The sequence below is a fragment of the Capra hircus genome, chromosome 3 (assembly GCF_001704415.2).
Source record: "Capra hircus breed San Clemente chromosome 3, ASM170441v1, whole genome shotgun sequence".
Taxonomy (NCBI): Eukaryota; Metazoa; Chordata; class Mammalia; order Artiodactyla; family Bovidae; genus Capra; species Capra hircus.
The window spans coordinates 9,883,744-9,944,691 of record NC_030810.1 but is presented as its reverse complement, the minus strand read 5'-3'; the positions used below and the strand labels follow the sequence as shown (position 1 = coordinate 9,944,691).

General features: G+C 51.7%; 4 protein-coding genes across 8 annotated transcripts; all 4 read right to left on the bottom strand.

Annotated features, from left to right (window-relative positions):
- On the bottom strand, window positions 9,426-12,113 carry GJA4 (gap junction protein alpha 4). The gene is made up of 2 exons (XM_018041202.1): window positions 12,029-12,113; window positions 9,426-10,955 (listed from the first exon to the last, which is right to left on the bottom strand). Exon 2 carries the CDS (start codon window positions 10,936-10,938, stop codon window positions 9,937-9,939), a length of 1,002 nt encoding a protein of 333 aa, XP_017896691.1. The 5' UTR covers window positions 10,939-10,955; window positions 12,029-12,113; the 3' UTR covers window positions 9,426-9,936.
- On the bottom strand, window positions 21,998-27,930 carry GJB3 (gap junction protein beta 3). 2 transcript variants are annotated; one of them, XM_018041187.1, is made up of 2 exons: window positions 27,200-27,930; window positions 21,998-23,565 (listed from the first exon to the last, which is right to left on the bottom strand). In XM_018041187.1, the coding sequence occupies exon 2, from the start codon at window positions 23,529-23,531 to the stop codon at window positions 22,719-22,721; it is 813 nt and encodes a 270-aa protein (XP_017896676.1). In that variant the 5' UTR covers window positions 23,532-23,565; window positions 27,200-27,930; the 3' UTR covers window positions 21,998-22,718. The 2 variants fall into 2 exon arrangements, with proteins under 2 accessions (XP_017896676.1, XP_013818325.2); XM_013962871.2 differs by lacking the exon at window positions 27,200-27,930 and adding an exon at window positions 26,527-26,598.
- Window positions 48,504-51,211, bottom strand: GJB4 (gap junction protein beta 4). 2 transcript variants are annotated; one of them, XM_018041168.1, is made up of 2 exons: window positions 51,132-51,211; window positions 48,504-49,615 (listed from the first exon to the last, which is right to left on the bottom strand). In XM_018041168.1, the coding sequence occupies exon 2, from the start codon at window positions 49,547-49,549 to the stop codon at window positions 48,749-48,751; it is 801 nt and encodes a 266-aa protein (XP_017896657.1). In that variant the 5' UTR covers window positions 49,550-49,615; window positions 51,132-51,211; the 3' UTR covers window positions 48,504-48,748. The 2 variants fall into 2 exon arrangements, with proteins under 2 accessions (XP_017896657.1, XP_017896662.1); XM_018041173.1 differs by lacking the exon at window positions 51,132-51,211 and adding an exon at window positions 50,479-51,124.
- On the bottom strand, window positions 52,451-55,726 carry GJB5 (gap junction protein beta 5). 3 transcript variants are annotated; one of them, XM_005678730.3, is made up of 3 exons: window positions 55,591-55,726; window positions 54,199-54,325; window positions 52,451-53,654 (listed from the first exon to the last, which is right to left on the bottom strand). In XM_005678730.3, the coding sequence occupies exon 3, from the start codon at window positions 53,628-53,630 to the stop codon at window positions 52,809-52,811; it is 822 nt and encodes a 273-aa protein (XP_005678787.1). In that variant the 5' UTR covers window positions 53,631-53,654; window positions 54,199-54,325; window positions 55,591-55,726; the 3' UTR covers window positions 52,451-52,808. The 3 variants fall into 3 exon arrangements, with proteins under 3 accessions (XP_005678787.1, XP_005678786.1, XP_005678789.1); XM_005678729.3 differs by lacking the exon at window positions 54,199-54,325; XM_005678732.3 differs by lacking the exon at window positions 54,199-54,325 and having other exon boundaries at window positions 52,451-53,651.

Genomic DNA, 60,948 nt, shown 5'->3' with positions numbered 1-60,948 from the left:
CAGAATTTTAGGTAGTCCAGAAATAGGCCATTTTATGTACAAAAATGTATATGGTCATGCTGATATCAAAAATTTGTGTAGTAAGGATTATTAAAAGAAAAAACTAATGAGATATCACCTCACACTGGTCAGAATGGCCATCATCAAAAAGTCTACTAACAGTAAATGCTGGAGAGGGTATGGAGAAAAGGGAATGCTCTTGCATTGCTGGTGGGACTGTAAATTGATACAGCCACTATGGAAGACGGTATGGAGATTCCTTAAAAAATTAGGAATAAAACCAGCATATGACCCAGCAATCCCACTCCTAGGCATATACCCTGAGGAAGCCAAAATTGAAAGAGACACATGTATCCCATTGTTCATTGCAGCACTATTTACAATAGCCATAACATGGAAGCAACCCAGACGTCCATCGACAGGTGAGTGGATAAAGAAGTTGAGGTACATATACACAAGGAATATTACTCAGCTGTAAAAAGAATGCATTTGAGTCAGTTCTAATGAGGTGGATGAAACTAGAACCTATTATACAGAGTGAAGTGAGTCAGAAAGGGAAAGATAAATATCGTATACTAATGCATATATACAGAATCTCAAAAAATGGTACTGAAGAATTTATTTACAGGGCAGCAGTGGAGAAACAGACATAGAGAATAGACCTTGGACATGGGGAGAGGGGAGGAGAGGGTGAGATGTGTGGAAAGAGTAACATGGAAACTTACATTACCATATGTAAAATAGATAGCCAATGGGAATTTGCTGTATGGCTCAGGAAACTCAAACAGGGGCTCTGTATCAACCTAGAGGGTGGGATGGGGAGGGAGAGAGGAGGGAGGTTCAAAAGGGAGGGGATCTATGTATACCTATGGCTGATTCATGTTGAGATTTGACAGAAAACAACAAAATTCTGTAAAGCAATTATCCTTCAATAAAAATATAAATAATAAAAAAGAAAAAACTGATGTATTTGACTAAATAGAAATTAAAAAGGACAAAATAACACACTGAGAATGTTTTTTGACTGGGTTTCGTTGAGGTGGGAACGAAGACTGGGTCTTTCTTGCGGTGCATGGGCTCTGCACCGTGGTGGGCACGCTTTCTCTAGTTGCGGAGCGTGGGCTTTAGAATGTGTGGGCTCAGTAGCTGTGACACAGGTTTAGTCACCCTGTGGAGAGTGGGATCTTACTTGCCCAAGCAGGGGAACTGGACTGGAAGAGCAGATTCTCAAATACTGTACCACCAGGAAAGTCCCAAGAAATTTTTAAAATGACAAATATACCAGATAAAGAGTTGAAATTTTCTGTCTATAAAGAAGTTACACAAATTGATCAGAAAGCGGAAAACCTGAGTGAAAAATGGGCACCCCCCCAAAAAAAAAAATCACAGAAGAAACACATGTTAAAGACGTATATCTTAAAACCTTTAGGCTCGCTACTAATCAAGCCTTATTCATTGAAAGATGATATATTCTTTCCTGATTAATAATTAATAAACAAAGGAATCAACAATTTTAATAGTGCTAGTGTGAGTGCTTTGAAATGGACACTTTCATACAATACTATTGAACATATGCAACATTTTTGCCAGAAAGAAGCTTGTGTTACATCTAAAACTGTCCTGAACGACTATATGGATCCCCTCTCTTCTTCAGCTGTTCCCTCCATGTGAGAGGTTCTTCCCCATCTCTTCCCTGGAGCCTTCCTCCTCACCTTTCAGGTGCTAGCGCGCCTCCTCAGGGAGCCTTCCCTGCCTGGCTGGCTAGATCAGATCCTCTTCTTTGAGTCTTATCTATCAACCCGCCCTCTGGGAGCCAGCTAGGGGGAGACGGCTGAGGGTCTCGCCACTCAGTGTGTAACTTCCATTTCATTCCTCCATATTCTTCATGGCGCTCCCACCCTCTCCTAGCTCCAGAGGGTAGGGGAAGGGTGGGCGCCTCGCTGCTCAGAATGGAGGAGGGGACCCAGTCTTTTTGGCTCCACTTCCTCTACACCCGCAGAGGTAGTTTACTTCGTATGATTTAGCTGTGCTTTTCTGAATCACCCACAATGAATTCCTTTCACAATCAGAAAAAAAGCCCCTAACTTTTAAAAAGTTTAAATGTCATACCTTTTGACCCAGTAATTTCACTTCTTAGAATGTCTTTCTCTTAAGGAAATAGATAACTTGGAAAACCCATACAGAGATCCACGTCACAGTACAATTTATTTGAATTTTTGAAAGTCGTTCAGTCGTGCCGACTCTTTGCGGCTCCATGGACTATACCATGAAATTCTCCAGGCCAGAATACTGGAGTGGGTAGCCTTTCCCTTCTCCAGGGGATCTGCCCAACCCAGGGATCAAACCCAGGTCTCCCACATTACCGGCTGAGCTACCAGGGAAGCCCAGATTTATAACAGAGGATAATTAGTTGCAAACAATCTAAAAATCCAACATTAGGGTCAAGGTTAAGTAGATGATTTTTGTTGTTCAGTTGCTAGGTTGTGTCCAGTACTTTTTGACTCCATGGACTGCAGCACGCCAGGCTTCCCTGTCCTTCACTATCTCCTGGAGTTTGCTCAAACTCATGTCCATTGAGTCAGTGAAGCCATCCAACCATCTCATCCTCTGTTGCCCCCTTCTCCTCCTGCCCACAATCTTTCCCAGCATCAGGGAAATGAGTTGGCTCTGCATCAGGTGGCCAAAGTATTGGAACTTCAGCTTCAGCATCAGTCCTTTCAATGAATATTCAGGGTTGATTTCCTTTAGGATTGACTGGTTTGAGCTCCTTGCTGTCAAAGAGACTCTCAAGAATCCTCTCCAGCACCACAGTTCAAAAATATTAATTCTTCCATGCTCATCCTTCTTTATGGTCCAACTTCCATATCCGTGCATGACTACTGGAAAAACCATAGCTTTAACTATATAGATCTTTGTCAGCAAAGGGATGTCTTTGATTTTTAACATGCTGTCTAATGATAAAGCCATCTGATAAAGACATTAAGTGGTTTCCAAAGGATACTTGATAACATGAAAAAGCTTATGATTTAATGTAAACTTCATAAAAAGCAGAATACAAAATTATGGTTATACCTTTATTCAGATTTTATTTAAATATATACATGGAAGTGTCTGGCAGGAATCACTTCTGAATATTAACAGTTGTTACCCCTAGATGGTAGAATCTCATTGTCTATAATGATCATGCCTTTATTATTTTCCCTAATAATATAGAATATTATTATATTCCATAATACTATATATAGAATCATATGTTATTCATATATGATTCTATATATGAAAAAGAGAAGAAAATAGAAAAGTTAACATAAGCCTCAATTGGATTAATAGAAGTAGAGATTTTGAGACAAGAGAGGTGCTAATCTGCATTCTGACCACCTGGAGTATCTTGTCTGGCACCCAGGGGACTGTGGCACATGTTTAGAGGAAAGTAGACAAACTCCAGGTTGGCCGGAGACTTCTGAAATTCAGCCAGCTGGAGGAATAGGAGAACATGCTCAGGACTCGCCTGGTGGCTGTCAGTAGGTGGCTGCAGTGCTTGGGCGGGAAGGACAGAGCTGTTGAGCCTTATGTGGCCCTTGAGGTCTGAGCCAGGGCTGGTGGGAGAGACCGTAAGGTGGAAAAAGAAGTTCTAACAATCCTGAGAGGAATACCTCTTCCTGGAAACATCAGTGGTCAAGCTGACATTAGCGTGAAAGGAAATGAAGGACGACCCCCCGCCACCCTCGCCCCAGTGAAGGCACTGGAGGTCAGTGGTAAATTCACGAGGTCAGCAACCCAGTGGTCAGTGAGTCAGCACACTAGATTGGGAAGAAGTCTTGCCATCAGCCAGCCCATGAGCTCTCGGCTTTGTTTATGTGCAGCTCGTGATGTTCACCGCTCCCATGGGCTGCAGATAAGATGACCTTGGGTTGTGAAAAATTCCCAGTGCACTCCACATAACCCTGTCTTTTCCTTACTCAGAAAGGCAATGTGGATTCAAGTGACTGGAACTGACCTTATTATAAGAAATGAACCTAGAGTCTATTATACAGGGTGAAGTGAATCAGGAAGCTGCTGCTGCTGCTGCTAAGTCGCTGCAGTCGTGTCCGACTCTGTGCGACCCCATAGACGGCAGCCTGCCAGGCTCCCTCGTCCCTGGGATTCTCCAGGCAAGAGTACTGGAGTGGGGTGCCATTTCCTTCTCCAATGCAGGAAAGTGAAAAGTGAAAGTGAAGTCGCTCAGTCGTGTCCGACTCTCTGCGACCCCATGGACTGTAGCTCCTCTGTCCATGGGATTCTCCAGGCAAGAGTACTGGAGTAGGTTGCCATGTCCTTCTCCAGGTAAATAACATATACTAACACATATATATGGAATCTAGAAAAATGGTACTGAAGAATTTATTTGCAAGGCAGTAATGGAGAAACAGACATAGAGAACAGACTTATGGACATGGGGAGAGGGGAGGAGTGGGTGAGAGGTATGGAGAGAGTAACATGGAAACTTACATCACCATATGTAAAACAGATAGCCCATGGGAATTTGCTGTAGATCTCAGGAAACTCAAACACGGGCTCTGTATCAACCTAGAGGGGTGCAATGGGGAGGAAGATGGGAGGGAGGTTCAAGAGGGGTATATGTATATCTATGGCTGATTCATGTTGAGGTTTGACAGAAAACAACAAAATTCTGTAAAGCAATTATCCTTTAATTAAAAATAAATTTTAAAAAATCTTGAATCTGTTCTGATTCATGAAAAATAACAAATCTCTTGTGAGCTGCAGATCAATGATTAGGGACGAGTTACCCCTGTGATGCTCCTCATAGCTGCCAAATACCTGTTTCTCATCCAATCCTTCCATTTCACAATGGTGACACTAAAGACCCAGAGAGGAGGAAGGACCACAGTGAGGTGAGTGGGAGGCAGGAGTCAAGCCTCCTCCAGCTCTTTCTGTGACTGAGAGTTGCCTGTTATCAACTTAGATTTTGGTGGTGAGAGATAGGCTGGTGGGAGGAAAAAGAGTGTGATGGAAGAAATGAAATGTGAACCTGCTGTGTTCCATCCAAGCCACATCACAAAAGAGATGACTGAGTACTATATATGTTCATATTGTTCATACATATAAGTAATTTTTATTTTATATTAGAGCATATTTGATTACCACTGTTGTGTTAGTTTCAGGGGTACAGCAAAGTGATTCAGTTATGCATATACATGTAGCTGTTCTTTCTCAAATTCTTTCCTGGTTTAGGTTATTACAGAATATTGAGTAGAGTTCCCTGTCCTTGTTGGTTATCTGTTTTAAATACAGTAGTGTTCAGTTCAGTATGTATTAACCTTCTCCTTGACCTCCTCTATCAGTCCTTGGAGGTGAGGTGGGCCCATGGAGTGGTGCTATGGGTTGAATTGTGTTCCCCCAAAAGGTATTGCTAACCCTCAGCCACTCAGAAGGTGACCTGATATGGAAATAGGGTCTTCACAGAAGTGAGCAAGTTAAAATAAAGTCGTTGCATGTGTGCTCAGTTGTATCCGACTTTTTTTGCAACCCTATGGACTATAGCCTGCAAATCTCCTCTGTCCATGGGATTTCCCAAGCAAGAATACCGAAGGGGGTTGCCATTTCCTCCTCCAGGGGATCTTCCCGACCCAGCGATCGTAGAACCTGCATCTCCTGCATTGGCAGGCAGATTCTTTACCATTGAGCCACCTGGGAAACCCTAAAATGAAGTCATAGGATGACCCTAATCCAGTAGGAATGGTATCTTTATAAAAAGAAGTTTGGACCCACGACAGACAGGCATACAGGGAGAATGCCACACAAAGATAAAGGCAAAGATGGGGGTGATGCGTCTATAAGCTGAGGAATGCCAAGGATGGCAGCGACCCACCAGAAGTCAGGAGGGAGGCGTGGAACAAACTCCCCTCACAGCCAGGAACCAGCCCTGTGGACACCTTGATCTTGGACTTCTGGCCTCCAGAACTGAGACAATACACTTCGGTCACTGGAGCCACCCAGTCTGTGGGACTTTGTTATGACAGCCCTAGGAAGTGAGTAGGGCTGGGCCGGGGCTTACAGCCACTCTTCATTGCATACGTCCTCATCACAAGGCGCCTAATCTGTGCGCTCCCTTCCCTACTGCACTGTCCTCACCCTTAAACCCCCAGCCCACTTGCCCTTGTGTTTGTGTGGCCACCAGTCTGGGACTCAACACCAGCCTTGCTGAAGGCCCACATCTCTGGGCCCTGGCCTGACCGCAGCCCTGACACCAAGCTCAGAGTGGGTGAGCCTTGAGGGAGGGGAAGGATGCCCTCCTCATTCACCTACACCTGTCTTCTCACATCTTGCCAGGCCAAGACAGGCAGAGGACATCAGAAACACAGGCTCCCAGGGCCCCCAGGTGGGGTTGGCTCTAAGTGACCAACGTCTGACCCCCACAGCTCTGGCCTCTCGGCCTGACTGAGGGAGAATCCCCTCCCGCTACCTTTTACAATTTACAGTACTCTTTATTTTACACAGTCTTCTGTCATTTAGAGCTGCCTTTTAAAAAAATTTTTTATTTTTATATTAGAGTATAGCTGATTATGGAGAAGGCGATGGGACCCCACTCCAGTACTCTTGCCTGGAAAATCCCATGGACGGAGGAGCCTGGTGGGCTGCAGTCCATGGAGTCGTGAAGAGTTGGACACGACTGAGCGACTTCACTTTCACTTTTCACTTTCCTGCATTGGAGGAGGAAATGGCACCCCACTCCAGTGTTCTTGCCTGGAGAATCCCAGAGGCGGGGAGCCTGGTGGGCGGCCGTCTATGGGGTCACACAGAATTGGACATGACTGAAGCGGCTTAGCAGCAGCAGCAGCAGCAGCAGCATAGCTGATTAATGAGGACTTCCCTGGCGGTAAAGCATCTGCCTGCAATGCGGGAGACCTGGGTTCAATCCCTGGGTCAGGAAGATCTCCTGGAGAAGGAAATGGCAACCCACTCCAGTATTCTTGCCTGGAATATTCCATGGACAGAGGAGCCTGGTAGGCTATAGTCCATGGGCTGCAAAGAGTCAGACACGACTGAGTGATTTTACTTAACTTTTTATAGCTGATTAACAATGTTGTGATAGTTTCAGGTGGACAGCAAATGAACTCAGCCATACATGTACATGTATCCATTCTCTCCCATAGAGCTCTTTAGATCGTACAGGTGTAGCAGTTAATTGAGGTGGTAATTCTAACAATGGGGGAGGGGCTAAAAGATGCTCTGAATTCAGATCTTGATAATTTAATTATTTTGCTAATGGATATTTAGAAAATTGGAAAAATTTTAAATGTTGGACAGACATCCAGATAACAGATCAAAATGTCTAACTTTTACTTGGTTTCAAGAAGGCAAGAATCCCTTGAAGGGGACTTCAGCCTCCTGGAGTTATGCCCTTCTAACACATGAATGGTGTGCTTTCTGCCCAGCCTAACTTAATTCCTCCTTTCATAGTCAAAGTGAATGCAGGTCTAGGCCCGTTGTGACTTCAGAGCATCACCCCAGCAATCCTTAGGGACTCAGTGGGGTGGAGCGTGTGTGAAATAGGCTCATACCAAGCAGCGATCCAGATTCCTGAAAGGTAGTCTCCATCACTGGAGACTGGCTGAAGGTCAGGAAGGGCTTCCTGGAGGAGGAAGAACCAATGCTAACCTTGCTGGAGAGGGTGAGCTATTATTGCATGACACTAGGAGCCAGGTGCAATCATGTACTTTCTCTTATTTTTATTTCTTATACCTGTGAGGCAGGCAATATTATCTGCATTTTATAGTTGAGAAAACTGAGACTTGGAGAAATGAAATGATTAAAATCACATGGATTTATGTGTCTTAGAGGCCTTATTTAAACTGAGGAATCTCTAACATCAAAGCTCATCTTACTCTTTCTTCTGCATTCAGGCTCTGCCTTTTGGGGGTACAGCTGTGTTTAAAGGACTGGTGGGGTTTGGAAGTATTGGGGAAGAGGCACTCTAGGCTGGCAAAGGAGCAGGATGAGAACCTACCCAGTGAGTCTGGGGAACCGTGAGGAGGCTGGTCTGATTGGATCTCAGGGAATTCAGAGGGAACAAGGGGAACCAAAGTTAGAAGAGTGAGGACTGTAACTTATCAGGCTGAGCATTCAGACTTGCTGGGTAAGCGGTGAGTGAGTGAACCCTGGGGTCAAGGATACTGAGTTGGTGCTTTGAAGACCTACCTTGGTGGGACAGGGCCAAGTTGCTCCCCCGCTGTAAAGGCTCTCAAGGAGAAGCATGTGGCCACATGAGATGGACCCCACTCCCTCCTAAAAGCCCAGCCCCATACCTCCCTGGGTATGGGAGACAAACAGCTTCCTTCAAGGGCCACTGAGTGTTCCCTCCATCTGGGTCAGCTTCCACACGGAAGGTCAACTCTGCCAGCACTGGACTCATCCTCAGCTGTACCTCCCACATCCCAGATGGCTCATCAGGCCCTGAGCACCCCCCTTAATCCTCAGTGGTTCCCCTCCTCTGTGCCTGTGTGCAATTTTCTGTCTAAACAAGACATCCTCTTCCCTTCATGGTAGACTTCTACTTTATCTGTCAAGAGCCAGTTCAATTGCTTTTTTTTCCCCCTGAAACCTTTGTGACTCAGAGGCAAGATTCCATTCCTCCACTGGACCCTGACAGTCCTGTGCACCTCTCTGCACGGCCACTGTCTGTCCTGAGTTTTAGGTGCATGGGGAGGAGGCATGATGCAGGTCCTTAAGTTGCTCCTTCTGGTGGGCAGACAAGAAAGGGCCAAGGCAGCAGGGGTAAGTGGTCTAAACCTGCCTCCCCAAACACCAAGGACTGCAGGCCCACTTGAGCCAGACTCTGAAGGGCTTGGCTGGCAGGCAGGTGAAGAGTGTTAATTGCTCAGTCATGTCTGACTCTGCAAACCCCCTGTACTGTAGCCCACCAGGCTCCTCAGTCTATGGGATTCTCCAGGCAAGAATACTAGAATGGGTTGCCATTCCCTTCTCCAGGGGCTCTTCCTGACCCAGGGACTGGACCTGGGCCTCCCACATTGAAGGCAGATTTCTTTACCCTCTGAGCCACCAGGGAAGCCCAGGGCAGGTGAGGAGCAGTGTCCAGTAAGGAAGCACACTGCAGTGGGGAGCATGGCCGGGGCGCTGGATGGCCTAGGGCAGGATGAGGACAGACACTGTTTAGGCCACTGATTAATGGACAGGTTGAAGGGGCTGGGACAGTGAGGATGGAAAGAAGAGTCTGGTGCTGAGGCAAATAATTTCAGAAGGCAGTGTTCAGGACTCAGAGCTGCTGAGAGGTGATATGTAGGAGTTTGAGGGTTTAAGGCGCTGGCTGGTGTTGGGATTGCAGAGGCAAGGAACCGTGGGCAAAGCAACTGTCCTCCAACCCCCCACGCCAAAGTACATCATGACAGTATCAACACACACCTCACTTGTGATCAAGTCCTGTTTATTTTAGAAGGATAAACAGTGGAAGTAGGAAGGAGTGATGAGAACAAGACCCCACTCCCCTTGACAGGGCCAGATCCAGCACAGGCTGTGTGTGTGTGTGATCAAGGCTGACCCAGCAGCCTCCGCCAGCCTTTCCTGAGAGGACAGGGTGTGCAGACAGCCCGGGTGGAGGTGAATCTGCCACGGGGGTGAGGGTGCGGTAAGTTGTCTCCGAATCCCTCTGAACCAGGTGAAAAAGACGAAAGGGCTCAAACACCCTTGGCTAAGAGCACCCCACGCTGGCTCTGTTCATGCCTGGGACAAAGCCACGTTCTGGAGGGGAAAGTGTGGTGCCGTCTGGTCATTAGGAAGGACGCAGTTGTCAAGAACAACATGCAAGGAGGCTCTCTGGCCAGCCAGCACCTGTTTCCCCCAGCCATCTCCGTGGAACCTTGCATTAAAGGCAGCAAGACTTCCCAGGCCCCGCTGCGGGGTGATGGAAGCCTCAGGCCCTTACACATACTGTTTCTTGGAAGCAGAGCTGCTGGGGCGACTGGGGGATTTCCGGCCAGTCTGAGGGGGTGGGTCCAGGAAGAGGGGGGCTCTGGAAGAAGCCAGCCTCTCCTCCGTAGTCAGGTTGGCCCAGTTCTGCTCACTGGACGACAGCCCGTTGTAGGTGGGGCACGGCGGGGATGAGGGCCCCTCGCCCATGGGGAGGTAGAAGAAGACCTGGTCGGCGTAAGGCTCCGAGGATGTGCCCGGGGCTGGAGGCGCATCCTGGCGCTGCCGGGCCCTCACCCCCCGGCTGAGGCAGCGGCACAGCAGGTACGCCAGCTCCAGCAGGTTGAGCACCAGGGAGATGAGTCCGACCACCAGCATGAAGATGATGAAGATAGTCTTCTCTGTGGGGCGAGAGACGAAGCAGTCCACGAGGTAGGGGCAGGGTGAGCGCTGGCACACAAACACAGGCTCCATGGTCCAGCCATAGAGACGCCACTGGCCGTACAGGAAGCCCGCCTCCAGCACGCTCTTGCAGAGCACGCTGGCCACATAGGTGCCCATCAGCGCCCCGCGGATCCGCAGGTGACCGTCTTCCGCCACCGAGATCTTGGCCATCTGGCGCTCTATGGCTGCCAGCGCCCGCTCCACGCGTGGGTCCTTGGCTGGCAGCGCCCGGAGCTCCCCCTCCTTCTGCCGAAGGCGCTCCTCGCGCCGAGACAGGTAGATGACGTGGCCCAGGTAGACCAGGGTGGGCGTGCTGACGAAGAGGAACTGCAGCACCCAGTAGCGGATGTGGGAGATGGGGAAGGCCTGGTCGTAGCAGACATTGGTGCAGCCTGGCTGGGCCGTGTTACACTCGAAATCCGACTGCTCGTCGCCCCACACCGACTCGCCGGCCAGGCCCAGGATGAGAATGCGGAAGATGAAAAGGACCGTCAGCCAGATCTTGCCCACCACGGTCGAGTGCTCCTGGACCTGGTCTAGCAGCTTCTCAAGGAAGCCCCAGTCGCCCATGGCTCCCGGGCCTCCGTCTGCAGGGAGGCATAAGACACGGTCAGTGTCCTCCTTCTCAGCTGTCCTAGCAACAGGCCTGCGGGAAACTGAGCTCTCGGAGGGGAAGGGACTGGCCTGGGGGCTCACACCCAGCAGGACTGAAAGCAGACCTTTGGCTGATGGCTGCTAAGCTCTGGTAAGGGTACAGCTAAGAGCCCTGCCTAGTCCCACCTGGGTCCCTCCTGACCCAGCCGAAGGAGCTCTGGATCCAGGTGAGCCTCCTGAGCCTAAGGGAACAGAGAATTTGAGGAACCCATCCAAGGTCACACAGCTGCGCCATGCCCCTCCTCCCTTCGCCCCAGGACAGGCTGTCCCCAGACAGTGAAGGGGAGGTGGTGGTGATAACTTAAGCTTCCCAGGGGGCCCAAAGCCTCAGGTCCCCTCTCCCTCCCCAGCAGCTCTCACCCAGCTGGCCTCGCTCTAACCTCTGAGTCCCTGGTGAAGGCATGCTGGACACTCAAGGCAGCATCCTGCATTAGCTCCACCTGTCAGCAATAGCGGCCACCTGCCGCTTAAGTACCCACTCTTGATCTCGAGTCCCCTTTCTCCACTCCCTCCCCCTGCCAAAGCTGTTGCTGCCGGATTCTAGGCTCTTGAAAGGAACTGTCATAGCAGGGTGGAGGCACAGGCCACAGAGTTCCCAGAACTTCAGGGGGAGAGTCCGGTGGGGGGAGGAAGGTGGGGGAAAAGGGATGGGGAGGTGCTTCTTTGTGGGAGCAAAGCGGTTTACAGCCGGGCTCTGGAGCCAGACCTGGGTTCAAATCCTGCCTCTCCTGCTAACGGAGACCTCGGAGAAGTGCCGGCCCCTTAGTACCTCAGTCTCCTCTCCTGGAAAATGTTAACATTCCTACTTCCGAAGGTTATGAGGGTCCAGCGAGAGACGGCAGGAACCCGGCTTAGCCTCTGAGGCCAGCCCAGGTAGGCTGGGTGAGCCAGGCCCGCGGTGGGTGCCCCCCGCAGCAGCCCTCCGCCCCTGGCAGGTGGCCCCCTGTCCCTTGCCCGCTGGTCCGCTGGCAGGTGGCGCCCCAGCGCGCCCCCCAGCCCAACTCACCGCCGGCCTGCGGGCGGCCCAGGTGGCGGAGGGGACGCAAGTCGGCCGGAGCGGCGCCCGCGGGAGCCCTGCTGGACGGCGCCGGGCGGCGGGGGCGCCTTAAATAGCGCGCGGGGCGGGGTGGGGGCAGGAAGCGGCGGGCGGGCGGCGGGCGCTGTTCCGAGCGGGAGGTGGGGGGCGGGACGGGAGGCGCGGGCTCCCTGAAGCCACTCTCAAGAAAAGGGCCCGGGAGGTGCCACTGGGAGTCGGGGGCGAGGAGCGTGGGGGAGAGACTGCTTCTTTGGCTGTGCAACAGAGAGGTCTCCGGAGGGATGATGTTTTCCAGGGTGGCTGCATGCGAAAGGATTACAGCCAGAACTTTCTGACCTCAGGCAGCTGTCCTGGGAGGCTCTGAGAGATGGGCAGGTGGGGGTGAGGGTATGGGGCCTCCTGGGAAGGGCAGCTCCTTGACCGTGGGGGCCTCTCGCTCTTGTTGAGAGGGAGAAGACCCCCTCATTTGTGGGGTGGCCACTGTGTGCCCAGAGCCATACCAGGACTTGATAATGAAGCCTCCTTAGGGCATGGGAGAGAGGGGGTTATAATCTGCCTTCCCTAGTGTCTGTGGTGAAGCTGGGGGTCTCTAGTCAGCCCCTGTTCTTGCTGAGATCTTAAACATCCCCATTCTTGGGAAGGCTGCACCATCAGAGGGCAAGCAATGCCATGGTCCACTAGAGATAGGACGAGGGGCGAGGGGTGGGGGGGGTAGGGTGTGGGGGACTCTCCTGACCTTCAGCTTGGACCTCATCCTCATGGCTCTAAATGTGGGGTGGGGGGAGGCATCCTAAAGAAGTGAAGAGGTGGGCAGGGCCCGCCTGTTGTTCATTCAGGCATTCTGTGAACATCCATGGGCTGCAGGCGTTGTCTGTGGAGCTGGGGAGTTGAGCATAAACCAGCCAGATGTGGTCCCTGGCCTGTTACTCTCACTGGCTAGAGGAGACAGGCAGGAACTGTGCCCATCGGCCCTTGGGGAAGAGTAAAGATGCGAAGTTCCCCTGACTCGGGGGGCTCAGTTAGGAATGTTTCCTGGAGGAGACAGCATTAGCCAGGGGGATGGGAATAATCAGGAGTCTCTAATAGGAATAGAAAAGAGTTTTATTTGAGCCACACTGACTATTCTTGCCCAGGAGACAGCCTCTGATAACTCGGTGCAACTGCTCGGGAGAAGCACGATTTTTCAGCACAGTTTATATCTTGTTGGAACAAAGAACGTCAAACAAGTCAGGGATACTTCAAAGTTGCGAAAAAAACAAAACCAAAACCCACGAAATCACAGATCAGCAGTACACAGAGTCAGTACGGCCTTGGCACCTGGGAAGAAAATCTTATCATCGAAGGAGTAGCGGCATTGGTGTTCCAGAAAGGCAGGCATGATGTAACCTTTATTTTTAACATGAACATTCTTTACTTCTGGTCAATGCACCCTTTTCTTTCATAATTAAAGCACATGTACAATGTGTGTTTGATAGGGCCACAAACAGGATGTTTTAGTTAGCATAAAATTCGAATTAACTCTTGCATAAGCTGTGGCTTCCCCATACTTAGATATGTGAAACTCTTATCAGCCAGGTGGAGGGTGGGGAGAATATTCTAGGCAAAAGAACTGCAGGAACAAAGGCTGCCAGGTCCTGAGGCTGTATCTGCCTTGGTGGGAGAGGGTGTAGGGCCTAGAACTTGAGGCTGTTGTTGACCCCTGGGCCCTTAGGTAAGTTGCTTACACACTGGTGCCTCAGCGTATTCCTCTGTAGATTGGGGACATAATAGATGCTACCCGTAGGGCTGATGGGAGATCCAATCAAAGTTTACAGCATAATATTAGTACACAGAAAGTTTTCCAATGGGTGGTGGCTAAAAACGTTGTAACAAAACATTTCTGTGACCGAAAGGGTTGGTGGGTGGGTCTTGGCGGGAGCAGAAAGCGCCGAGAGGGAGGCAGCTCAGGTGGAATATTGGTGAAGGATGGGGCAGCTCAGGAAATGGGATGTGGAAGGTGGTGTCTGAGGCTGGGTGGCAAAAAGGTCCTGCGTTTCTCCACAGCAGGATTCAGCCTGTGAACTCCCGGTATCCCATGATGGGTCCCCAAGGGTCCTGCCTTTGGAGGACCTCTGGGGCACCAAGTGTGGTGGGCTCAGCTCTGACCTCAGAACTTTCAGGATCGGGCTGAGCTGACTTCCCGTTCCAGGCCTGTCCCTGAGGACCATGCTGAGCTGAGCCTCCTGGACTTCCAGAGCTGACAACTGCGCCTACTAAATTCTGACCTCTGAGGGCATGAGAACTGAGGTCCCTGGAGGCGGGTTCTCGCCACGCCCCCACTGCAGCCTCTGCTCCCAGAGTTCCTCTCCTGTGGCTGGCTCTCCCAGAGCCGGATCTGATCTGATCCCATCTACTGGGAAGGAGGGAAGAGCTGCCTTCACCCTTCCCCAGGGGCTCTGGAGGTCAGAGTTTGAATGACCCTGCCCCTTCCGGGAAGGGATGAGCCGGGGTCAGCCAAGACAATCCCACACCTGGCCCTTCCACCTGGGAAACATCCTTAGATCTCCACACTCCCCACCGTTCCTACTGCCCTGACCCTGTGTAGGCCACCATCTCAGTGGCCTCCCAACTGGTCTCCTGGCTGCCCGCCCAGCCTCCACCCTTCCCCAGAAATCAGACCACACACCACCCTGCTTAAAATCCTCCTTTGCCTCCTGGCCTCAGCCACCTCTGCAGCCTCCTCCCTCTTCCCCTTTCTTTCAACCATCCAGCCATACTTGACTGTTGCCTTTGTCTGTGCTGTTCCCTCTCACCTCATGCGCTCAGCCATTCGGGACTTTGCTCCAGGTCCTTTCTCCTAGAAGTTCCCCTTGCTGGCCTCCTCTGGTTAGGCGTGCCCTCGGTGGCTCACCTACCGCCCCCGGGCACACTGTTGAGTTGTGTTAAGTTCATTCACATTGTTGTGCAGTGGATCTCTAGAGCATTTTCAGCTTGCAAAACGGAATCTCTAGAGATGGAACACTCCCATTTCCCAGGGTGCATTGCTTACTTGTGTTTCTTACTCCTCCCCTGGTGGGTTGTGAGCCCCTTGAAGGCAGGTGACTGAGTCCTGTTTACATGCCCAGCCTGTAGCAGGGAACCAGGCTCATATATAAATTTGTGAATCCATAAATTATTTACTGAGGACTAAACACTGGAGCTCAACCAGGGAACAGCAATAACACAAATCCCCGTCTTGTGGGCTTTACAGACAAAATACAGAACCTGTTAGAGGGTGATAGAGGGTGATACCTGGTAGGTGGAGAGTAAAGCAGGAAAGGAGGATCAGGGCGTGGCGGTGGGGGTGGGGGAGGGCTTTGATTTTGAACAGGAGAGGTGCCAAGTTCTTAAAAAGCAGCTGGCCTTTGTTGTGGACCCTGAAGGGAAAGAGGGAGCCCTGTGGCTCTCTAGGAGAAAGCACATTCCAGGCAGAGGGAAAGAGAGAGCAAAGGTCCTGAGGCAGGAAGGTGCCTGGTGTTTCCTGCTTGAGGGAACAGCAAGAAGGTCAACATGACGTTGAGGTCAGCAAGGAGGAGAGATGGGTTCGCAAAGGGAACAGGTGGGACAAATCCTGTGGGTCTCTACAGGCCTTTAGAGGTTTGGGGCAGAGGAGTGACACAGCCTGACTTAGGTTTTAGGGGACGCTCTGACCACCTTCCTGGAACTAGACTGTGGGAGTGGGTGGTGGATGCAGACGGCCTCCCTCAACAGAGGGCTCGCTGCGCAGCTGTGCGGAGCGTGGCCAGCTGACAGCCCCCAGCTGTTGGCACTTGCAGGTCTGCTTCAGCGGCGCAGGTGGCCAGGCCCTGCTGGAGTGGCCCCAGGCAATGGCTGAGCCAAGTGTGGTCAAGGGTCGGGCCATTTCCATGCAACATGGGACTTCTCTCACCCACTGCCTTTGTCTGATGGACACACAGCTCCCACAGACGAGTCTTATTGTTCGGTTCTGTTCCTCCCCTTTCCGTTGATGCCCTTTTGCTCTCCTAATTCTTCTGCAGCATCTACAGAGTCGGGGGGCAGGAAGCAGGGAGACTGTTGCAGTGATCCCTGAGTGATGACGGGGGTGTCTCAGCCCAGGCTGGTGTAACAACACACAGACTGGGTGGTTTAAACAACAGAGCTTTACTTCCCATGGTTCTGAGGCTGGAAGTCCAAGATCAGGGTGGCAGCCTTGTTGGGTTCCTGGTGAAGGCCCTTTTCCTGGTTTATGCTGGACTGTCTTCTTAGTGTGTCCTCATGTGGCAGCGAGCGAGGGAGAGAGAGACCATCGCCCCCATGTCTCTTCTCATCAGAGCACAGATCCACCCTCATGGCCCATCACTTCCCAAAGGCCCTACCTGTTAATACCACGGCACTGGAAATTAGCATTTCAACAAATGAGTTCTGGGAGGACACAAACATTTTGTCTGTATCAAGGGGCTTGGATCAGGGTGATGAATACAAAATAATCTATTGGCCTTGGGCTGCCGGCTGGCTGTCACACCATGCAGCTGATGTAAACTTGAAGTGTGTATACGAAATCTACATCATCAACATAAGCACTGTTGAAGGAAGCTTGCAGTGAATCTACCTAGTGGGAGAAGAGGACAGAGAGGTGCGTACCTTCAGAAGAAATAGAGGAAAACAATAGAATGGGAAAGACTAGAGATCTCTTCAAGAAAATTAGAGATACCAAGGGAACATTTCATGCAAAGATGGGCACAGTAAAGGACAGAAATGGTATGGACCTAACAGAAGCAGAAGATATTAAGAAGAGGTGGCAAGAATACACAGAAGAACTATACAAAATAGGCTTCATGACCCAGATAACAACAACAGTGTGATCATTCACCGAGAGCCAGACATCCTGGAATGTGAAGTCAAGTGGGCCTTAGGAAGCATCACTATGATCAAAGCTAGTGGAGGTGATGGAATTCCAGTTGAGCTATTTCAAATCCTAAAAGATGATGCTGGGAAAGTGCTGCACTCAATATGCCAGCAAATCTGGAAGACTCAGCAGTGGCCACAGGACTGGAAAGATCAGTTTTCATCCCAATCCCAAAGAAAGACAATGCCAAAGAATGTTCAAACTAGCACACAATTGCACTCATCTCACATGCTAGCAAAGTAATGCTCAAAATTCTCCAAGCCAGGCTTCAACAGTACACAAACCGTGAACTTCCAGATGTTCAAGCTAGATTTAGAAAAGGCAGAGGAACCAGAGATCAAATTGCCACTGTTGGATCATCAAAAAAGCAAGAGAGTTCCAGAAAAACATCTACTTCTGCTTATTGACTATGCCAAAGCCTTTGACTGTGTGGATCACAACAAACTGTGGAAAATTCTGAAAGAGATGGGAATACCAGACCACCTGATTTGCCTCCTGAGAAATCTGTATGCAGGTCAGGAAGCAACAGTTAGAACTGGACATGGAACAACAGACTGGTTCCAAATTGGGAAAAGAGTACATCAAGGCTGTATATTGTCACCCTGCTTATTTAACTTATATGCAGAGTACATCATGAGAAATGCTGGGGTGGATGAAGCACAAGCTGGAATCAAGGTTGCTGGGAGAAATGTCAATAACCTCAGATATGCAGATGACACCACCCTTATGGCAGAAAGTGAAGAGGAACTAAAAAGCCTTTTGATGTAAGTGAAAGGAGAGTGAAAACGTTGGCTTAAAGCTCAACATTCAGAAAACTAAGATCATGGCATCCGGTCCCATCACTTGTACATCATGAGAAACGCTGGACTGGAAGAAACACAAGCTGGAATCAAGATTGCCGGGAGAAATATCAATAACCTCAGATATGCAGATGACACCACCCTTATGGCAGAAAGTGAAGCAGAGCTAAAAAGCCTTTTTTTTTTTTTTAAAAAAAAAACCTCTTGATGAAAGTGAAAGAGGAGAGTGAAAAAGTTGGCTTAAAGCTCAACATTTAGAAAACGAAGATCATGGCATCTGGTCCCATCACTTCATGGGAAATAGATGGAGAAACAGTGGAAACTGTGTCAGACTTTATTTTCCTGGGCTTCAAAATCACTGCAGATGGTGACTGCAGCCATGAAAGTAAGAGACGCTTACTCCTTGGAAGAAAAGTTATGACCAACCTAGATAGTATATTCAAAAGCAGAGACATTACTTTGCCGACTAAGGTCCATCTAGTCAAGGCTATGATTTTTCCAGTAGTCATGTATAGATGTGAGAGTTCAACTGTGAAGAAGGCTGAGCGCCGAAGAATTGATGCTTTTGAACTGTGGTGTTGGAGAAGACTCTTGAGAGTCCCTTGGACTGCAAGGAGATCCAACCAGTTCATTCTGAAGAAGTTCCACCCTGGGATTTTTTGGAAGGAATGATGCTAAAGCTGAAGCTCCAGTACTTTGGCCACCTGATGTGAAGAGTTGACCATTGGAAAAGAGTTGGATGCTGGGAGGGATTGGGGGCAGGAGGAGAAGGGGATGACAGAGGATGAGATGGCTGGATGGCATCACGGACTTGATGGATGTGAGTCTGAGTAAACTCCGGGAGATGGTGATGAACAGGGAGGCCTGGCGTGCTGCGATTCATGGGATCGCAAAGAGTTGGACATGACTGAGCGACTGAACTGAGCTGAACTGAAGATCATGGCATCTGGTCCCATCAGTCCATGGCAAATAGATGGGGAAACAGTGGAAAAAGTGGCAGACTTTATTTTGGCGGGCTCCAAAATCACTGCAGATGGTGACCGCAGCCATGAAATTAAAAGATGCTTGCTCCTTGGAAGGGAAGTTATGACCAACCTAGACAGTTTATTAAAAAGCAGAGATATTACTTTGCCAACAAAGGTCCATCTAGTCAAAGCTATGGTTTTTCTAGTAGTTATGTGTGGATGTGAGAGCTGGATCATAAAGAAAGCTGAGTGCCAAAGAATTGATGCTTTTGAACTGTGGTGTTGAAGAAGACTCTTGAGAGTCCCTTGGACTGTAAGGAGATCCAACCAATCCATCCTTAAGGAAATCAAGCCTGAGTATTCATTGGAACGACTGATGCTGAAGCTGAAACTGCAATACTTTGGTCACTTGATATGAAGAACTGACTCATTGGAAAAGACCCTGATGTTGGGGAAGATTGAAGGCAGGAGGAGAAGGGAATGACAGAGGATGAGATGGTTGGATAGCATCACCGACTCTATGGACATCAGTTTGAGTAAGCTTCGGGAGTTGGTGATGGACAGGGAGGCCTGGCGTGCTGCAGTCCATGGGGTCTCAAAGAGTTGGACATGATGGAGCGACTGAACTGAACCCTCAGAAGAGAAGGCCAGGAGACTTGAGAGTCACCTTGTGATGGTGGTGTGTGCTGGGGACTCTGGATGGTGAATAGTAACTCAACACACGTTGGATGGATGGAATTTGTGAATGGCACTGGTGGGGTCAGCTCTCAGTCCCAAGGTGGGATGCTCAGGGCTGGACTATTTCCTCATCTGTGGTCTGGGCCCACAGCCTGGAGAAGTGGGGCCAGGACTGGAGGCTCAGTCCATGCTGGGATAACTGGTGGTATTCTCTGGTTGCTCTGACCTCCAAGCCACCCTTAACCAGGCCCTCCAAGGTGCTGGAATGCAAGGCAGTAAATAGGTGGAGATCACCCCTCCCTGGGACCTTTGCAACCATCCACTCCAAGCTGGGATTGACACAGGAGATGGCCTGGGTGGCAGACAGACTTTCCTAAGCATGGGTGTGCTTGGATACCGACTGGATATGTTAGCACTGAACTAATGTACTACTGACGCTGTCTCCTTTTATCTCTACAACAATCCTAGGAGTGGATACTATTCTGAGACCGGGCTGAATATGTTCCTTTTGTCCCTCAGATCTGCTCTGTGCCCTGGGAGCCTGAGTTGTACTGCCTCAATAGGCTTCCTTGGCCTTGTTTCTGGTTGTGTTGGGTCAGTGGGAGCCACTGGTTGGGTGAGCAGGAGATGGGAGAGTGAAGCCATGGTATTTGATTGCTGTGCTTCGATGCATCCTTGCAGCTCCTGTGTAGCAACCCCATCCATTGCTCCTAGCCCCAGAGTACCATTTGTGGGTTTCCTTAATCATGCCCATACCTATGGGGCTCCCCAGGTGGCGCTAGTGGCAAAGAATCCGCCTGCCAATGCAGAGACACAGGAGACGATCCCTGGGTTGGGAAGATCCCCTGGAGGAGGGCATGGCAACCCACTCCAGTATTCTTGCCTGGAGAATCCCATGGACAGAGGCACCTGGCAGGCTATAGTCCGTAGGGTCACAAAGAGTCAGATATGACTGAGCAACTCACACACACACACACACACACACACACACACACACACACACACATACACGGCCCATACCTTCAAAAACAGTCCCTCAAGGAAAACTCTTTGCATCTCCTTGGTTTGAATGTGCCGTCTTATTTCTTTGAGAGCCTGACTAATTCCCATTGTATTGATGACAAGACTGAGGTTCTGAAAGCCTGCTCAAGGTGCAGTGTGGTGAAGTTGTGGTCCTGAAGTGGTTAAGCTATGATTCAATCTGGGAGGTGGGTGTCAGCCCAGCCCTGGGCCCTTTAAACTTGGCTGGCTTATCCACCCGGGTCATGGCCACACAGGAGAGCAAAGGTGAACCCCAGCCTGTTCTGTCGACGCAATGACCGGTCCCTTTCCCTGCCTGCATTAGCTCTTGGCTCCCTGCCTCCTGGATTTCTGGCTCCTGGCCTTGGCTTTGATAGTTACTAAATGTTCCTCTGGTTAGTATAACCTTGCACCCCCTTTTGCTTTCCATCCTGACCTGGCTTGGGTGTTGGGTGTTCCTTAAATTTCAGGTCAGCACATGGTGTTGGGAGCGGGGCTGGGAACCACCTGGGCTTGGTTAATGCAGGGCATGAGAAAATCTGTCTCCCTGAGACTCTGAGCTCCCTGGGCTCAGATCCTACTCCCCGGCACAGTCCTTGTGTCTGCCGGGGAGCCTGGGATGGAGAAAATGCTCAGGGCAATGGAAGGAGCTGGACGGTACTTGGGTGAGGCTGGGCTGCACGCTGTTGGAGAAGCCTGTGGTGAGCACACACAGGAGTGAAAAGTATGAGTAACAGGGATTTTGTGTACATAGGGTGGGGCACCGGTTGTGGATGGCAGTGATCAGGTTACAAAGAGGGCGGTGTGGTTTGTCTTTACAACCAGAGGGCTGTGATTGTGTGTGCTCAGAGCAGAGTCTGGTTGTAAAGTAGCGGTCCTGTTGTAGAGGGAGCACAGCGCCCTCTTGTGACCACATAGGCAATCACAGCATATATATCTGTAGGATAGCACCTGGGTCAACCCAGCCCAAGCCTGGAGCTCTGTCCTCTTCAGAGTGCTACCTTCTCTGCCCTCAGGGTCTTGTGGGTGGGTTGGGTTTAGTTGGACTTCCCTGGTGGCTCAGAGGGTACAGTGTCTGCCTGGAATGCGGGAGACCTGGGTTTGATCCCTGGGTTGGGAAGATTCCCTGGAGAAGGAAATGGCAACCCACTCCAGTACTCTTGCCTGGAGAATCCCATGGAGGGAGGAGCCTGGTAGGCTACAGTCCATGGGGTCGCAAAGAGTCAGACACGCAAAGAGTCACAACTGAGCGACTTCACTTTCATTCAGGGTGTGTTGAGCTTGCTGTGCCTGGGGTCATGCAAATAGAGCTGCTTGGTGGCATTTGGTGGAAGATTTGGGCTGGCGATATGATCTGGGGAAGTGTTAGTTGCTCAGTCATGTCCGACTCTTTGCCACCCATGGACTGTAGCCTGCTAGGCTCCTCCGTCCATGGAATTTTCCAGGCAAGAATACTGGAGTGGGTTGCCATTTCCTTCTCCAGGGTATCTTCCCGACCAAACCCTGGTCTCCTGCATTGCAGGCAGGTTCTTTACTGTCTGAGCCACCAGGGAAGTGGGTGCGAGCATGGGAGAAAAGAGGAGAGCCGACCTGTATAAAACACAGCCTTTATTGATTTCAATGAAAATGCCTTGGGGATGTTCCTATCAGTACATCCATCTCAAGTCCCTGAAAGGCTGGCACCAGACTGAGCACAGTGTGGAAGGAAGATGGGAGCAAAGCTGCCTGAGGCTGGAGGAATGACTGGGGGTGCGGGGACTTCCTGGAGGGCAGTGGTGACCCAGAGCCTCCTTCTCTTCCCAGGCTCTCCAGGCCTCCACCGCTGGGCGGACACTTCCTTTCCACCCCAGGAATCTGGGTGCCGCTCCAGAAGGAAGATGCCCTTTGGCCGGGTGCATCCAACCCAAGGCAAGCATTTTGTTTTATGGCCTCTGGGCATCTGCACTTGCTTTCCCCTGCTATGAAGCTCATCTTACCTCCCTTAAACATTCCTCCCTCGGGGAAGCCTCTCCTGATCACTCCTTCCTGGGTTAGGGGAAGCCCTGCCAAGTGTCACCTGGTAGGCAGCAGTTAACTGGCTTGTTTCAACATCTGTCTCCCAGGAGGGCTGCCACTGGGCCTGTGGTGTTACCTATACCAGATAGACAGCACAGTGCCCAGCGTTCAAAAGGAAAAAAAATCTGCTAATGAAATTGCATAGTGTAGTGAATTCAGAGTCGGGGCATGCAGCACCCGTAGGATCCCTCCACCAGCACCATACGCCCCTGCTTCTGTCCCCACGGGCAGCCCCAGGACGGCCCCCAGCCCCGCGGTCAGATGGGGGTCATGGTGGGCGCCGAAGCACAGAGCTTGTCGTCGCGGGAGTCCGGGCTCGGGTCTCCGGCCTCCAGCAGCTTGTGGTGGCAGCGGCAGGTGGAGGCCCGGCTGGCGGAGGGGGCGTGGCCGCGGCCCCCGCGCGGGCTCTTCCTGTGAAGGCTTCGCACGATCCTGTGGAAGATGAGGTAGCAGATCTCACAGAAGGTGAGCACGATGCAGACGGCAGAGGCGCCCACCATGAAGTAGGTGAAGAGCTTCTTCTCGGTGGGCCGGGCGATGTAGCAGTCCACGGTGTTGGGGCAGGGCGCCACGTTGGCGCACTGCACCAGGCGGGGCATGCCGAAGCCGTACCAGAGCGTGTGCAGCACGTAGAGGAAGAGGAACTCGATGAGGAGCTTGAAGACGAGGCTCAGCAGGTAGGTCCACCAGAGGCCGCCGTGCTTCTTGCCCGTGTCGTCGTAGAGCTTGGTGCACTGGTCGCCGTGCTTCTGCCGGTGGCGCCGCTCGCGCTCCTCGCGGTAGGCCACGTGCAGGATGACCAGCAGCGACGGGCACGTGACGAAGATGAGCTGCAGGGCCCAGAGGCGGATGTTGGAGATGGGGAAGAACTCGTCGTAGCAGACGTTGGTGCAGCCCGGCTGCTTGGTGTTGCAGTCAAAGTCTTTCTGCTCGTCCCCCCACACACGCTCCGCGGCCACCACGTAGACCAGCACGCGGAAGACGAACACCACGGACAGCCAGATGCGCCCGAAGGCTGTGGAGTACTTGTTGACTCCGCTCAGCAGGGCCTGGAGCGTCTTCCAGTCCATGGTGCCTGGGGCGGGGCGCCGGGGCCGTGCCCACCTGACAGAATAGGAAAACCCTGATGTGAACCAATAGGCCCCAGAGAACTTCTCCCTGGAGAGGGCATGGCAAGCCACTCCAGTGTTCTTGCCTGGAGAATCCCCATGGGCAGAGGAGCCTGGCAGGCTACACAGTCTAAAGGGCCGCAGAGTTGGACACGGCTGAAGCGACTTAGCACACACACATAGAGCTGTTACTGAGTGCCAGATGCCATCCTAAGTTCTTTATGTGGATGGATTCGTTTGCTCATCCCAACGACTCTGAGACATCAGGACTATTCCTACTAAGCTACAGGGAGGAAAGAGGCACAGACAGGTAAAGTAACCTGTCCAAAGTAACAGAGCTAGTGTGCTGGCAGGAAGGGAACGCACACTTGCTGATAACAATAATTATTACTTATTGAACATTTACTATGAGGCCAGGCCAGAAGCTAAACACTTTATGTATGAAAGTGAAAGTGAAGTTGCTCAGTTGTATCTGACTCTTTGCAACCTCATGGACTGTAGCCCACCAGGATCCTCAGACCATGGAATTTTCCAGGCAAGAGTACTGGAGTGGGTTGCCATATCCTTCTCCAGGGGATCTTCCTGATCCAGGGATTGAACTCAGGTCTCCGGCATTGCAGGCAGATGCTTTACTGTCTGAACCACCAGGGAACTCATTTAATCCTTATAACGACCCTGTGAGGGAGGCACTATTATGCTTCTCATTGACAGATGAAGAAATTGATAATCAAATGAGAAAATGATCGCAAAGCACTCAGTACACAGTAAGTGCTCAGTAAATGCTGGCTACTCACTGTGATATGATATCTAGAGTGGTCAAGTCACTCATTTAAAACTAGAACTGAATTCAGAGCTGGGCTGTCTAGCAGAAGGTGTCTCTCCCCTTCTCCGATGGATGTCTGCCCCAGACCAGGTTCTCAGAACTGACTTTGTTGATGCCACACTACCATCCTGTGAACCTGGGGTCATGAACCCCATTCTTCGGAGAGGATACTGGGGCTCAGAGAGGGGAAATCAACTTCCCCAAGGTCTCACAGCCAGTGGGTTGTGAAGTTAGGAGACCAATTCATGCTGAGGGGGTGCATGGAGAGGGTGATGGTCTGGTTCCCGGCGACATCAGTTCCAGGGAAAGTCCAGGGACATCCGCTGCAGGCTGTGCTGGAGCCTGAGGGGGCCCCAGCCACCCCAGCGATGCGGGAGGCCAAGGCTTTGTGGTGGGGAGCCATGCTTTGTTTAGGTCCCTGGATCACACATTTTCCTCCCAGTCCTGGCGTGACTCAGAGGGTGTGGATGGGTGGGCCTGCCTGAGTGCACCTAGTATCTGCCTAGAGGGTGTAGGAGCCTCTCCATGTGTCCATGTGGGCCTGTGAGCTCCTGGAGCTGCTGTGTGACTGAGCGTGCGCAAGGACTGCTGGGCCATCCCTGTATCGCTGCTTCTCACCCCTCCACTGCCGCCACCCTGCTCCCAGCCACCATCACCCTTGCTGGTATTCTTGCCACAGCCTCTTGGCTGGCCTAGAAGGCTTCTTGGGCTTCCCTTGTGGCTCAACTGGTAAAGAATCCACCTGCACTGAGGGAGACCTGGGTTCGATCTTTGGGTTGGGAAGATCCCCTGGAGAAGGGAAAGGCTACCCACTCCAGTGTTGTGACCTAGAGAATTCCATGGACTGTATAGTCCATAGGGTTGCAAAGAGTCGGACATAACTGAGGCACTTTCACTCACTTGGCTGGCCTAAGTGTCTGCTCCCATGCCCCCCAAGTTCATTAAGTTGAATCATGTCACTCCCTCATTTAAAACTTTCTGCTACGGCTTCCTGGGTGGCTCAGTGGTAAAGAAGCCGCCTGCCAATGCAGGGGACACGGGTTTGTGATCCCTGGTCCGGGAAGATCCCACATGCCGCAGAGCAACTAGGCCCATGTGCCACAACTATTGAGCTTGTGCTCTGGAGCCTGGGAAACGCAACTACTGAGCCTCAGAGCCACAGCCTTTGCAGCCTGAGGGTCCTAGAGCCTGTGCTCGGCAACAAGAGAAGCTACCACAATGAGACTGCGCACTGCAACAAGAGGAGCCCCTGGCTGAGACAAAGACCCAGCAAAGCAAACAACAACAACAGCAGCAGCAGCAGCAAGACAGCTTTCTACTAGCTTCTTATTACACTTAGAGTAAAACTCCGGAGTCTACATCCTCACCCTCCTCTCCTACACTCTAATGAGTGCCTCTGGGGCTTTGTAATTATTCCTGTTGCCTGGAGTGCTCTTCCTCCAGAACCTTGCATGACTGGACCCTTGTCATCACTGAGGCCTCCGCTAAAACATCTTCTAATTAGAGGCTTCCCTAGATACCTGGAGGCCCTGCCCTCCCAGTCATTCTTCTCCTGTCCCCTTTATTTTCTTCCTAGAATTTAATTACCATTAGGAATTAAAGTGAAAAAGTGAAGTCACTTAGTTATGTCCAACTCTTTGTGACCCCATGGACTGTAACCTATCAGGCTCCTCCAACCATGGGATTTTCCGGGCAAGAATACTGGAGTGGGTTGCCATTTCCTTCTCCAGGGGATCTTCCAGACCCAGGGAATTAGGAATTAAAGTATTTGTTTGATCCTCTACCTCTCTGAATTTTCATGAATTTCTGTTTCACAAGGGCAATTATTGTATATGCACTGGCAGTACCATACAATAAAACAGCGTATAAAAGTGCCACTCTCCCCCGCACCACCGTCCCCCCCACCCGCTCCTCCGTTCCTTCCGATGCCTTTGGGGAGGGGCAGTGGGAGGTATATGGAACCTGGAGCCACATCTGGATTTAAGCCTCAGCTCTACCCCTTCTCCTTGGGCGACTTCCCAGATAATCTCTTTGACTTTCTTGCCTTATCTCCAAAGGGAGAAAATAATTCCTATTTTCTTGAGCTGTTATAAGGATCATAAAAGACCGTTCCCTCCGCAGCCTGCCACTCACCTGGTGGGAGGTCAAGAAGACTGCAGTGGAGGTTGGAACCCTGTCTGCCAGCCCAGGGAGGAGAGGGGCCCTGACAGGTGTTTCCACCTGAGCCATCCCAGCCCGGCCCACCTGGGGGCTGGCCCTCCTTGGCCGCACCTTCCACGCTCCGGTCCCGTCTGCCCAGTCTTGCCTGACACGCCCTAGGAACGCGACTCACCGGCAAAGAATTTCCCTCCAAGCCGAGGCTGGGGACTGGTGGAGCCGGTTCCGGTCCCCACTGCCGTCCCCAACAGCAGCTCCCTGCGATCCGCTTTGCCCATGCCCCGGGACCTAGCCGAACCCAGCTTTCATTGCCCACTCCACAGTGCCCACCGGTCGGCCCCAGCCCCCGGGGCCGAACCCTCTCTCCCCACCCGCCACCCCCAGTTCCCGTCCGTTCCATTAAGTTTGCGCGACGTGGGAGGGGATTGTCCAGGAACCTTCGGCAGCTGGAGCCCCCACCCCGCCCAGAGCCGAGGGGGTGAGAAGGCAGCCGGGGAGTGGGGTGGGGGGAGGTCCCTTCATCTCTTCGCATGCTCTCACCTCCCAGGCTCAGCCTGGCCGGAAGGCAGGAGCAAGCCCCAGCCCCGCCCAGGGTCACCCGGGGCGCTCAGCGCGCGGTCGCAGGGTGGGGAGGCACCCCGAAGCTTACCCGCAGCTGCACGGCCAGCGGGGGAGCCAGGACCCCGCGTCCTCAAGAGCCGAAGCACCGGCGGGCACGGAGGGAGCCGCGTCTCTGCAGTCGCGGGGAGGCGCGTGGCGGCAAGCACAGCCGGGGGCGGCTTTGGGGAGGGCGAGTCCGGGGAGGAGCTCGCTAGCCGCCGGCGGCGAGGGTCGGGTTCTCGTCCCGACGCGGTGCCTGGCTCCTCCGGCGACCTTCGTCGGGGCTTGACGCTCGCTCTTCTGAGCCTCGGTTTCTTCTTCGTGTGCGAAACCGGGCCATCGGTGGCCCTGGGCAGGGCTGTGTGGCAAAGGCTCCAATGAGATTCGGGGCGTGAAGCGCTCCACACTAAGTGCCAAGTGGTCCCCGGGCCGACTGCAATCGGGACTCGCCCACGTGTGTTACCACGGCGACTGCGTCCGCGCCCTGCGGGTCACTGTCCCCGCCTGGTCCTTGGCCTCGACCCTGCGTGGGCAGCTGCCCTCCCCGAACACGTGCGTGGCTCAGGCTCCGCGTCCTGGAGTGGGGGCAGGGGCACTGGAGAACCAGGGGGGCGGGCAGGACCCCTGTGCCCGCAGCAGGAAGAGGCACTCTGCTGTGGAAAGGAGATGGAGTGGGGTGGATCCTCTGTCCAGGGATGAGGTGGGGATGGGGGGAGGTTGTTACCTGGAGTTATTGCAAGGGGCAGATTCTGTTTATGTGTGCGGGGCAGGCGGATGGGGGATCGGGGATGGTTAAGCGGGAGGTGAGGGCGCCTCGTCTGTGCTTTAGACCCCCTGAGGAGCGGGCGGGGCCTGCGGGTTGGACTGGGCTGAGAAGGGCTGGGCTCTGAAGACAAGGCCTCTTTGTCTTCTTGACTAATGTGTCATGACTAGGAACCTATGGGAGTCCCTGGGCCTCAGTCTTGTCGGAGACCCTCCAGGGTTTCCGGCCTCCTGAGAGTCTGGATCTTAGTCACCAAAGGGCCCAAGGACCCCCTGTTTGAGATGATGTTGCTAGCAGGAGGGTGGCTATGGCTTCTCCCCAAGACTGTACTGGCTTAGGCCTGTGGCCCTGGTGTAATTAACAGCACCCCCTCTTACTCTCAAAAGTACCCCCAAACTTGGGAAGATCCATTACACCATCACCCTACTTACTACTCCTTGTAGAAAATGATCACTGCCTTGGGGCTCAGAGACATCTTTGGTCCAAGCACTATCGCGCAGGCTTTACTTCATCCTCATGCTGCCGGATGAAGATACAATCCTTCCCACTGTTATGAAAGAGAAAATTGAGGCACAGAGAGGCTAGGTGATTTGTCCAGGGTCACAGAGACAAGAAGGAGCAGAGCCAGCTCCGGAGGCTGCAGCCGTGTTGAGTTTCTGGGTTGGGCAAAACCGCAGGGCTGAGGCCACTCTGAGAATTATTGCCGAGGCTGAACACCACCCTGCCACCTCTGGTGCTGCGTTTCAGAGCAAGCCTCGTTCTCCGCTTCCTCACCTCCTAGTCCCTCTTCAATCCGTTTGAACAATGTTCCCTCCCAACTGTAACTAGAGACAGCCCTGTCAAGGTCAACACGGATGCCCAGGTGCTAAATCCTGCAGTAGTGTCTCTGTCCTCCTGTATCTTCAGAAGTACCTGACACAGCTGACCTCTCCTTTCCTCTCAAAACACTTTCTTCCCTTAGCTTCCTTGACTCCTAGTTTCCTTGTACCTTCTCATCCTGGTTTCAGCCTCTCCTCTTCTGGGAGAATTCATCCCGTCCCAGGCTTGCAGTACTATCTGCTGTCTGCTGAGTTCCACGTTTCTAGTGCCAGTCTTGACGTCTCCCTGGACCCCAGACTATGTACCAGGGCTGCCTACCTGACCAGTTCTAGTTATTGTTTTTTCCTTCCTGAGATTAACTGCATATTCCACTTGATAGATAGTCCTCTTTTTTTTTTTCATTTGCCCTATGGAGGTGTGCTGGGTACATAGTTTTGCACTTGGCTATTTTCATGTAACAAAATATAGGACATTTCCTCTGTCAGTAGGTATAGAGCTATCAGATCAAAAAATATTTGAATAGTATTTCATTTCCCCCTATAGTGTATGCAAAGCTATTTCTTAAAAAAAACAACTAAATAGCATATGTGTTATATTTAATCACTACTGTATTGATGAAAATTAAGGATGTTTTCAGTCTTGTATTTCTTTCTGTTGTAAACATCATTGCAATAAGTACAGTTAGACAAGCATCACTGAACACATTTTAAAAATTGTGTCTATAGGATATTCTTAGAAGTGGAATTTTGGAGTTCAAGTATGCTATTTAAAAAATTTTAAAAGCATTTATTGAATTTGTTACAATATTGCTTCTGTATTATGTTTTGTGTTTTTGGCTGCTGGCAAGGCATGTGGGATCGTAGCTCCCTGACCAGGGGTTGAACATGTAACCCCCGCGCTAGAAAGCAGAATCTTAACCCCTGGACCATCAGGAAAGCCCCTCATTTAAAATTTTGACAGATGTTGCCAAATCTCCTTCATAGGTGTGTCAGTTTACGCTACCATCAGGTGTAAGAGATGCTTGTTTCCCCATACTGTTATCAAAATAGAGCATTAGCAGACTTTATGATCTTTGCTAGTAGTATCTCATTATATTTTTATTTTGCATGTCTCTTATTATGAGTGAGAATGAGCATCTTTTCATACACTTAAGGGCCACTTGTGTTCCTTTTTCTGTGAACCGTCTTTTGCTTTTGCCCATTTTTCTGTTGGGTGGTTGTGTTTTTAAAATTATTGATTTCCTACTTGCTCTTTACATATTAAAGAAATATACCTTCTGTCTATAATGCAAATAACAAGGATTTCACCCTCCCCTCTAAGTGTGACACTTGTATTTTGTCTTTGTTTATGGGGTTTTTGCCATGCAGAATTAAACTTTTTTTTAAAATGTGGTCAAGTCGTGTCAATCTTGTCTTTTATGGCCTCTGGAAAGTGAAGTTGCTCAGTCGTGTCCAACTCTTTGCGACCCCATGGACACCAGGCTCCTCCGTCCATGGGATTTTCTAGGCAAGAGAACTGGAGTGGGTTGCCATTGCCTTCTCCAGGGAACTTCCCGACCCAGGGATCGAACCCAGGTCTCCCACATTGTAGACAGACGCTTTCCATCTGAGCCACCAGGGGATTTGGTTATAATTAGACATGGCTTCCCCTTCTGAGAACTGGAAAAAGTTCTTCTCCCATGGTTTCTTCCAGCTAAAGTAGTGTTTTAATGCTATATATCAGATCGTATTACTCCCCTATTAAAATCTTAGAGAGACGTACCATTACTTTTATTCTGACACCCACTCTCCTGACATCGCCCTCAAAACCCCAGGTGGCCTAGCCCCGCCTCACCTGCCGTCACGTGTTTGCTGGGTCGCCGCTGCCCAGGCACACTGGCCTACTTCCCCTCTGCAAGCAGCCGTGTTATTCTACCCTGCTGGCCTTAAGATGCTGCTGCTTCTCCCTGGACTGCTCTTCAGCGGGCAGCTTCCTCCTCCTTATTCAGGTCTCAGCTTCTCACAGGGGTCTTCCCTGGTCAGCCCGTCTGAGGAGACCTCACCCACTTCCTCAGCACTCGCTCTTCAGAACATCCCTCGGGATTATTTCCAGGAGAGCAGGGCGCTCCCTGGCTGTCGACGTCGGTTCCTATTTGTGAAGTAAAAGGTTGTGCGTGAGGACTGTCGGTTACTCGGTGGGGTGGGGTAGCTGTGTGTCAAGGGGGCAGCTTGGAGTACAGCTGTGTAGGTTTGGGGTGTGTGTGTGTGGCTGTGACTGTGTGGAGGTGACTGGTAGGGTTTTGTGAGGTTGTGTGCATGTGTGGCTGTATGTGTGGTGGGGTTATTCTGGCCTGGTGACCAGGTGATTTGACTGCCCAGGTCCTATCACTCTGCCCTTGCCGGATGCCCTTGCTGTTTCTGGAGTGAGCTGGAAGGGTCCCCATTCCAGAAGGAGGACCTCCAGGCCGTGCTGTCCATGCCAAGCTTCTGCTTCCTGCACAGGGGAGTGTGTGCGAGGCCATCTAGGCCATCCTCCTGCCTCAGGGCGGGGCTGTGTTGCACCCGGGCTTGGCAGCTGCCCCTGCCACCGCCGTTCCCCTGCGGGCTTGCACCTGCTCTCCGGGGGCGGCAGGCCAGAAGCCTTCCACTGTGGTCTTCTGCTCAGGCTGGGCCCAGCTGCTGATGCCCCCTGAGTCTACAGCTCTGCCGGGGCCCCGAGCGGGGGCTTCTCTCTCCTGCTGGGCTTTTCCTGTGTTTGTGGGCAGCCCTGAAGGGCCTCTCCACCCTTGAGCACAGAGATGGGGCAGACAGAACCCTCTGGAAAGCAGGTTGGCTGTGGGTAGAAAAGGGCTAGTCCCAGAGCTGGGCTCGAATGCCACTTTCCTTTCAGGACTTCCTGAGTGACCTGGGACTTCTACTGCTTAACTTGATCCTCAAACAGAGGCAATCCGGGGCTTCTCTGAGTTGGGGAAGGGTGTCCTGGGATCCTGTCCCTTCTCACCCACCCCAGGGCCTCTCACCACGCCCTCTTTCTTCTCTAGTCATCACCCTTTTGTTCCTTACCCAGTCTCTCCCATGACAATAAGCATCCTGGTATTTCTACATCCTAACAAACAAAACTCCCTTGACCACATATCTTCCACCCTCAGCCTCATTTCTTTCCTTTTTTTTTAATAGCAAAACTTCTCAGATGGGTTGTCTTAATGCCTCATCACCTTTTATTATCTCTCTGGGACTCTAATCAGGCTTTTGCTCCACATTATTCCAGCCAATGTTTCCATAGCTCAACCTCACAGTCAAGTTTCAGCACGTATCTTTCCTTGTACTCCCAGGAGCGTTTGATGGCCAGAGCATCAGTCTCCTGACTTTTCTTCTTCCTTTCTGGTCTTTCTTTCTAGGTCTCCTTTGCTGGTCCCACCCTCTCCCCAGTCCCGATCTCCCTGACTTCTAAATATCGGCGTGCTTATTCCTAGGACTCCTTCTCTGTCCTTTCTCACTCCCTTGGGTAATGTCATCCCTCTCAGGGTTCAAAATATCAAAATTAGGCTGACAGCTCCTAAATACTTATCTCCAGCCCAGACCATTTCCCTGAATTCCAGATCAACCTCTCCCCTTGGACGTCTAGCAGGTATTACAAACTTATCACCTCCCAAATTCAGCTTCTTCTTAATAGAACTGCCAGGTTTAGAAACAAGCAAAAGCAAAGCAAAAACAAAAACCCAAACGCAGGACACTCAGTTCAATTTGAATTTCAGATAGTCCATGAAACATACTTAGAGTAAAAAAAAATTAGTTGTTTATCTGAGACTGAAACTTCATTGGGTGTCCTGTATTCTATTTGGCAACCTGTTCCTTGGATTCCTCTCCAGCCTTCTCCACTCATGGGCTCTAGCAGTAAACAGCACTTTTACTCACCTACCTGTTCAGGCCTCAGATGGACTCACGGTGACTCATTTTTCTCAAACTGCACATTCAATGTTGGTGAATCTTTTTTCCCCCCCCCCCCTTCTTTCTTTCTTTTTTTTTGAGTTTGGAGCCAATAAAGGCTTATTGCAAGGGCTGAGCAAGGAGAACAGGTGGCTCACGCTCAAAAAGCCCAAACGGTTGATGTCTGTGAATTATTTTGTTGTTATTTTCAGATTATTTTCAGGATTGAGAGATTTCTTACTGACTCCATTAGTGTTATTCTGCCAGCGTTAAAGCCATGAGTTATTTCTTTCCTGCATTATTACAACAGTCTTACAGCCGGTCACCCTGTTTTATCCATTGCCCCATGTATCTACTGCTAACGCAGCTAGTAATTTTTGTTCAAAATGGTCCACTGTCTTCTTGATCACTCAGAGTGACAGCCAAAGGCTTCAGGGTGGCTTTTAGGGCCCTACGTGTGCTGATCCTACTGAGGCCTCACTGGAACCTGCTGGCCTCATTCCCCACAACTCTTGGCTCTCCTCTGCCCCTCCTCATTGATTTCCTTGCTGTCCTGGGTGCACACTGAATCTTCCCCAGCCTCAGCACCTGTGAACTCACCCTTCCTTCTAGCTGACACACTTTTCCCACAAACCTCTGCCTGGCTTGCTCCCTTGCCTTCCCTGGCCTCCCCGTTCACCTTGCAACCCATGCCCTCAGTCCTGCTCCTTCCTCTCCTGCTATATTTTTCTCCTTAGCACTATAATCATGTAGCGTATTTTGTATTTTGCTTATTCTTCTTGTTAGTTGTCTCCCCATCACTACAATCTACAGTCATTTTTGTCTTGTGTCCACTGGTGTATTCCCAGTGCCTGAAACAGGGTCTGGCACTTTGTAGAGCAAAGCGCAATAAGCCCCAGTCCTGGGCCAGCATGCAGCCACTGTTTAATGAGCCCCTTCTAGCTTACGGTCCCAACCTCCGGCCCTCCAGAAGTCTCTGACCATGCACCCTCCTCCAGGAAGCTTTTACTGACCGAGCCTTGTCCGTCTCCCTCTCTTCTTGCCACCAGGCCCAAACCCTTGGTCCTCATGGGTCAGGTGGGCCCTTTCTTGGGGGCCAGGTGAAGCCAGTTGGGGTGAGACATGTGGAATATGCCTGAAGTCAGCAGTCCCCTGCAGGGTGAGAGCTTTGGGAACCTTGATCCTGGGCCAAGGAGGTGATGGGCATTGGGCGCCAGGGACTAGAGCCTAGGATGGGTCTGGGTTGCAGGGCTGTGGTTCCTGAACTCACAGTTCTTGCAAACTGAGGACATGAGCTAGGTGCCTAGATGGGTGGCTGGCCGTTAGCCGAGCTGGGAGCAGGAGAGGAGCAGGGCAGGTGGGGAGGGGACAGCAGCAGTGACCTTGTGCCTGGAATTGGCTGAATGGTATTTGTGATGGTATTCCGATGCATACCTTTTGATAGGGGCTGTTGGAGCGTTCTTACATGGCCGGTAGAAACCCTTTGTTATGGTGGAAGCCCGTAGAAGGCAGTTTCGCCCGCATACCCTACTCTATTCATAAACCTCACTGAACTTGCAACACTTGGCCTGTTCCGGACCCTCAGGGCTGGGGTGTGCTCAGGACTGGTTGGTTCGACACAGCCAGGCTGTCCCCAACAGCCAAATGCCCTAGCGGGTGGTCTGAGTTCCCCGGGGGACACACGTGCATGGACCTCTGGAGGCAGCCGGATGCGTGGGCCTGGGCCTCGGGAAAGAGAACACTGGGAATGCTCCTGGCTTGCTTGTGCAAATGCAAAAATGGTGCAGCCTCTGCCAAAAGCAGCGTGGTGGTCCTCAAATAGTTAAGCATAGAATTACCACTTGACCCAGCAAGTCCCTGCCCAGGTGTATACCTGAAAGACCTGGGAACAGAGACTCAGACAAATACCTGGCATGAACGTTCACAATAGCACTGTTCACAATGGCCAAGTGTTTGGAAACAAGCTGCGTGTCCATCAAAGGAAGAACAGATGGACAAAACGTGGTCCCCCGTACAATAGGATATTGTTGCTGCTTAGTCACCGAGTCATGTCCAGCTCTGTGTGACCTAGTGGACTGTAGCATGCCAGGTTCCTGTGTCCTCCACTATTTTTTGGAGTTTGCTCAGATTTGTGTCTATTGAGTTGGTGATGCTGTCTAACCATCTCATCCTCTGCTGCCCCCTTCTCCTTTTGTTTTCAATCTTTCCCAGCATCAGGGTCTTTTCCAATGAGCTGGCTCTTCACATCAGGTGGCCAAAGTACTTGAGCTTCAGCTTCAGCAACAGACCTTCCAGTGAATACTCAGGGTTAATTTCCTTTAGGATTGACTGGTTTGATCTGGCAGTCTAAGGGACTCTCAGGAGTTTTCTCCAGCACCACAGTTCAAAAGCATCAATTCTTCGGCATTCAGCCTTCTCTGTAATCCAACTCTCACATCTGTACATGACAGCCGTAAAATGGAATCAAGTTCTGAGACATGCTACAACGTGGATGAATCTTGAAAATGCTATGCTAAGTGAAATACACCAGACACAGAGGACAAATATCACATGATTTCATTTATACAAAATATAAGATGAATTCATAGAGACAATAAGTTGTCAGCAGTTACCAGGGCTGGGTGGAGGGGAGCATAGGGGTTATTGTCTGATGGGTAGAGACTTTTTGCAGAGGTGATGGAAAAGTTCTGGAAATAGGAGTGATGGTTGTATACTTTCAACACTATTGAATTTTACACTTAAAGCTGATTAAAGTGGCAATGTCATGTTATATGTATTTTCTCACAATAAAAAAATGAAGGTAAAAGAAAAGGGGGAAAGAAATATGGGTTTGGGAGTCAGCGCTGTCCAGATGGTCATGAAGCCCGTGGAAGAGGGCATGCCACTGAGGATTGTGGGTGGACAGCCTGGGACAGAGCCCGGAGGACCTTGCCCGTGAAGGGGGCAGGAGAAGGAGATTGAGGGGGAGTTATTGGAGCAGCAGAAAACTGAAAGAATGATGGTGTTCTAGAAGCCTGGATGTATTAGTCAGTGCCCTGGATTGCAAATGACAGAAACCCACCTTGAGTTAGTTTGGGCACAAAGGGGAATTAATTGGTTTGCAGAAATGTGGGAAGGGCAGGGGTACCCGAGGGCCCCACAAGCACCTGGCTAGAGTCAGGTCTGTTTTCTAGGACCTGGCTCCTGCCTGGATCACCCCTGGTCCTCTGGGACAGCTGCCAGCTTCCTCTCTCCTTGTATGGATGGGCTTCTACAAAAGGCTTTTGCTCATGGCCAGCAGCAGCTCTGAGTGCACACCTTCCCAGGATTTGCTGCTACACACTTCCCTTAGGAAGGATTCAAGTAACCCAAAGAAGAGCCCTGAGTGGCCCCACCTAGAGCACATATCCACCTTGAGGTAAGCAGGCCAGGATGCATGACGGGCAGTTGCCTTTCAGTACAGTTCAGTTCAGTCGCTCAGTCGTGTCTGACTCTTTGTGACCCCATGAATCGCAGCACGCCAGGCCTCCCTGTTCATCACCATCTCCCAGAGTTCACTCAGACTCAAGTCCATTGAGTCCGTGATGCCATCCAGCCATCTCATCCTGGGTCGTCCCCTTCTCCTCCTGCCCCCAATCCCTCCCAGCATCAAAGTCTTTTCCAATGAGTCAACTCTTCACATCAGGTGGCCAAAGGACTGGAGTTTCAGCTTTAGCATCATTCCTTCCAAAGAAATCCCAGGGCTGATCTCCTTCAGAATGGACTGGTTGGATCTCCTTGCAGTCCAAGGGACTCTCAAGAGTCTTCTCCAACACCACAGCTCAAAAGCATCAATTCTTCGGTGCTCAGCCTTCTTCACAGTCCAACACTCACATCCATACATGATGACAGGAAAAACCATAGACTTGACTAGACGGACCTTAGTCGGCAAAGTAATGTCTCTGCTTTTAAATATACTATCTAGGTTGGTCATAACTTTTCTTCCAAGGAGTAAGCATCTTTTAATTTCATGGCTGCAGTCACCATCTGCAGTGATTTTGGAGCCCCCCAAAATAAAGTCTGACACTGTTTCCACTGTTTCCCCATCTATTTCCCATGGAGTGATAGGACCGGATGCCATGATCTTCGTGTTCTGAATGTTGAGTTTTAAGCCAACTTTTTCATTCTCCTCTTTCACTTTCATCAAGAGGCTTTTTAGCTCCTCTTCACTTTCTGCCATAAGGGTGGTGTCATACCAATGTTCCCTTGGTATCTCTAATTTTCTTGAAATGATCTCTAGTCTTTCCCATTCTATTGTGTGCCTCTATTTCTTTGCATTGATCACTGAGAAAGGCTTTCTTATCTCTCCGTGCTATTCTTTGGAACTCTGCATTCAAATGCATATATCTTTCCTTTTCTCCTTTGCCTTTCACTTCTCAACTATTTGTAAGGCCTCCTCAGACAACCATTTTGTCTTTTTGCATTTCTTTTTCTTGGGGGTGGTCTTGATCCCTGCCTCCTGTACAGTGTCATGAACCTCCATCCATAGTTCTTCAGGCACTCCATTAGATCTAATCCCTTGAATCTATTTGTCACTTTAGCACCCCAGATTAGAGGGAGAGGAGAATCTTGAGTGGACAGGATACATTGGGGAAGAGGCTCAAGAAGGAAGGGCTGCTTAATCTCTGAAATGACTCATGGTTTAAGACAAGGCCTGGGAGCACCCACTGGCTTACTCACAAAGGAATCTTTGGTGTGCTTGGCAAGGAAAGGTGTGAGTGGGGTGCTGGGCCAGAGACTGGCTCATAACTGGTGGGAATCAGAGAGAGGTGAGCATGTAGAGACAGTATGTGCAGACTCTGACTCAGGAGGAACAGTTGTGCAAGGCAGTAGAGAGATAAGGAGGAAGCTGCAGGAGATAGGGGTTCAAAGAAGGATTTTGTTTTTGGTTTTTGGATGGGAGAGAGATGAACATGCTTGGATGCTGAGAGAGCTAGGAAAGGAGCAGAGGTTGAAGAAATAGGAAAGAGGGAGGAGGTTGGGGGAGGTAGGGCATCTGAGCACGGCGTAGGGGGCAGATTCGAGTGTTGGCAGGAGCAGGCTCACCCCCTTTTCTGTGCTGGGGGGGAGGAGAAGGACCTGTATGGATACGGTAGGTCTGTAGGTCTGGTGACCGTGTATAGGAAAGCATTCTTCTCAGACAGCTTCTACTTTCCCTGAGAGGTTGGATGAAAATAAGATGGAACCGGCTAGAAGGTGCAAGCAGAGTGGAGAAAGTTGAGAAGGCTAGCCAGCATGAAGAGCAGCAAATAGAGTGAAGCAGGGAGGATAAGGAGAGTCATGTGGACTGAAGAACATGCATTTGCAGCAGCCCAGCACTGGCGGCCTGATTCTCACCAGCAGAGCCCAGCACAGCGTATGGAGGTGGGACGGCATGGTTGGATGGATCTGGGCTGGGGGTCGGCCAAGCAGGAGGGGCAGAGGGACAATAAGGGTACTGGTGGGATGGCAGTTCATTCCAGTTTTATCTCAGCAAGTATTTCTTACCATCTGACTATACACCAGGCATGGTACGGGGCCTAAGGACACGTCAGCAAACCAGGTAGATTGTGTTGCTGCCCTCGGAGAGGCTGGCCTCTAGCGGGGGTTCAGTTCAGTTCGGTTCAGTCACTTAGTCATGTCTGACTCTTTGCAATCCCATGGACTGCGGCACGTCAGGCCTCCCTGTCCATCACCAACTCCCGGAGTTTACCCAAACTCATGTCCATGGAGTCGGCGATGCCATCCAACCATCTCATCCTCTGTCGTCCCCTTTTCCTCCTGCCTTCAATTTTTCCCAGCATCAAGGTCTTTTCAAATGAGTCAGTTCTTTGTATCAGGTGGCCAAAGTATTGGAGTTTCAGCTTCAGCATCAGTCCTTCCAATGAACACTCAGGACTGATCTCATTTAGGAGGGACTGGTTGGATCTCCCTGCAGTCCAAGGGACTCTTAAGAGTCTTCTCCTATACCACAGTTCAAAAGCATCCATTCTTTCGCACTCCAACTCTCACATCCATACATGACTACTGGAAAAACCATAGCCTTGACTAGATGGACCTTTGTTGGCAAAGTAATGTCTCTGCTTAGCGGTGATGAGGGGTTGGGCAAACATCTATTTAGAAGCTCCCATGTGAGATGAGGGTGATGGGAGGGATTCTGTGGAGTCTAGGCTGGATACAGATGGACAAGAATGTAGGAGGGGCTGGCAGACAGAGAGAGGGTCACAGGGTCAGGTCTGGAGGTGCCTCTGAGGTCAACACGCATGGGCAGATGTGGCGGAGAGTGAAGGCTGAGGGAAACGCGGTTAGAGAGTGGGGTGACTCATCCCTGCCCCGCCCTTCCCTCCCTCCCTTCCTGTTAGAGTAGCTGACCTGTCCTTTTCCTGTTGAAGTTTGAGCCTCCAAGGGCTCTCCCCATCCCCTCTGACTCTCTTGGGGATGCTGACTTTCTTTCCCCTCTACTGGATTCATCTCACCACTTCTAAATATTCCCAAGTCTCTCTCATTATGAAGGCCAAGCAAGTGGAGACAGCAAGAGAGGACAACTGGACGGAAAATGGGGGCTGAAATAATAATACTATAATATAATAATATATAATATAATATATAATGTATATAATATGTATATATGCTATGCTAAGTCACTTCAGTCGTGTCCGACTCTGTGCGACCCCATAGACGGCAGCCCACCAGGCTCTGCTGTCCCTGGGATCTCCAGGCAAGAACACTGGAGTGGGTTGACATTTCCTTCTCCAATGCATGAAAGTGAAAAGTGAAAGGAAGTCACTCAGTTGTGTCCGACTTTTCACGACCCCATGGACTGCAGCCTACTAGGCTCCGCCGCCCATGGAATTTTCCAGGCAAGAGTACTGGAGTGGGGTGCCATTGCCTTAAATTGCTTGACTGCCCCCATTCTCTTGCAGTCAATATCCTCTCATTTTCTATTCTATTCTATTCCATTCTATTTCAGCCCCCATTTTCCATCCAGTTGTCCTTTCTTGCTGTCTCCACTTGCTTGGCCTTCAAACTGTCCCCTCAGTTCAATGGAACCTGGTTTCTGCAGCCCATTCTCTGTGGATGATACTCCTGCCACGGGCACCTATGACCATCTTTATTAATCTAATGAACACTTGGCAGTCTTTATTTGACCCATGACAGTGTTTGGCCCCAGTGGGCACCTTCTTCTTCTCTTAGAAACTCTTCCTAGAATCTTCTCTCTGCTTCTGACATTAACTTCCTCCTCTGTGACACTGTATCCCCTGGGCTTTTATGATAACAGTTTACCCTACAGTCCCACTCCATTTGGTCTTCAAGCCTCCGTCCAAGGGCTTCTTATCTCTCCCCCAAATAGCTTCTGTATAGTATTAACCAGTCTCAGAGCTTAAGCAATCACCTACCATAGTGGCCCAGATAGAAGATAAAAACCAAATTAAAAGCAATCCCCTAGATTCCCAGTGAGGAAGCTTGCCAAAAAGTTTGGGGGCTAACTTGAATACGTAAACTTTTAGTGTGGTTGAAATAATAGTATCCTTTATTAACTTAGTTCACTATACATTTTAAAAATCAGATGTTGTATAAGACATTGTAGCAAGACATTTTATTTTTTTTTCTCCTCCTATTTTCTGAAGCAGTTTTATTTAAACTTTTAACATTTCTCTTTAAAACCCGGGTTAGTATCACTAAAGCTTTGTTATGAACCTTTTATAAAACATATAAACTTTATTTTTGCCCAAGTTATTTGTGTCATAGTGCTTTTTGAATCAGTGTATGACGCTGTAAACTCTGTTCTTTGCCATAAAAGCCTGATTGCATAATACTAGGCTGCATAAATGGAGAAGGCAATGGCACCCCACTCCTGTACTCTTGCCTGGAAAATCCCATGGATGGAGCCTGGTGGGCTGCAGTCCATGGGGTCGCTAAGAGTTGGACATGACTGAATGACTTCACTTTCACTTTTCACTTTCATGCATTGGAGAAGGAAATGGCAACCCACTCCAGTGTTCTTGCCTGGAGAATCCCAGGGGCGGGGGAGCCTGGTGGGCCGCCGTCTATGGGGTCGCACAGAGTTGGACACGACTGAAGCGACTTAGCAGCAGCAGCAGCAGCGGGCTGCATAAATAAACTAAACATCTGGTAGGTGTGTATTTGTTGTCTCCACAACATAGCCACTTTCCTTATTGTTCTTGAAGTGACTTTTTTATAAGAATGGCTTGCTTAAAAAGACGAATACTTGCAATTATAAGGTCATACCTCCAGAAATAATATTTGAATCTAATTGAAATGTCTTTGCCTCCATTATTTTCTGATTCTACCAAATGACCCCCATACATATGCAAAACTTCATTGATTGAGGTTATTTCAGGCTAACAAGTTTTCCCCAAAGAGCATTTTGTTCTAAATGTGCTAACCGAGAGCGTGCCCTGTAATGTGGGAGGCTTTGTAAGGACTGGAATATGAGACCGATCTTTGCTACGTCAGAGATAATTTTGGAACAAAATCTTATCTCATATATTCTCTGGTAGCTCAGCTGGTAAAAAAATCTGCCTGTAATGCAGGAGACCCCGGTTCGATTCCTGGGTCGGGAAGATCCCCTGGAGAAGAGATAGGCTACCCACTCTAGTATGCTTCGCTGGAGAATCCCCATGGACGGAGGAGCCTGGCGGACTACAGTCCATGGGGCTGCAAAGAGTCGGACACGACTGAGCATCTAAGAGCATTCAGATGTTTTGCTGACAACTCCCAAATTGGTATCTCCTGGCCAGGGATTTTCCCCCTTATACCCAACAGCCTACTAGACGTCTTCACCTGGGTACCACGCACTCAGTGGGTTGAAGCGTTTTTGTGTGTTAAGCACCATCCTGGGTGCAGGTGGATAAAGGGGTGAACATGCCAGAGTCCGTGTTCTCAAGGAGTCCATCCTAGTGGGCTGACACAGAATAAACATGTGGGCAAATAGGAAAGCGTCCTGTACTAGCAGCCGCCACGAAGCATGTGGCGTGCGGTTGTGTGGTAGAGGGTGACTGTGTGGCCTGTGTGTTTCATGGGGGGAGGTATGGGTCAGAAAGGGCCTCCTGGAGGAGGGAGTGTTTGATCTGAGACGAGAATGCCAAGGAGACAGTCGGTGACGCTCTGGGGAAGAGGGTTGGCAGAAGTTGGTGCAAAAAGACCCCACTGTGGTTAGAAGGCTGGTGTATGTGGGGGTGGGGGGAGGGGGCTGGGGTGGGGGGGGAGGGGTGGCATTCGAGAAGGGAAGGGCTTAGGGAGATGAATTTGGAGAGGAAGCCAGCGCCTAACCAGGTAGGGCTTTTCAGGCCATAGCAAAGATTTTATCATCATTTTTACAACCATGATGGGAAGTCACTGGGAGGGTTTCAAGAAAGGGAGTGACTTGGTTTGATTTACATGATAGAAAGATCTCTCAGGCTGCCATATGGAGGAGAAAGTGCGGAGGAGCAAGGGTTGGGGCAGGGAGCCACTTCAGGTATCCAGTGTTCAATGAGGTGGTTGTCAGAGGTGGTAGGAAGGGAATGGACTTTGAACACATTTTGGATTATATCCAGCTTGACTCGCTAATAGTAGGGACGTGATTATCAGGAAAGAGACATCTAGGTCTTTGAATTGAGCAGCTGGGTGGACGGGAATGTCATCTTCCAAGACGGGGAAGACCAGGACAGAACATAAATCTATCCTCTTTTCGGGGGTTAGGAGTTCTGTTTTGGATGATCAACAGGAAGTTGGAAACGTGAGTCCAGCACTCAGGGGAGTGGTTAGGTGTGAACTTGTAAATGTGAGAGTCATCAGTTTAGAGATGATTTTATGGATGTTTCTGGACAAGATCACAGAGTAGACAGAGGAGAAAAGAGGGTGGAGAACTGGGCCCTGGGGCGTTTTGCGTTTAGAGATCAGCGAGAACAATTAGTGAAATCACGAAAGACCCATCAGCGAGCTGGGAAGAAGTCAGGAGAGGGTGCTGCCTGGGAGTCAAGGGGAGATGGTGTTTAAGGAGGAAGCTCTCAATGGCCAAGTGTTGCTGAGGGAGTAAGATGAGGATGACCAGTGGATTTGACAACAGTGTTGGCCATTTGGGATCTTGATAAGAGCAGTCCTGATAGCAGTAGCTAAAGTGATGAGGAAGTGGAGATGTCAAGTGTAGACAACTTTTAGAGGATTTTGTTTTTTTGTAAGTGGGGTAGTAGCTGGAGAAGGATATTTTTCAAAAAAGAGAGAGGGAAATGTTATAAGATATATTTACAGAGAAGGACTAGTGAGGCAATAGCTGCAGAACACAGCCACACAGCCGGGGGTAGGGGTGGGTGATAGGTGATGGGGGACAGTGCCCACATGCAGCAGGGGCTACCAGGAGCACGATGCTTCATCCATGTTAAGGGGAGAAGGCAGACTTGGTAGATGGGGATAAGCCAGTGCTTGCCTACTGCTTCTATTGCCCATTGGCATAGGATGCCTGGCTCTCTGCTGAAATGGGGGATTAAGAGAATGGGGCTCGAGGTTTGGGGAAAGAGAGGTATGATAAGGTCATCTTGGAGAATAGGGTTAAAGTTTTAGGAAAATGTAGAATTTCTTAGACATGTGGAGTGCCCACTTGAACTTTGTGGCCAGAAGGTACACCTGAAACCAGCTAGTCCAGTGATATTATTCTCCAGATATTCTGGAACAGGGGCCACCTGGAGAATTTAATTAGAGTTAGGAGGGAAGGTGGGGATGTGAAGGGGGTGATGGACATCGAGATAAGTGGGGTTATTGACCAGTAGATGGGGCAGAAAGATTGCTAAAGGGGGACAAGAGAGAGGAGATAGTGCAGTTCTCATTACAAATGGGGTCTAGGCTATGAGCACACATGTGGTGAGGTTGGACAGGTGGAGAAAAAAAGATTGTTGGAAACGAGGAAGTCCAGAAAGTGAGAGGTCAAGGTTTCGGGTGTGAACAATAATAAGTGTCTTAGCAGCGAGCCAGGGTGTAATATGGTCGATGAATGAGAGGGGGTGTCCAGGCATCTTATTTGCATTTCAAACTTGACACATCTGAAGCAGAAGTTATCAGCATCCCCTGCACAACTACTCCTCCGCGTGGCAAGTGGCACCGCCACCCAGAACCAAAAACTTGGGTGTCACTGATTCTGCTCTCTTCTGATCCCCACACCCATCCAAGTCACCACATCGTTTAGATTCTGTCTCGTAAGCATTTCTTTGATCCAGCTGTTTCTTTCCATCACCCCTGTGCACACCCTGGTTGAGGCCATTGCTCTCTCTCACTTGGACTATTGTATCAGGCCTCAAACAGAGAGCCCTGCCCTGGCCCCTCCGCACTGTGACCAGACTCTGTAAATTAGATCACACGGCTTCTGTGCAAAGTCTCCCTGGTAACTTTTCATTGTTTTTAGGATAAAGTCTGAAATCACTAACAAAGACTGCTAGAGAAAGTGCTGCACATCCAGCTTCTGTCTACTTCAGCTTGACACCTACTATGAGCCCGCTCGCCTGCCTCCAGCCCACCTGGGTTCCTTCCAATCCTTGGCATCAGGTTTGATCTCTGTGCTAGGCTTTTCATATACTCTCCCCTCTGCCTGGAATCCCTTCTTCTCTGGCAAAATCTTCCTCTTTCTCTAGGTGTCAGTTTAAGAGATCCCAGGGAAGCTTTTCCTGGGTGCCTGAATGTTGATTCCCCTCCCTCTTCCCCAGCCACTGCTGGCCCCTCCCCATACCCCCAGCTTTCCCAGCAAGTCACGAGTTCATTAGCCATCTTCTTCACAGCATGTAAGCTCCATGAGGTCAGGGACTGTTGCCTGATTCTTCCCAGACAAATCCTGTGCACCTGACTGAAGTGAACAGTAAATAGTTACCAACCTGAACTGAATGGAAGATTCTAGAGGTGGAGCAGTTCTGGGGGAAGACAGGTCTGGGTTGCAGTCCTGTGAGCGGCCGGCTAAATGCAGTGGAGGAGGAGGTCCCGGGCCACGAGGCTGGCATGGAATGAAGAGGGCAGAGTGACACGTGAGTGGTCCCTGCGGCCGTGGGCCGTGAGAGAATACCAGAAGGCCACAGTCACGTGCTCCAGTCTTTAGTGAATGAGAAGTAGGTGCAGCTGTGGGGGTAGGCGGAGGGTGGAGGAGAAAGATGGCAGGACCAAAGCGAGGGAAGAGTTTTCAGGAAGAGTTTTCATGGAAGGACAGAGAATGATGGCTTCTGGCTGGTCAGGTGGTGTTTTGTCTCCACTGGGCTCAGTGGCTTGGGACTTGAAGACCTCTGGGAAGAGTGCCAGTGAGAAGGCCTGGTGTGGGGTTAGTCAAGGTTCTACAATGCTCTTGCCCTGTGTTGGACCTGGAAGCCCCCGGAGTGAGGAGCCTGGAGTCTCGGAGGGAGTTGTCCATGGCGGGTCTGCAGGTCAACATGCTGGAGCTGCCTTGGGCTGAGCAGCGTGGGGCTGTCTGGTTCTGAACTGGCTGAGACGGCCACCCTGTTCTCTGGGGTTGGGTGGTCACGGCTCTGGTCTGGGCTTGGTGGTGGGGGCCATCTTGTTTCCTGGGGTCAGGTGGCCAGTGGGTGGTTTGGGTGCCCCGCCCACACTCTCATTCCTGGGGGACGTCCACTCGTGGCTTATAGCTGCTCCCAGAGAACTGACCTTGACTGAGTGGGACCCATCAACCCTTCTCCACCAGCTCTCCTGCTTGGGGAAGCCTGAAACCAATGACTGACAGCCATGGGAGTTCCAAAATCTGCTGCTCTTTACTCTGGGGGGACAATTCTGTGATGGGGTTTATGATCCAAAGGCCCGCGCATGCCATGGGGCTCAGGCCAAGGCTGAGTTTCCCAGAACACATACCCTGTGCAGCTCCGCCCTCTTCCTATCCTGCTTCCTTTGTTCTTCTTACCCGCACACAAACTCCTGCCACTGGCCCTGCTTCCAGGGACCTTGACCTAAGACAGGGCTAACTCTCTGATCTTGTCCCATAATCAGGGGTTGGGCGTGGAGGCTCTCCAAGGGTCATGGGGGACCTAGCCCTCCACAGATTCAGCTCATCCCTTTGGACTTGGAAGTTCCCCTCTCCTCTCCAGGCCAAAGTTTCCTCACCTATAAAAACCTTTAGGCTGGGGGAAGGGATAGAGGTGGGTTGAACTGGGAGTTGGCAAGTATACACTGCTGCTGCTGCTGCTACTAAGTCACTTCAGTCGTGTCTGACTCTGTGCGACCCCATAGACGGCAGCCCACCAGGCTCCCCCACCCCTGGGAGTCTCTAGGCAAGAACACTGGAGTGGGTTGCCATTTCCTTCTCCAGTGCTTGAAAGTGAAAACTGAAAGGGAAGTCACTCAGTTGTGTCCGACTCTTAGCGACCCCATGGACTGCAGCCCACCAGGCTCCTCCATCCATGGGATTTTCCAGGCAAGAGTACTGGAGTCGGGTGCCATTGCCTTCTCCAAAATATGCACTACTATCCAATGAGAATCTACTATATATCACAGGAAACTCTACTCACTGCTGTGGTGACCTAAATGGGAAGGAAATCCAAAAAGAGGGGATGTATTAATATGTATACATATAACTGATTTACTTTGCTCTACAGCAGAAACTAACATAGCATTGTAAAGCAACTATACTCCAATAAAAATTAATTAAAGAAAAAGAATATGGAACCAGTCTTCCATGGATATCAAGGGATGGCTGTATAAACTGTACCCCTAAGGATGTCTTGAATTCATTTAATTATGGTATCCTTATTATTTCTTTGTCCTAAATGTTCCTAGACTGCTTTTAAAATATGTTCTCAAAAAGAGTTACACTTAAAAACAACAACAAAAACTTTCAGTTCCGTCCAGTCGCTCAACTGTCTTTTGACTTTTTGCGACCCCAGGGACTGCAGCACGCCAGGCTTCCCTGTCCATCCCCAACTCCCGAAGCTTGCTCACACTCATGTCCATGGAGTCGGTGATGCCATCCAACAATCTCATCCTCTGTCATCCCCTTCTCCTGCCTTCAATCTTTCCCAGGATCAGGGTCTTTTCCAATGAGTCAGCTCTTCACATCAGGTGGCCAAAAATATATATTGTAGGCTGGATTAATTAAAGCAACAACAACAAAACACACAAACGAGGAAACACTTTGCTGAACTCCCTGGGCTGGGTGTGGTGGAGGGTTCAGATTCAGATAAATGAGACATGGTCCCTTTTGTCAAGCAGCTCATAGACCATATTTACTCATTTAAAAACATTTATTGAAGGCAGCTGGGGAGCTGGACGACTCAGCGTCCTATGTGTCAAGGGCCCACAGGCTGATGGGGAGAACAGACCCCTCCAATTTGGGGAGAGTGGCTGAGGGGCAGGTGAGGCTGGCACACGGAGGAGGTTAAGGCTGTCTCTGGGGTTTGAGGAAGCGTCCCAGAGGAGGGAGGAAGGGCATTCCAGGCAGAGGGAACAGCATGTCTGAAGGCTGGAGGCACGACCCAGCGTGATGTGTCTGGTTGAGGATCCTCAAGCCCTTTGGTGTGTTACTGGTGGTACCAGGAGAAAGGGGGCTTCCCTGGTGGTTCATACAGTGAAGAATCTGCCTGCTATGCTGGAGACCCGGGTCTGATCCCTGTGTCAGGAAGATCCCCTGGAGAAGGGAATTGCTACTCACTCCAGTATTCTTCCCTGGAGAATTCCATGGACAGAGGAGCCTGGCAGGCTACAGCTCATGGGATCTCAAAGAGTTGGACACAACTGAGTGACTACCACTTTCACTTTTCAGGAGAGAGGAGGGGGTGTTGTGGGGCTGGGGAGGTCAACAGGGTCTGGTGGAGGGCAATGGGGATGGTGGTCGTAGTGGAGGGACTTTCAAAGCCAGAGGAGTGATGTTGTTAGATTTGTACACAACCACTCTGTCCTTGTAGAGGAGGGCAGGGGGAGAGGCCCAGTGGGAGGGGTAGGCTATGGAGTGGGAGAGGAGAGGCAGACTCGGGAAACTTTCAGGGGCTGAAATCAGTGGGATTAGGTGCCACACTGAGATGTGGGCCATGAGGGGCTGGGAGGTGGGGAGAGGCAGAGGATGCAAGACCCATTCCTGGCTTGGACAACTGGGTGGGTGGCAGTGTTGTTCATGGTGGGGTGTTGGGGGGTGGGTGGGCAGTGATGCTTGAGGAGAGCATCTTTTTTGGGGAAAGATGACATGGTCAGCTTAGGGGTTGCTGAATGGGAGGTGCCTGGGGGTCTCCCAGAGGGTTGTCCCATGAGTCAGACTGGTGTGGATGCTGGGACTCAAGCTAGTCCAGCTCGTTTCAGGAACTGTTGAGGTCTGAGTGGTGTGTGTAGGGTGGAAGGATTGTGTATTCAGTAAAGAGAAATCCCTCAGCCTTAAGGATCCATGAAGAACCTGTCAGCTTGGAGGCACTCCATGGGTCCTGGCCCATGGGGATGGGCCTCTTAAACACGCAGGCAGACGCCCCATCCCGGACTCTCTCTCAGCGCTGTCCCACCCACACCAGGCCTTCCCCCTCATCCTTCGAAGGATTCACCCCTGGGTACCTGTGCTGGGCAGGGTTAGGGAGGCCTGGATGGGGGAGCCATGGGCACTTGGCTGAGGGGCACCAACTCATACTGGCACAGGGTCTCCTAGGATCTCTCTTCCTGCTTTGACCAGCTGGTTGCAGAGTCCAGAGACCACTGGATCAACCTCTGGGCTTCCCACCACCTTGTGGGGGCAGGCTCTGTGGGGTGTGTGTTGGGAGTGTGTGTGTGTGTGTGTGATGGGTAAACCTGGATCTGAGGTTCCAGGACTCAGATGCCCACTGAGTGGTCTTGGCCGCCTCTCCAAGGTCCATTGTGACCCCCCCTCCCCTACTTTCCTTCCCATCCCTCTCTGTCCCCGATCTGCAAAGTACTGAGAAAATCATATTTATTAAGGACTTGACATACCCTATCGCCATATACAAAAGTCCCCATCAGCTATCAGCCTGCCTCCCCCGGGGCTCAGGACCCAGAAACCAAACTGCTTCCTAGCATTGGTCCCTGGGTGGGCATCTGGAGCTCCACACCTGCCTTCCCCACCTGCCCTGTGGTGGCTTTCTGGAACAGGCTTTCTGGAGCAGGCAGAGAGTCTGGTGGTCTCAGCTGCCGACCTCACCAGTTATGGAAACCCACCTGCATCAATCGTGGTCATTTCAGCCTTCATTAGGACAGAGTTCCCACCTTGGGGGTGCTCCCCCGGGGAGAGGGCATATGGTGGACATGCCTCCGGCAGGTGAGCCCGGCGCCGAGACCCTCGGGGCCTGGGGCCAAGGACCTCCAGGCACCTCTTGCCCACCAGGTAGGAGACCTCACTGAGGTTGAGGAGGATGCAGAGGACGGCCGTGGCCACCATGAAGTAGGTGAAGATCTTCTTCTCAGTGGGCCGGGAGATGTAGCAATCCACGGTGTTGGGGCAGGGCGACTCGGAGCAGGCCACCACCCGGGGCATGTTGTAGTCCTTGTAGAGGCGATGGAAGACGTAGAGGAAGCCCACGTCGACGGCCGCCTTGAAGAGGAGGCTCAGCAGGTAGGTCCACCAGAGCCCGCCCCGCTTCTTGTCCAGGTTGTCGTACAGGGAAGGGGCGTGGGGCCCGTGCTTCCGGCGGTGCTTCCGCTCCCGCTCCCGGCGGTAGGCCACGTGCATGACCACGAAGAGCGAGGGGCACGTGACCAGGATGAGCTGCAGGGCCCAGAGGCGCACGTGGGACACGGGGAAGAACTGGTCATAGCAGACATTGGGGCAGCCCGGCTGCTTGGTGTTGCAGACGAAGTCCTTCTGCTCATCGTCCCACACCTCCTCGGCCGCCACCACGTAGACCAGCACGCGGAAGATGAAGACCACGGACAGCCAGATGCGGCCCAGCGCCGTGGAGTACTTGTTGACCCCGCTCAGCACATCCCGCAGGAACGCCCAATTCATGCTGACCCTGGCCTCGCTTCCCTGAGTGGACGATCTTGGCCCCTGGCTTCACAGGGCTGGAAGAACCTGGAAATGGGTACCTTCATTAAGGGTGTGATGGGCACATGATTTCACAACCATCGTGTTATCATGTCCACACTGGCCATGACTTGGTGGGGTAGCGATTGCCATTGTCCTAGATTCAGAGGGAGGGAGCTGAAGCCCAGAGAGGCACCCGCCCAAGGCGCGTGGCTGGAAGTGGCAGAGCTGGTCTTGAGCTCCCATCTTCCAGTTCCAAAATCAGGACATATTTTATTCTATAAAGTAATAGGTACACGTGAAGGGTAATCATCCTGTAATGATGTGCCTACCAAGCTCGCTGACTCCAACCTTCGGCTCTACGTGTCGCACAGCTTCTAAAGAAACACTGAAAAATGTGGACTGGATGATCCACTGTTCGGTCAGCTGCCGGGCTGGACCGGGCAGGAGGGGAGGGATGTGTATCTGTATTTTTTTTTTTTTTGCCACACCATATAGCATGCAGAACTTCTCCAGTCAGGGATTGAGCCCACGCCCCCTGCAGTGGAAGCCTGGAGTCTTAACCTCTGGACCACCAGGGAAGTCTGAGGGACATGTATCTTTATTCTTCAACTTTCTCCAACTGAGCACCAGCCTGAGCCAGGCCCCGTGCAGACCTCAGATAATATCTACCCTCATCTTTCTGGCTCCAGGACATTCCCCCACCTGACATTCCCTTCCAAAGCAAACAGGCTCTTTGGAATCACGGTGGCTTGGTATCATCCTGCCAGCTCCTGTTTCAGTGCTGGCCCTGAGGGCTGACTGTCCTCACCCCACTGGGTTCTCTGGAATTCTAACCATTCCAGCCTTTGGGAGGGACTGGGGAAGGGACAGGGGCAAGATTCTGGCATGGTCCTCCCCCCGCCGTCTACCTTTGCTTTCAGAGACACCTTCCTTCTCCGTTGGCTTGCTGGCTGTTTGCTGCCCATGTGGGCCATTGTGTCGTTCAGGCCATGTCCTGCGTGCTCCATCCTCCACACCCCTTAGGTGGAGTGCCATCTTGTCCTACTCTGCCTCTGGCTCCTCCCCTGCCCTGACTCAGGAATCAACCATCTTCAGACCTGGTGCCTTTGGGACATTTTCTGAGCACCGTCCTCTATCTGTCCTGGCAGAGTGCCTCATGGGTACCTAAATAGTCTATTTACCTGTTTTCCATGCCAGACTGTCAGCTTCTGGAGGGCAGCCTCTATATCTCATTCATCTCTGATTCCCTAGGACTCAGGACTGAGCCTGGACCAGTGAGCACACAGTAGGCATTTGTGCGTCCTATGTGTGCTCAACCCAACTGAAACCCCACTACTTCCTCATCCCGCCTCTTACTTTATCTCATCCCTAGTCTCCTGTCTTCCCTCTGGCCTGGCAGGACAGTCCTTCCCCTTCCTTCGGGCTTCCCTGGAGTTTCTCCAGAGATCCTGTCTGCCCCTACATCTCCCAAAGCCCAGCCCACAGCCCTCGGTCCCCTGGGATCCTCAGCCCACCGGGTCTCTGCCTCCCAGCTCAGTCTCCTGCCCGATTTGGTCCTCACCTTGCTTGGTTCTAGCAGCCACTCTCCTGTCCCTGGGCTGGCGTGTCTGCCCGTCTGCCTGGGGACCTCCTGGAGGCAGCTTTTGTTCCTCACTCCCTTGCTGGGTGGGGCTTTCTGAACTAGTGAGCCAAACGGGAGTGACCGGGTGGGCAGGCAGGCAGGCAGGCAGGTGGGCGGACTTCCCGGGCACATGTTCAGGGCAAACACCTGTGGCTCTTTTCCGCTGGCCCACGCCGTCTCTGCAGCTCAGTGGGCATGGCTGGGTCTGGCTCGCCATGCTGACAGGTATATGGGTGAAACTGCCTGAGCAGACGCTGGAGCCTGGTATGTTCATGGTCGGGCCCAGGTAAGCACCAAATGGCATTTTTCCTGCCCCTGCCTCCCACGCCGTTGCCTAAATGTCACTGTCCTCTTGTCCCTAGGCCTGTCTCCTACCCATTTCTCTGGAAGCCTGGTGGTGAGACCCTCAGCAGCTCACATCTATGGAAAGGGGCAACCTTGATTCAGCCCAGGATTGCACTGGCCCTCCTCCTGCTCCCTGCTTGTGGCAGGATGTATCTGAGTGGTGAGACGTAGGGGTGGGAGGGCCTACCCATCCACCCACCCTCTGTTCCTCTTGATGAGGCACCGCTGTCCAGGTGGAGACAAGGAATGCAGATTGCAGCATGAAATTCTCCAGCTGGCATGGGGCCAGGCATGGCCTCCCAGTCCACCCTCCACGGGCCTGGGCTTCTGGGGAAGTAAGAGCCTGACCCGGTGGGGGCTGCAGAGGGGCCTTGGGCCTGGGATAGGGAAGGTTAATGTGCAGCCAGGGAGGGGCTCCTCCATCTCATTTCCCACAAGCATTTATAGAGCAGTTCCTAATACCAGTAATTAACGTTTATGTGGCCTTTTACAGCCGGCTAACCTCGTCTGAAGCCGTGAGCTCATCCCACCTCACAGCCATCCCATCAGCTCGATATTATTAACCCACTTTGGAGAGGAGCTGCAGTTGCTCTCCCAGAGTCCCAGTGGAACTTGGGTTCAAAGTCAAGCGTTATGACTAGAAGTCCATGAACTTTCCCCTGAGACACACAACTGCTTATTCACTAAGCTTCATTCTCTTTGCAGACAACCCATGGGCCTAAAACTGCAACTGGGGATAAAGGCTAGACTTGACCCAGAGCAAGGAGCATGACCCCCCAGGAGTGCTGGGGGTCCTCTTGCTGCTGCTGCTAAGTCATGTCAGTCCTTACCTGGCTAGATCAAGTGCAGCCCTGTGCAGGGGTGAAAAGTTAATGAAAGGAGTCAATAAAGCTCGCCAAGGTTGAAGGAGCAAAGGTCACCTTGTATCAGTGAATGAATTGAATTTTATTAAGCCCTGACCATGGACCCCACACTTTGGAGGCATGTGCACGAATATTCTCTTATTAAACCCCTCCTCACAGCGCCAGCCTTGTTCAGCAGGGCTTATCATCTCCATTGTATACAAAAGGAAACCGAGGTTCAGCTCCAGGTGGGAACTTGCGCAAGGTCACACAGCTGGTATAGGTGGCAGGAACTTGGGGAGAAAGGATTTGAACCCAGGCCACCTGACTCTCCCTCTTGGCTGCCCCTACTCTCAGCTCAGCACTCCCGCCCCCAAGGCTGCACCCTGGCTCCCAGGTCCTTCCAACCCAGGCCTGATCAGGCAGCCCCTCACAGCATGGTTTTCTTCACATGGTCTTGAGGGTGGTCTGGTAAGAGTGGAGGGGGAACATCTGAGCCCAGAAAGATGAGGTCGCCTGAGAGGAGATCACCCTGTTTGGAAGAAGAGGTGACCCAGTCCAGGCGGTGGTCCAGGCTCTCAGACCAGGCTTTCCTGGCCGCCAGGCACTCCCGGCATCTCTTGCTCACCAGGTAGGCCAGCTCCACCAGGTTGAGGACGATGCAGATGAGGGCTGTGATCACCATGAAGAGAGTGAAGATATTCTTTTCCTCGGGCTTGGAGATGAAGCACTCCACCACGTTGGGACACGGGGCCGCGTGACACTTGACCACGCGGGGGAGGGTGTATCTGGGGTAGATGGAGTGGAACACGTAGAGGAATGTGGCATCCACGCCGGCCTTGAACACCAGGCTGCAGATGTATGTCCACCAGAGCCCTCCCCGCTTCTTGCCGGGGTCCAGGTAGAGGCGCCCGCCGTCCTTCCCGACGGCCTCTTGGTGCTTCTTCTCCCGGGCCTGGCGGTAGGCCACGTGCATGACCACGAGCAGCGAGGGGCACGTGACCAGGATGAGCTGCAGGGCCCAGAGGCGCACGTGGGACACGGGGAAGAACTCGTCGAAGCACACGTTGGAGCAGCCCGGCTGGCGAGTGTCACAGTCGAAGTCGCTGTGGTCGTTGCTCCACACTCGCTCGGCCGTCACCAGGTACACCAGCACGCGGAAGATGAAGACCAGGGACAGCCAGATGCGCCCGAAGGCTGTGGAGTACTTATTGGCCCCGCTCAGGAGCCCCTCGAAGATCCCCCAGTTCATGGTGGCCCCCGGCGTCGGCGGCTACTGTGGAGAGAGGATGATGGTCATTTCCCACGTTTAGAGAGCACTCCCTCTCCCTGCTTTATAGAACTGGGTCATCAGCTTTGATCCTCATGGCCATGGCAGAGCTGGGCTCTATCCTTGTCCCCTTTACAGACAGGGGTACTAAGGTTCAGAGGGGTTATGCAGGGTCACACCTGATCAGTTGCAGAGGTGGGCCTGGAGCACAGGTACTTCAGCCCAGAACCAACTGTCCCCCATAAAAGTGAGCGAAGCCACCTGCTCCTCCCAGGGCTTAAGGGGGTGGCTAATGCCACCTTCCCTGTCTGTCCTAACCCTGGCCCTTCCCCCTCCTCAGTGGTCCAGATTTTGGAATGCCTTTTTTTTCCCTTTTTGAGCATGGCTCTCTCCCCTCTTAGGCAGCCTCTTCCCAAGGGGAACCTGTTCTGTGCCTTTTACTCAGCTTGGGAGATGGGGCTAAAGAGAAGGTTGGAACCTTGTCCCCAGACTCCCATCTGGTCTAACGTTAGAAATATCCAGACAGTTGTCCTGCTCATGTGTGACTCACTTGAAGCAAGGCCAATGGCAAACCAGCTGGAACTAGAAGAAGGGAACATTGATTCTCTTTGTATGTTAGGCTTCAAAGAGGAGTTGTGCTTCCCAAACTGGCATTCCATGGAACCCTGCTCAATGGCCTGGCAACAGAAGCAAAGAGAAGGATTCCATGTTTAAGAAAGGTAGGCAAGCACTGTGTTCAGTTTGCCTGACCCTGCGATTACATTCACATTATGAATAAGGGGTCAGAATAGGTAGCACTGCACCAGCTCTTCTGATCACAGAACCTTTTCTTTTTGTCGTCTTGTGGGACAGCCTTGTCAAGACACCAAAATGAGAAATGCCACTCTGGTCACTTCTACTGGTGAGTTTGTGAGCACACAGGAATCCGATTTACCTCCAGTTGGGCAACGTGACTATGGTTCAGAGTGAGGAGTGCCTGTGTGTGCTCTTGGAAACTCTCTGTCTGGTTCCTGGGGGGTCCACTGATGTGTGCAACATGGTCTCACCACCCTGGGCTCCCCAGAACCTCAGGGAGCCTGTCTGCACAGCCTCCTGCTTTAAGGGGTTCCTGCTGCCATTTCCAAGTCTGCTCCAGATCGGAGGTCACCATGCTGTTCTCCCCTCCATGCGCCGCCCCCCCCCATATTATCCGAGCAGTTGGCATGAATCAATACAGCAACTGTACACAAGGGTATATGTTTGATTCCCTGTTTACAGATGTGGAAGGAGGTTACACAAAGAGGTTAGTTCATTTGCCCACAGTGACACAGGTGGTAAGCAGCAGAGCTGGGACTTGAACCCAGGCAGGCTAGCTTCCTGGCCCACACTCTGGGTCCGGGCTGCTTTCCTCAGGTTTTGGGAAGCTGCCTGATGTGTGCACTCCCTGCCCCAGCCCCACAGATCCCCAGGGAGGGAGGCTGGAGTGACTCTGCCCCCTACCCTGTCTCTCTGCTCTCCTGTCTATACTACCTACAACTTGAATGTGGGGCCCCTGCTCTGAATCTCCTGCTGGTCTCTGCTCAGTCCTGCCTGAGGTGGGCGGAACCCCTGGCAGCTTCTCAGGGAGCATCTGAGGAGGCTCCAGCCCAGGGCTCCCTGCCCAGCCCAACCCAGAGCGGGGGCGGGGTTTCGCAGGCCCAGGCAGGGATGCCCGACCTGCTCAGCTCCTCGCCCCTCTGTGAGCCCCTCTCCCACTCAGTCCTCGGCTCCTACCTCTGCTCACAGCTGAGGAGAAAGGGGGAGCACCCAGAGCAGGGGCGGGTGGGGCCCTTCCCTTCTCCACCATCAGGATGGCCATGTGCCCCGGCCACTCCCCTGACTCGCAGTCAGCGAAGTCTTCCCGCAGCTGGGTGTGCCAGGTGTGCCGAGGGCACCTCTGGACACAGATGGCCTTTGGCCTTACCTGAGCGGCTACTTCTCAGGGCTCTCTGGGCACCGGGTCCTGGCCGCCAGCACTCCAACTTGGTGGGCAGCCGGCACTCATGTCAGAACCAGGGAGGGTGTTTGGGAAAACCTAGGACAGCCTGCGGATTTCCGCAGGCAGCCTGGGTGTGCCGCGGGCCAGGGGGAGGAGCAGCTGTGCTGGGAATTGCCATTGGCTGGGCCCCAGCCTCCCAGGACTGCCTCTCATGAGGCCCAGGAGACTTATGGTTGCCCTCTTTTCAGGGCACTGAGCCTAAAAATCCTGGTATCCTCTTGGGGACAACGACAGGTTCACTCTGACCCTTGGCTTGTCTTCCCATCCCTGGCCTTGTGTGGGAGGAGCCAAGGCCTGTCCTCTCCAGAAATTCCTTCTGATTCTTCCTGGGACTCTATGGGCTGCTCCAGACTCTCCTCCCTCTCCAGTTACTCCTCAGGGCCTTTCGTTCTTATGGCTTCAGTGACCTGTGGAACTGAGTCCCAAATTCTGTCTCCAGCCCACATGCTTTTGCCAATCAATAGCCCCAACCTGGATGCCTTTCCGTCACCTTTCTCCTTGACTGGCCTCTTCCCAGAAGCTTTCCCTGATTGTGCAGGCTTAGGGCCTCATCTTGGGGCTTCCACGGCCCTGAGCTTTCACGTTATCATCGGATGGCATTGAAATAGTTGAACTTGCTCCAGGTGGGACTCACCTGTTGAATGAACAAATCAGTCCCCACCAATGGACATTTTTTAGGGGCTTGTCATTAGCAAGACGCAACACAGATCAGCCCCAGACCCTCAGGAACTCACCCACTTGGCCTTAATTACCAGCTGATAAGTCTAGCACCAGCTGCACAGCCTCTTACGACTGCACCGATGTCAGGCAACAGTCACTAGGCCCAGGCTCCCACTGCTGCTGGAATCTACTTCAGTCTTTGCACCCTGACACTGAGCACATAAGGGCTTACACAGAGTCAACCTCTCCCCGACATACACAGCCCCATCTCTCCCCAAAATATGTACACCGAGCCCCTCCCCAGCCCCTGCACAGCTGCCTGTCCTTCACCCTCCACCCCTGGCCCGGAAGAGCGACTCTCTACCTCATTCTTTAAATTCAAGAATCATTCCTGAGATTTGGCTCTGAGCCAGGTGCTGTGTTTGGCCCTAGGTTACACGGATAAAGAGAGGATCAGGAGTGGTTGGCAGGGTCTCCCTTCTTGGGTGTGGGCTAAGTCTCTTCAGTCGTGTCTGACTCTTTGTGACCCCATGGACTGCAGCCTGCCAGGCTCTTCTGTCCATGGGACTCTCCAGGCAAGAACACTGGAGTGGGTTGCCACGCCCTCCTTCCCCCCCAGGGGATCTTCCTGACCCAGGGACTGAACTAACATCTCTTGTGTATCCTGTGTTGGCAGGCGGGTTCTTTACCACTAGCACCCCCTGGCACACAGATGGGCCCAGAGATACACAGGTATAAGGATGTCCTTGAGGGCAAGCTCCAGTAGAAGGGACTCGGGGCGGGCAAGTCCTGTCCAGAGCAGGTGCCTCCCTGTCTAATGAGTCAGGCAGACGAGGGAAGTGCCTGACTGCAGGGACGTCTGCATCTGGGCCTCACTCCCCTACGGCTGGAGCTCAAGCACCGCTACATGTGGGTCCACAGCGCTGCATCTGCAGTATCCCAACCCTGGACTTGAATCTCACTTCTGGCACGTTCAGGTCTGTTTCTCGGGTGTGCACTGAGACGTCTCGTGCCCTGTGAGGACAGTGTGTGCAGTGCAGGGCGCTGGCTTTGTGGCCTGAATCCGGCCTGGCCGCTGCCTCTCCGTGCTGGGCGTCAGTTCCCTGTCTGTGCAGTGCGACCGTAGTACCACCTACCTTGGAGGGTTGGCACGAGGATTAGCCCAGCCAACAGAGGCACAGTGCCAGACAGTGCCCGGCACAGAGGAGGCCCTTCCTGCCACTGCCTCTGGCATGTGAACTGCCTGCACACGCCTAGCATGTGGTGGGTCCCCATACGGCTCCCCCCTCCCCACTCTTCACCTCCTCTCCCTGAGACGAAGGAAGGCAGAGAAAGGATGGGAGACAGATGACTCACCAGAGAAAATCTCACAGGATGGATGATAACTTTGGGATAAAAAGACAAAACCTGGGTCAGGCAGTGACTGTTGGGGAGTGGGGAGGGTAGGCAGGGCATCCCCTGGAGGGTTTCTCGTTACTGCCTGGATGAAGCCTGTTGGGTTAGCGTCTAGATGTTCTTTATCAGCAGGTCACATGGGCCTGAATTCAATGGACGATGTGTCCGAGAGCCACAAACAGTGCAGGTCCACAGCAAGCGTGGCATATCCCACACGCTCTTACACACAGGCCACACCGTGGGCCCAGCGCTGCACACGTGTGGGGCAGTGCTGGACCCTGGATGCCTAGTATGGGGCCTGTTAGGTACCATGTTAGGCCTCCGCTTACGTTTATGGAATGAATGATGTGTGAAGCGCATGCACTCTGCAAAGAGAGAGACACACACAACTACCCGCCTCTGCATTCTTCCTCCAAGCTATCACCAAGTACGGGAGAGAGGAGACGTGTGCATAGATTGGGCATGGCACTGTGGGCAGAGCTGTAAGAGACATGGAACAGAGAGGGTAGTGTCAGGCTCTGCCAGAGGAAGACCCAGACAAGCTGCCATTTAAGCCGGGTCTTGAAGGATGTGTAGGAATTCATCAAGAGGCGCCAAGGAGGAAAGGCCTTTGAGGCAGAGGGCTTAGAGCCTGCAGTGAAAGATGAGGGAAAAGCTTTGGAGAGTGGGTTGGAGGAGGGAGTGGTAGGTATAAGGCGAGTGCAGAGAAAAAGAGAGCAAGCCGGGCAGTCAGGCAAGAAAAGGGAATTTATTAGCGGGCAGAGAGAGGGTGACTGGCTCTTAAGGAGAAGCAGTGCCCTCCCTTTCTGACGGGGTCCTTAGACCCCACCCATGGAAAGCTGTCTGAGATCACGTAGCCAGAGGCCTAGAATCTGGTGATCTCGCAGCTTTGAGAAGATGGGCGCCAGTGAGATAATAGGATGCCATTGGGGCAATTTGGTCAGTCTCACAGATCACTGTGATTTATTCTTTGCTTGCTTGCTTGGGAGGTCGACATAACGAGCCATCTTATCAATAAGACCCCATGTGGGCCCTATCAGTGGTGGTGCTAAAAAGCAAGGATGTTCTGGACCAAGAAAGATCTGGAACACTCTGCTAAATGGTCTGGATTATCTCTTGTGCAGAGGGAGGCCTCGGGGAAGGAAGGAGGCTGCGTGATCAGATTAGTATGGCCAGTCCTCATTCTTTGTGGTAGTTATGTTCTGTACGTCACCGCAAACACTGAATTAGCTAATCCAGAGACTTTGCCAGCAGAGGAAATATAGGGTATGGTTCCCACGAGCCTCTGACCACGACATTTTCATCAACTGATCAATATATAACCATGTTTTGTGTGTGTTTCTCTTGAAAGATACCTTATATACAGTGTTGAGTCATTACTGTTGAACTCACAGCCAACAGCACTATAACTCACTCCTGAACAAAGCTCATCCTTCTCTCCTTTTATTTTTGGCCTTGGTGTGTAGGATCTTAGTTCTGCAACCAGGGATTGAACCTGTGCCCCCCTGCAGTGGAAGCACAGTGTCTTAACCACGGGAACCAAATATCCCCGTACAAAACTCATCTAACACTGGTGTTTTCTCCCCAGGTCCCATCACAACCTTCCTGTGCTCGGGAATACCAGACAACTTCAGCGCCACACTTGGGGGCCAGTTTAAACAGCAGAATCACCTCCACAAGCACAAAAATGAGAAAAAATAGCAACCACTCGACCTCCCATGGGACATTTGTTTACAGTATCAGCTGAAACTGGAAGACAAAGCATCTGCTTGTTCAACCTCAGCTGGGACCTTGCATATCAGGCGACCCAAGCGTTCCCTGCTCTGTGCCTGTCCAAGGTGACAGCGAAGGCATCACGAGTATTGATTTTGGGGTTAAACAAGTAGATTTTAGTGACTCGATGAACTCATCCATATGGAATCTGTAAACAGTGATGATTGTATGTGTAGAAAGCTCCATCTGTGCGAGAGAAGAGGCATATGAGACCAGGTAAAAAAACCAGTTTACAGGGTGAGAGCAGGTTGTTGGAGATGGGGAGGTTCTTCCCGGATGTTCGGGAGTCAGTGGTTCAGTGTTCCACGTGCTGAGAGGGTGTGGAGGGCGGTTACTTGGACTGTTCATAGCCAGCAGCTGGCAGTAATAGCTAGGGAGGTACTTTGGGGGTTCCCAGCCCCAAGGAGGTGGTGGGCGCCACTGGAGTGGGCCAGGTGGCTTTGGGAGAGTGTATGGAGTGAGAAGAGATGATGGTCCAGGCAGGGCTCTCAGGAGCACTGACATTTTAGGAAGCAGATCAGAAAGATGCTCTTGGAGGAGAAAGCACAGTCAGGGCGGGCAGAGGAGGAAACCTAGGGTCAGAGAGGCTGGTCAGGTCCCTGGGGACTTTTGCTAGAGGGATTTCTGCAGTGATGGGGATGGAAGCCAGAGAGCAGTGGGTGGAAAGTGCAGACTGCATGTGTTCAGGAAGCTGGCAAGTGAGGGAGAAAGGCAGGGGGCGTCAGGGCTGGAGAAGGGCTTGCTCCTTCTAGGGAGATGGGGACAGACGTCAAAGGAGCCGCTGCAGAGCCAATGCGCTGCAAATAGACCTGCCACCCTCTCCCCTTCCCACTCTGCTCTTTCTTGGCTCCCTGGCTCCTACTCTGCCCTCTGTGTCCCCCTAGTCCTTAGCCCAGGCATTCCCGCCTCTTGTCATCACCTCTGACATGTTCTGGGTTGGACTGACCCCTACCTGTTCTCCCAGTTAATGGGTGTAGGGTAGGTGAGAGTAGGAGTCTTTTCCGGTGACCAGTTATCCCCCCAGGCTCCCTTCTGAATGCACAGGCACCAGGACCTGATACCCCACCAGTTACCTATTAAAATTGCTATTCCTAACAGACAGCATACTTTGGGTCCTGGAGTAACAAGCTAGGTCGGCCAGTGGGGCCAAGGTGGTGTCTTTTCACTTCCCACTCGGGAGGTGGGGAGGTTGGGTGATGGGGTAATAATGTCAGTTTCATCGCTGGATGCCTCCTCTGTGCCAGAAACTGGGCCAAGCGCTCTAAATGCATCAGGCGTGTAACACTGCCCCCTCTTCCCGCACCCCTCTCTAAGATGTTGCCCACTTGCTACAGTCATCTTTGGAAAACATGGTAAAACAGCCTTAAAATGTTCCAGGTCTTTCAGAGTCTCCCCTCATGTCTTGAAATAAAAAAAATCTCTCATGGCTGGACTTCCCTGGTGGTCCAGTGGTTA

Coding starts and splice junctions, on each gene's coding strand:
- GJA4 (XM_018041202.1), bottom strand. CDS start 10,938: ATGGGCGACTGGGGCTTCCTTGAGAAGCTGCTAGACCAGGTCCAGGAG.
- GJB3 (XM_018041187.1), bottom strand. CDS start 23,531: ATGGACTGGAAGACGCTCCAGGCCCTGCTGAGCGGAGTCAACAAGTAC.
- GJB5 (XM_005678730.3), bottom strand. CDS start 53,630: ATGAACTGGGGGATCTTCGAGGGGCTCCTGAGCGGGGCCAATAAGTAC.
- GJB4 (XM_018041168.1), bottom strand. CDS start 49,549: ATGAATTGGGCGTTCCTGCGGGATGTGCTGAGCGGGGTCAACAAGTAC.